General features: G+C 46.6%; 2 non-coding genes across 2 annotated transcripts; both read right to left on the bottom strand.

Annotated features, from left to right (window-relative positions):
- Positions 1-45378: 45378 nt before the first annotated feature.
- On the bottom strand, positions 45379-45452 carry trnai-aau (transfer RNA isoleucine (anticodon AAU)). Its single transcript has one exon. It is a non-coding gene; the product is annotated as a tRNA-Ile (tRNA).
- Positions 45453-48360: 2908 nt separating this feature from the next.
- On the bottom strand, positions 48361-48442 carry trnas-cga (transfer RNA serine (anticodon CGA)). The gene has a single exon. It is a non-coding gene; the product is annotated as a tRNA-Ser (tRNA).
- Positions 48443-72089: the final 23647 nt, after the last annotated feature.

Below are 72089 nucleotides of genomic sequence, written 5' to 3'. Positions count from 1 at the left end.
CAAGGGAAACATTCCTTCTGCATCCAGTCTGTCTAGACCTGTCAGAATTTTATACACTTCTATGAGGTCCCCTCTCAATCTTCTAAACTCCAGAGTGTACATCCCTAAACTACATAGTCTCTCCTCATAGGTCATTCCCGCCATTCCTGGTATCAGCCTGGTGAATCGCCGCTGCACCCCCTCCATGGCAAGAACATCCTTCCTCAGATGAGGCGACCAAAACTGTACACAGTACTCGAGGTGTGGTCTCACCAGTGCCCTGTACAGCTGCAGCAAGGTATCCCTGTTCCTGTATTCTAACCCTTTTGCTATGAAGGCCAGCATACCGTTTGCCTTCTTGACCGCCTGTTGCACCTGCATGCTCGCCTTCAGTGACTGGTGTACAAGAACACCCAGGTCTCTCTGTACTTCCCCCTCTCCCAATCTATTGCCATTTAAATAATAATTTGCCCTCCCGTTCCTGCACCCAAGGTGGATAACTTCGCACTTGTCCACATTATAGTGCATCTGCCATTTATCCGCCCAATCGCCCAGTCTGTCCAAATCGCTCTGGAGCTTCCTGGTCTCTTCCTCTGAGCCCACCCCCCCTCCTAGTTTAGTGTCGTCTGCAAATTTGGAAATGCTGCATCCGACTCCCTGATCCAGGTCATTAATGTAAATTGTGAACAGCTGGGGGCCCAGGACAGATCCCTGTGGTACCCTACTTGTTACTGCCTGCCATTCAGAAAATGAGCCGTTTATTCCAACTCTCTGTTTTCTATCTGACAGCCAGTTCCCTATACAAGTTTAACATAACTTCTATTCTTTACAATTCTATCCCTCCAGAAATGAACTTTCTTTGTTTTATGGCCTTATCAACCTGCTTTGCAACTTTTAGTGTTTTATATAACTGTACCATCACATCCCGCTGCCAAAGAACCCCGTTCAGAACTTATTTTCCAAGGAGTATGTGACCTCCGTATGCTTCCTATTAAAATGCACTACCTCACACTTCTCTATATTGAGGTTCATTTGCCAGTCACATGCCAATTTTGCCAGTTTAATCATGTCTTCCTGGATTATGTCGCAGTCCTCCTCTGCATTAAGTATAAACCCCCATTTGGGTGGCATCCACATGTTTGAAATTGCACTTCCGATTCCTGAGTCCTAATTGTTTAAGTAAATGGTGAACAAAAATGTTCCCAGCACCGATCCTTGTGAATCATCACTTCCCAACACTGGCCAACTTCACTTCTTTTGATTTCTATCGGCGTGGAAATAAATACAAGTTAGCATTAGTTAGCATTTTAATTGCTTTGCTGGCCAGTGATACTGCTTTAAATTATTTGCTCACCTGGAAACCAAGAGCCCTTTGCTCTTCTGCCACGTTCAGCTTCGTTTTGTCTAAGTTATTGGTGATTATAAAATCATGGAATGACACAGTACAAAAGGAGGCAATTCGGCCCACCCTACCTGTGCCGGTTCTTTGGTAGAGCTATCCAATTAATCCCACTCCTCTGCTCTTTCCACAGAATTTTATTTTATCTCAAGTATTTTGTCCAAATGCCCTTTGAAAGTTACTATTGTATCTTCTTCCACCGCTCTTTCAGGCAGCGCATTCCAGATCACGACAACTCGCTGCATAAAACAACATTTTCCTCATGTTGTCTCTGTTTCTTTTGCCAATCACATTAAATCTGTGTCCTCTGGTTACTGACCCCATTGCCACTGGAAACAGTTGCTCCTTAATGACTCTATTAAATCTATTTAGGCTTTTGAGCAGCTCCATCAAATCTCCTCTTAACCTTCTCTGCTCTAATCAGAACAACCCCAGCTACTCCAGTCTCTCCACATAACTAAAGTCCCTTATCCCTGGTACCATTCTAGTAAATCTCTTCTGCACACGCTCCAAAGCCTTGACATTTTCCTAAAATGTGGTGCCCAGAATTGGACACAATACTCCTCCTGAAGCCTAATCAGTGCTTTTTAAAGTTTTGGCATAAATTCCTTGCTTTTGTGCTCTACTGCTTAATAATAATGCGAAGGATCCCGTGGGCTTTATGAACATACTTCTCAAATTGTGTGGCCACCTTCAAAGATACATGCCTAGGTCCCTCTGTTTCTGCACTCACTTTAAAATTGTACAATTGAGATCACATTGCCTCTTCTCATTTTTCACTTCACAATTCTCTGTGTTAAATAGAATTTGCCAAGCTCTCATACCCAACCATTTTATAAGGTTAAATTCCCAGCCAAATTTTCTTGGCATTTAAGGTATTGCTTCCGGTTCCAATTATATTTTATTCTGTTAATGCCAAATATGCCAGCAGATTTAATAAGGAGATAAATTTGTAGACGGAAATGTGGGTCAATTAGAAGATGCTGCATCAATGTCTTCTTAACCACAGGCCAGCCATGGTCGTATTGAATGGTGGAGCAGGATCTAACGGCTGAATGGCCGACCCCTGCTCCTATTTCGTATGTTCTCTTGTTGACCAGTCAGTCTACGTCCTCCTGAAATCTGTTACAATCCTCCTCCTGGTGTACTACATTTCCTAGGTTCGATGCCCTGTGTACCCAACTCTAGGTCAATAAAATATATCAGAGAGAGCATTATTCCTAATAGCGATCCCTGGGGAACACCACTGTATAGTTTCCTCCAGTCTGAAAAGCAACCCAGCACCACTATTCTCTGCTTTCTGACCCTTAGCCAATTTGGTATCCATGCTGTCCTGTCCCATAAATCCCATAGGCTACAATTTCATAATCAGTTATGTCCCGTGGCTCTTTGCCAAACGCCTCTTGAAAGCCCATATACACAACAACACCCGCACTACCCTCATGATACTTATATTTTCCTACCAAAGTGCATCATCTCGCATTCATCGATGTTAAACTTCACTTGCCACCTAACTGCGCAGTTTCTATGTTTTATAATGTCTAATGTGAAATTTCATATAGACAAATGCCTTTTCAATATTTGAAGCAAAGCATCAGTTTATTGAAGATAAAACAATAATAATTAATAAAAGCAGCCCTCTACAATTGTGGGTGGTTTTGGAATGTTACCAGAAAATCAGAGGATTTATTGCAGAGTAAACTCCTGACTTGTCAGTTTGTCCCACTGCTTTTCGAAGAAGTTGGAGAAGATTTATTTCAAGTAACAGAACTGCTCTCCTGTTTGCTTCAGCCTCACTTTGTGACTTTAGATATCTATTTATGCATCTAACATCGTAAACTCCTCCCTACACCACAAAATCTCCTCAGCTCCGCCCCACCCCACCTCATCTCCTCAGCTCTGCCTCACCCCACCTAATATCATCAGCTCCTGCCCACTGCACCTCATATCATAAGCTCCTCCCCACCCCACCTAATATCCTCAGCTGCTCCTCACCCCAGCTAATATCATCAGCTCCTCCTAACCTCACCTAATATACTCAGCTCCACCCCACCCTACCTATTATCCTCAGCTCATCCCCAAACCACCTAATATCATCAGCTCCTCCTCATCTCACCTAATATCTCAGCTCCACCCCACCCTACATATTGTCCTCAGCTCCTCCCCAAACCACCCAATATCCTCAGCTCCTCCTCATCTCACCTAATATACTCAGCACCACTCCACACTACCTATTATCCTCAGCTCCTCCCCAAACCACCTAATATCATCCGCTCCTCCTCATCTCACCTAATATACTCAGCTCCACCCCACCCTACCTATTATCCTCAGCTCCTCCCCAAACCACCTAATATCATCAGCTCCTCCTCATCTCACCTAATATACTCAGCACCACCCCACCCTACCTATTATCCTCAGCTCCTCCGCAAACCACCTAATATCATCAGCTCCTCCTCATCTCACCTAATATATTCAGCTCCACCCCACCTTACCTATTATCCTCAGCTCCTCCACAAACCAGCTAATATCTTCAGCTCCTCTGCACCCCAGCCAATACCTTCAGCTCCACTCCGCCCCACCTAATATCCTTAGCTCCCCACACCCCACCTAATATCCACAACACAGTCCCACCCCACATAATATCCTCAGCTCCTCCCCACCTAAACGAATATCATCAGCTCCTCCCCAACACACCTAATATCGTCACCTGCCCTCTACCACATCAAATATCACCAGCACATCCCCACCCCACCTAATATCCTCAGCTACACCCCACCCCATCTAATATCCTCAGGTCTTCCCCACCCCACCTAACATCCTCAGCTCCTCCGCACCCCACATATTATACTCAGCACCTCCCCCCAACTTAATATCCTCAGCTCCTCCCCACTCCAGCTATTATCGCCAGCTCCTCCCCACTCCACCGAATATCACCAGCTCCTCCCCATCCCAGCTAATATTGTCTGCTCCTCCCCACACCACCAATATCCTCAGCTCCTCACCACCCAACCTAATATCCTCAACTCCTCTCCACACCACCTATCCTCAGTTCCTCACCACCCCACCTAATATCATCAGCTCCTGCCCACCCCACCTAATATCATAAGCTCCTCCCCACCCCACCTAATATCCTCAGCTGCTCCTCACCCCAGCTAATATCATCAGCTCCTCCTAACCTCACCTAATAGACTCAGCTCCACCCCACCCTACCTATTATCCTCAGCTCCTCCCCAAACCACCTAATATCATCAGCTCCTCCTCATCTCACCTAATATCTCAGCTCCACCCCACCCTACATATAATCCTCAGCTGCTCCCCAAACCACCGAATATCCTCAGCTCCTCCTCATCTCACCTAATATACTCAGCACCACTCCACTCTACCTATTATCCTCAGCTCCTCCCCAAACCACCTAATATCATCAGCTCCTCCTCATCTCACCTAATATACTCAGCTCCACCCCACCCTATCTATTATCCGCAGCTCCTCCCCAAATCACCTATTATCATCAGCTCCTCCTCATCTCACCTAATATACTCAGCACCACCCCACCCTACATATTATCCTCAGCTCCTCCCCAAACCACCAAATATCATCAGCTCCTCCTCATCTCACCTAATATATTCAGCTCCACCCCACCTTACCTATTATCCTCAGCTCCTACTCAAACCACCTAATATCCTCAGCTCCTCTGCACCCCAGCCAATACCTTCAGCTCCACTCCGCCCCACCTAATAGCCTTAGCTCCCCACACCCCACCTAATATCCACAACACAGTCCCACCCCGCATAATATCCTCAGCACCTCCCCACCTAAACTAATACCCTCAGCTCCTCCCCAACACACCTAATATCGGCATCTGCCCCCTACCACATCAAATATCACCAGCACATCCCCACCCCACCTAATATCCTCAGCTACACCCCACCCAATCTAATATCCTCAGGTCTTCCCCACCCCACCTAACATCCTCAGCTCCTCCGCACCCCACATATTGTACTCAGCACCTCCCCCGACTTAATATCCTCAGCTCCTCCCCACTCCCCCTATTATCGTCAGCTCCTCCCCACTCCACCTAATATCACCAGCTCCTCCCCATCCCAGCTAATATTGTCTGCTCCTCCACACTCCACCTAATATCCTCAGCTCCTCCCCACACCACCAATATCCTTAGCTCCTCCCTACCTCACCTAATATGCTCAGCTCCTCCCCACACCACCAATATCCTCAGCTCCTCACCACCCCACCTAATATCCTCAGCTCCTCCCCACACCACCAATATCCTCAGTTCCTCACCACCCCACCTAATATCCTCAGCTCCTCCCCACCCCACCTATTATCCTCAGCTCCTCCCCACACCACCAATATCCTCAGCTCCTTACCACCCCACCTAATATCCTCAGCTCCTCCACACCCCACCAATATCCTCAGCTCCTCCCTACCTCACCTAATATCTTCAGCTCCTCCCCACCCCACCTAATATCCTCTGCTCCTCCACACCCCATCTAATATCCTCAGCTCCTCCACACGCCACCTAATATCCTCAGCTCCTCACCACACTACCAATATCCTCAGCTCCTCCCTGCCTCACCTAATATTCTCAGCTCCTCCACACCCCAAATAATATCCTCAGCTATGCCACACCCCACCAATATCCTCAGCTGCTCCCCACCCCATCTAATGTGCTCAGCTCCTCCCCACTCCACCTAATATCACCAGCTCCTCTGCACCCCACCCAATATCCTCAGCTCCACTGCTCCCCACCTAATATCCTCAGCTCCTCCCCACCCCATCTAATATCCTCAGCTCCTCCCCACCCCATCTAATATCCTTAGCTCCTCCCCACCCGACCGAACATCCTCAGCTCTATCACAACCAATCTAATGTCCTCAGCTCCTCCCCACCCCACCTAACATCAGCAGCTCCTCTGCACCCCAGACAATACCCTCAGCTCCACTCCGCCCCACCTAATATCCTTAGCTCCCCACACCCCACCTAATATCCTCAACACAGTCCCATCCCACCTAATATCGTCAGCTCCTCCCCACCCCACATAATATCCTCAGCTCCTCCCCACCCCACCTAATATCCTCAGCTCCTCCGAACACCAACTAATATCCTCAGCTCCTCCCCACCCAAACAATCTCTACAGCTCCTCCCCACCCAACCTAATATCCACAGCTCCTCCGAACCCCAACCTAATATCCTCAGCTCCTCCCCACCCCACCTAATATCGTCATCTCTGCCCCACCCTACCTAACATCACCAGCACATCCCCAGCCCAACTAATATCCTCAGCTCCTCAACACTCCACCTAATATCATCTGCTCATCCCCACACCAAATAATATCTTCAGCTCCTCACCACTCCACCTAATATTCTCAGCTCCTCCCCACCCCACCTAATATCACCAGCTTCGCTGCTCCCCACCTAATATCCTCAGCTCCTCACCACCCCATCTAATATCCTCAGCTCCTCCCCACCCCACGTAATATCCTCAGCTCCTCCCCACCCAACCTAATATCCACAGCTCCTCCGAACCCCAACCTAATATCCTCAGCTCCTCCCCACCCCAACTAATATCGTCATCTCCGCCCCACACCACCTAATATCACCAGCACATCCCCAGCCCAACTAATATCCTCAGCTCCTCCCCACCCCACCTAATATCGTCATCTCTGCCCCACCCTACCTAACATCACCAGCACATCCCCAGCCCTACTAATATCCTCAGCTCCTCAACACTCCACCTAATATCATCTGCTCATCCCCACACCAAATAATATCTTCAGCTCCTCACCACTCCACCTAATATTCTCAGCTCCTCCCCACCCCACCTAATATCACCAGCTTCGCTGCACCCCATCTAATATCCTCAGCTCCTCTCCACCCCATCTAATATCCTCAGCTCCTCCCCACCCCACCTAATATCCTCAGATCCTCCCCACCCCACCTAATATCCTCAGATCCTCCCCACCCCACCTAATATCCTCAGATCCTCCCCACCCCACCTAATATCCTCAGCCCCTCCCCACCCCACGTAATATCCTCAGCTCCTCCCCACCCCACGTAATATCCTCAGCTCCTCCCCACCCCACATAATATCCTCAGCTCCTCCTCACCCCACCTAATATCCTCATCTCCTCCACACCCCATATAATATCCACAGCTCCTCCCCACCCCACCTAATATCACCAGCTCCTCTGCACCCCACCTAATATTCTCAGCTCCAATGCTCCCCATCCAATATCGTCAGCTCCTCCACACCCCATCTAATATCCTCAGCTCCTCCCCACCCCACCGAATATCCTCAGCTCCACTGCACCCCATCTAATGTCCTCAGCTCCTCCCCATCCCACCTACTATCAGCAGCTCCTCTGCACCCCAGCCAATATCTTCAGCTCCACTCCACCCCACCTAATATGCTCAACACTGTCCCACCCCACCTGATATCCTCAGATCCTCCCCGCCCCACGTAATATCCTCAGCTCCTCCCATTCAATCCAATATCCCCAGCTCCTCCCCACCCCACCTAATACCCTCAGCTCCTTCCAACCCACCTAATATACTCAGCTCCTCCCACCCCACATAATATCCTTAGATCCGCCAGAAATAATATCCTCAGGCCCTCCCCACTCCAACTAATATCCTCAGCTCTTCACCACCAATGTTTCCTTTAAGTATTTGTCTTTAGCGGGCCACAAACCAAATCATCCGTGGTCAAATTTTACAATAACCTTTAGAACAACAACTTTAACAACAACAAAACCAACAACAACAACCACTTAAGGTCATAAATACAGTAAAGAGATATTGCCACCTTACCATCTCAATTCATGAGAAATTAGAAATGATTCTGCAAGTTTAACATAACTTCTCTGCTTTTGAAATCTATTCTTCTAGAAATGAACCCGAGTTTTTTATTTGCACTTTTATGGCTTTTTTTAACCTGCGTTGCTGCTTCTGATGATTTTTGAATCTCTACCGCTAGATCCCTTTGCACCTTTACCCCATTTAGACTTTAAATTTTCAAAGTGTAGCTAGGGTCCTTATGCCTGCTATCAAAATGCACCACCTCACACTTACCCATATTGAAATTCATTTGTCGTTCATATGCCCATTCTGCAAGTTTGCTGCGATAGAATTAATTAAAAGCTTTTAGTTCGTCATGTAAAAAAAATACTTGCCAGCAATGACTGGGATATAAAAAAACTGCATTTGCACTTTAGAAACGCCCCTCAGTTACAGGGTTATGCATCGACGAACAGTCCAAAAGCCCAAGGTGAGCTAAATGAGGCAGATCTATTCATACAATTTGTATTAATTTTAAAATTGTCATTGTATTAGCCCATCCCTCAAGTCACTAGAGCAATGGCTGCACAAGCAGCAGGAGCAGCGGATTTGCTATGCTGCTGACGTGCTTTACATCCAGCCATGCAACCAGAATCTTAATCACAATGCAACCAGACAACCAACAAATATAATGTGCTGTAGTTCTTTAGTTTCAATATTAAAAATCATTGAATAAAAGCTGGTATCCTTAGTTCCAACTTCAATCACTTCCATTATTAAACGTGTTATTCTTGAACCAGCAGACCCCCATGTAACATGTCAGAAAGACAGCAATAATCACAAGTGCAGAACAACACATACACAACTAGCATCACCGAATTAAAAGCAAAAAGCAGGAAAAGCTATGCTTTAACAGAAATAAACATTCATCATTCTTCCTGGACTGCAGCACCAGTCAGCTTGACTTTGAAATGCAAGTCACATTGAGTTTTAGCAGAGTTTTGTAAGTGGCAGAAAAGGTCTTTTAAGTGCATTTACTGAATTTTAGTGAGTAAAAAAGTTAATTATTTGATGTAAGTTTAATTTTTCAGAGTAAATTAAGCTGTTGCGGAGTTTAAACCGGAAGTAGAATCCGGGTATAAAAAGGGGCGGGCTAAGTGCGGTAGCGCTGAGTGCAAGTCGCATTCAGTGTAAGCAGAGTTTGGTAAGTGGCAGAGTTCGGGCAAGTGGGAGGTGAGGGCGTGCTTTTTGCTCTGTTTGCTTCCCTCTCTCAGGCTAATCCAACACTGCAGAAGTGGAGCAGTGAGACAATTCAACCGGACATGTCCCCCAGACAGCATTCACGAGGGAGGTTGGCGATCAGCTGGTTGGTAGGTCCTCTTCCTTCTGTTCTATACCTTTAAATTGGTAAGTCGTATTAAATAGTGGTGTAATATTATCATCTATATCGGGACAGAGGGCCTTAATAACTAAAAATAAATTAAATTATTTACATAGATATGGGTGAACAGGTGATGTGTCTCTGTTGTGAAATGTGGGATCTGGTGGACCCCATTGAGGCTCACGGTGATTACATTTGCGATAACTGTTTGCTGCTTGAGCAATTCAAGCTCCATGTTAAAGAGCTTGAGACCGAGCTTCAGACACTGCGAAACATCAGGGAGGGGGAGAAGTTCCTGGACTCTATGTTTCAGGAGGTGGTCACACCTATGAAATTAATTAATGCAGATGTAGTCCGTGGTCAGGGATAGGACGGTGTGACTACGAGTGACGCAGGTACAGGGATCCAGGATGTAGTGCTGAAGGAGCCGCAGCCCTTGCTCTTGTCAAGCAGGATCGAGGTTCTTACTCCCTGTGGGGGCGGGAGCGGGGAGGATGAGCAACCTGGCCACAGCACCGTGGTACTTGGGACATTCAACTGGAGGGAGTAAAAAGAAAAGTTGTAGTGGTAGGGGATAGTTTCATTAGGGGGATACATAGGGTTCTCTGCAGTCAAAAGCGGGAGTCGCGAAGGCTGTGTTGCCTGCCCGCTGCCAGGGTTAAGGACATCTCTTCTGGGCTGGAAAGGAACTTGGAGTGGGAGGGGGAGGATTCAGCTGTCGTGGTCCATGTTGATACAAACGACTTAGATAGGACAAGGAAGACGGTACTGTTAAAAGAGTGTGAGCAGCTAGGGGTCAAATTAAAAAACAGAACCTCAAGGGTAATAATCTCTGGGTTATTACCTGAGCCACGAGCGAATTTAGCTAGGATAAATAAAATTAAATAATTAAATGCGTGGCTCAAAGACTGGTGTGGGAGAAATGGATTTTGCTTCTTGGGACACTGGCACCAGTACTGGGACAGGAGGGAGCTGTTCCGTTGGGACGGACTCAACTTGGCCAGTGCTGGGACTAGAGTCCTGGCGAATCATATAACTAAGGCTGTAGAGAGGGCTTTAAACTAATTAGAGGGGGAGAGGTTTCTACAGAGCAAATAATAGAAATGACAACGGAGAAGGTCATAGACTAAGATAGCAGTGGGGGAATTAAAGAACAGAACGTGTCAGGAAGGGACAGAAGGTATGGAGTAAACGGTAAAGTAGTAAAAGGGGGAAAAACAGGAACTAAGTGTCACAAAACACATTTGAAAGTTCTTTATATGAATGCACGTAGCATTCGTAACAAAATGAATGAGTTAAAGGCACAAATAACTACATATGGGTATGATCGTGTGGCCATTACAGAAACATGGCTGCAGGGTGTCCATGACTGGGAATTAGACATACGAGGGTATTTATCAATCAGGAAGGACGGGCAGGAAGAAAGGGGAGGTGGGGTGGCTATGTTAATAAAGGAAGGAATCACTGTAATACAGAAAAATGATATTGGGTCAAAGTAGCAGGATAGTGAAACAGTTTGGGTGGAGATAAGGAATAATAAGTGGAAAAAAAACACTAGTGGGAATAGTCTAAAGGCCTCCGAACAGTTGCAACTCTGTTGGACGAAGTATTAATCAGGAAATAGTTGAGGTTTGTAATAAGGGAACGGCTATAATTATGGGGGATTTTAACTAACATATTAACTGGACAAATCAAATTGGGCAGAGCAGCCTTGAGGATGAGTTCATTGAGTGTATTAGGGATGGGTTCCTTGAGCAGTATGTAACTGAACTGACCAGGGGGCAAGCAAACTTAGATTTTGTCCTGTGTAATGAGACAGGATTAATTATAAATGTCCCAGTAAAGGATCCCCTTGGAATGAGTGACCATAACATGGTAGAATTCCATATTCAATTAGACGGTGCGAAGGTTGGGTCTCAAACAAGCGTGCTAAGCTTGAATAAATGAGACTATGAAGGTATGAGAGCGGATTTGATTAGAGTGGACTGCGAAAATAGGTTAAAGGATAAGACGGTACATGATAAGTGGTGTACATTTAAGGAGTTATTTTACAACTTCCAAAAAAATATATTCCACTGAGGAAAAAAGGGTGTAAAAGAAAACAGAGCCATCCGTGGCTAAGTAAAGTAATTAAGGATAGTATCCGACTAAAAACAAGGGCACGTAAGGTAGCCAAACCTAATGGGAGGTTAGAAGATTGGGAAGACTTTAAAAGACAGCAAAAAATAACTAAAAGATTGATTAAGAAAGGGAAGATAGATTATGAAAGTTAATTAGCAAAAAATATAAAAACAAATAGCAAAAGTTTCTACAGTTATATAAAAAGAAACAGGGTGGCTAAAGTAAATGTTGGTCCCTTCGAGGATGAGACCGGGAAATTAATGGTGGGAAACATGGAGATGGCAAAAACGCTGAACAAATATTTTGTATCAGTCTTTACGGTAGAGGACACTAAGAATATCCCAACACTGGACAAACAGGGGGCTCTAGAGGGGGAGGAGCTAATTACGATTAAAATCACTAAGAAAGTGGTACCTGGTAAAATAATGGGACTCAAGGCGAATAAATTCCCTGGACCTGATAGCTTACATCCTAGGGTCTTGAGGAAAGTGGCGGTAGGGATTGTGGATGCATTGGTAATAATTTTCCAAAACTCCCTGGACTCAGCAAAGGTCCCGGCAGATTGGAAAACTGCTAATGTAACACCCTTATTTAAAAAGGGTAGTAGGCAGCAGGCTGGAAACTATAGACCTGTTAGCCTAACATCTGTGGTTGGTAAAATGTTAGAGTCCATTATTAAGTAGACAGTAACGGGACATTTGGATAAACATAATTTAATAGGACAAACTCAGCATGGTTTCATGAAGGGGAAGTCATGTTTGGCAAATTTGCTTGAGTTCTTTGAGGAAGTAGCATACAGGGTGGATAAAGGGGAACCAGTGGACGTAGTGTATTAGACTTCCAAAAGGCATTTGGCAAGTTGCCACACAAAAGATTATTGCTCAATATAAGAAATCACGGGATTGGGGGTAATATTCTGGTGTGGGTGGAGGATTGGCTCTCTAACAGAAAGCAGAAAGTTGGGATAAATGGTTCATTCTCAGACTGGCAATTAGTAACTAGTGGTGTTCCGCAGGGGTCAGTGCTGGCTCCCCAACTCTTTACAATCTATACTAACAATTTGGAGGAGGGGACCGAGTGTAACATATCAAAGTTTGCAGATGATACAAAGATGGGAGGGAAAGTAAACATAGAAACATAGAAAAAAAGAAGATAGGAGCAGGAGTAGGCCATTCGGCCCCTCGAGCCAGCTCCACCATTCAATGAGATCATGGCTGATCATCAAAACTCAGTACCCCGTAACTGCCTTCTCCCCATATCCCTTGATACCTTTAGCTCTAAGAAATATATCTAACTCCTTCTTGAACATATTTAAAGATTTGGCCTCAACCGCCTTCTGTGGTAGAGAATTCCACAGGTTCACCACTCTCTGGGTGAAGAAATTCTTCCTCATCTCTGTCCTAAATGGCTTACCCCTTTTCCTTAGACTATGACCCCTGATTCTGGACTCTCCGACCATCGGGAACATTCTACCTGCATCTCGTTGTCCAGACCTGTCCGATTTTTATAAGTTTCGATGAGTAGTGAGTGAGGAGGACATAAAAACTTGCAAAGGGACATAAACAGGCTAAGTAAGTGGGCAGAGATTTGGCAGATGAAATACAATATTGGAAAGTGTGAGGTTATGCACTTTGGCAGGAAAAATCACAGAGCAAGTTATTATCTTAATGGCAAGAAACTGGAAAGTACTGTAGTACAAAGGGATCTGGGGGTCCTGGTGCACGAAACTCAAAAAGTTAGTATGCAGGTGCAGCAGGTGATCAAGAAGGCCAATGGAATGTTGGCTTTTATTGCTAGGGGGATAGAATATAAAAACAGGGAGGTATTGCTGAGACCGCACCTGGAATACTGCTTACAGTTTTGATGTCCATACATAAGAAAAGACATACTCGCTCTCGAGTCAGTACAAAGAAGGTTCACTCGGTTAATCCCGGGGATGACGGGCTGGTCATATGGGACAGATTGAATAGATTGGGACTCTACTCATTGCAGTTCCGAAGAATGAGAGGGGATCTTATTGAATCATATAGGAATGTGAAGGGGCTTGATCGCGGGGATGCGGTGAGGATGTTCCCAATGATGGGTGAAACTAGAACTAGGGGGCATAATCTTAGAATCAGAGGGTGGTAGGTTTGTGGAATTTGCTGCCCCAGAAAGCTGTGGAAGCTACATCATTAAATAAATTTAAAACAGAAACAGATAGTTTCCTAGAAGAAAGGGGAATTAACGGTTACGGGGAGCTGGCAGGAAATTAGACATGAGTCTAGTTTCGGAATGGTCATGGCCCTGTGTGTAGTGGAGCGGGCCCAGGGGCCGTGTAGCCTGGTTCTGCTCCTACTTCTTGTGTTCTAATTCTGTGTTAGATGTCAGGAGATGGTTTTATTCCTGTTCCTGGCTGGGGTGGAGATCGCCTTTACAGAAGGCAAGTACTGTAGAAAATATAGGGACAGAGTGATCTCCTGGACGAGTTTCGATCGCCTAGATGGGTCGGAGAGGAATTTCCCAGATTTTTTCTCCCAAATTCGCCATTGGACTTTTCACCTGGTTTTTCGCCTCTCCCGGGAGATCACATGGGTTCAGGTGGGATGGAGAGTGATAGAAGATTTAGGTTGGGATCAGATCAGCCATGATCTTATTGAATAGTGGAGCAGGCTCGAGGGGCCGATTGGCCTACTTCTGCTCCTATTTCTTATGATCTTATGTTCTTATGTTACTCTTATGTTGATGTAAAAATGTTAATTTATAAATTTCGCTTCCAATATTTTTTCTCTCAAACATTCTCCACAATAATAATCCCTGCTCTTTATCACGAAAAGGGTACAATTATTTTACTTACTTCCTAATTAAATAGCGGGAAACAAACTTCATTTTACCCTCAATTGTTAATCTTCTAATTCAAACATGTATTCCAAATAGAAAGTGTACATTATCACAATCAATGTATTTTGTGTGTATTTATCAATAAACAAGTACAGGTTTCTTCTAAAGTAGCTTTCTACAATTGGTATACCTCATCGCATAGCTCTTGTTTCTATTTTTTAATTCGTGAATGGGATGTGCCCATCGCTGGCAAAGCCAGCATTTATTGCCCATCCCTAATTGCCCTTGAGAAGGTGGTGGTGAGCCGCCTTCTTGTACCGCTGCAGCGCTTGTGGTGAAGGCACTGCCACAGTGCTGTTTGGGAGGGAGTTCCAGGATTTTCAACCAGCCACAATGAAGGATCGGCGATATACTTCTATGTCAAAATAGTTTTTTGAGTTGGAGGGTAACTTGGAGGTGGTGGTGTTCCGATGCACCTGCTGCCCTTGTCCTTCTGGGTGGAAGAGACCGCGTGTTTGGGACCTGCTTCCGAAGAAGGTTTGGCAAGTTACTGCAGTGTATCTTGTAGATGGGACACACTGCAGCCATGGTACGCTGCTGGTGGAGGGATTGAATGTTCAATGTGGTGGATGGAATGCCAATCAAGTCGAGCTTCTTGAGTGTTGTTGGAGCTGTACTCATCCCGGCAAGTGGAGAGTATTCCATCAAACTCCTTACTTGCGCCTTGCAGATGGTGGAAAGGATTTGAGGAGGCAGGTGGTGAGACACTCGCCACAGAATGCCAAGCCTCTGACATACTCTTGTTGCCACATTATTTATGTGGCAGGTTCAGTTAAGTTTCTGGTCAATGGTGATCCCCAAGATGCTGATGGAGTGGGATTCGGCGATGGTAATGCCATTGAATTTCCTTCGGAGGTGGTTAGACTCTCGATTGTTGGAGATAGTCATTTCCTGGCACTTCTGCAGTGCAAATGTTGCCTGGCACTTATCAGCCCAAGCCTGAACGTCGTCCAGGTCTTGTTGCATCTGGGAAGGGACAACTTCATTATCCAAGGGGTTGTGCAGTCATCAGCTAACATCCCCTTTTCTGACTTAATGTTGGAGGGAAGATCATTGATGAAGCAACTGAAGATGTTTGGGCTTAGGACACTGCCCTGAGGAACTCCTGCAACGATGTTCTGGGGCTTTGATGATTGACCTTGAACCAGCACAACCTTTGTGCTAGGTATGGGTCCAGCCAGTGGAGCTTTTTCCCGCGATTCCCAATGACTTCAATTTCACTAGGGCTCATTGATGCCTCACTCGGACAAATGCTGCCTTGATGTGAAGGGCAGTCAATCTCACCTCCTCTCTGGAATTCAGCTCCTTTGTCCATGTTTGGATCAAGTTTGTAATAAGGTCAGGAGCCGAGTGATCTTGGTGGAACACAAACTGGACATCAATGAGCAGGTTATTGGTGAGTAAGTGCCGCTTGATAGCAATGTCGAAGACATCTTCCATCACTGATGATTGAAAGTAGACTGATGGGGCAGTGATTTACCGGGTTGGATTTTTCCTGCTTTTGTGGACAGGACTTGCCTGGGCGGTTTTCCACATTGTCGCATAGATGCCAGTGTTGTAGCTGTCCTGGAACAGCTTGGCTAGTGGTGCGGCTAGTTCTGGAGCACATGACTTCAGCACGATTCCCGTGGAGTTGTTGGGGCACATAGCCTTTGCTTTATCCAGTGCGCTCAGCCGTTTCTTTATATCACGTGGAGTGAATCGAATTGGCTGCAGACTGGCTTCTGTGATAGTGCTGACCTCACGTGTAGGCCGATATGGATCACCCATTGAGCACTTCTGGCTGAAGAAGTTTGCAAACGCTTCAGCCTTGCCTTTTGCACTCACGTGCTGTGCTCCACCATCATTGACGGGGATATTCCTGGAGCCTACTGCTCCCGTTAGTTGTTTAATGGTCCACCACCATTCACGACCGAATGTAACAGGACTACAGAACTTTGATCTGATCCATTGATTGTGGGATCGCTTAGCACTGTCTATATTATGCTGTTTCCTCTCTTTAGTCCTGTGTTGCAGCTTCCCCATGTTGGTTCCTCACCTTTAGGTATTCCTGGTTCTGGTCCTGGCATGCTAGTCTACACTATTGAACCACGGTCCTCTGGATTGATAGAGTGAGGGATATAACGCGCCAGAATTTTACAGATTGTGGTGAAACATAATTCTGCTACTGCTGATGGCCCACCGTGACTTATGGATGCCCAGTTTTGAGCTGCTAAATCTGTTGTGAATATATCTCATTTAGCACGGTGGTAGTGCCACACAACAAGATGAAGGGTGCCGTTAACGTGAAGTGGGGACTTCATCTCCAAAATGAGTGTGCGGTGTTCACTGCTACCAATAATGTCCTGGACAGATGCATCTGAGACAGGTCGATTGGCGAGGACGAGTTCAAGTAAGTGTTTCCCGCATGTTGGCTCTCTCACCTCCTGTTGCAGGTAGTTCGGTCAGTAGTGGTGTTACCGAGCCACTCTTAGTGTTGGACTTTGATGACCCCCACCCAGAGAGTACATTTTGTGCCCTTGCTTCTCTCAGCGCTTCTTCCAAGTGGTGTTCCCGATGGAGGAGTACTGATTAATCAGCTGAGGGAGGGCGCTAGGTAGTAATCAGCAGCAGGCTTCCTTGCCCATGCTTGACCTGAAGCCATGAGACTTCATGTGGTCTTGACTCAAGGCCCACCCCTTCCTGACTGTATACCACTGTGCCGGGTCTGTCCTGCTGGTGGGACAGGACATAATATGGGATGGTGATGGAGGAGTTTGGGACATTGGCTGAAAGATATGTGACGTAATAAAGACTCACTACACACTTGGCTGAACATAAAGCAAGGCTTTAATCGACTTGTAACAAAACATGGAGGTCTAGTTAGAAGACACTAGCTTCCTGTTTCCAGACTATCTCTGCCAAGTTGGGCCCACGCCTGAGTATTTACACTCCTCGGGCAGCGCCCTCAGCTGGCTGTTCAGTAGTACTTCCTGAATTACTTCTTGTAGAAGTTGTGATTTATGACCTTCTTCCTCCCTTAAAGGTTTGGAAGTCCAGACTTCCTTTAACGGACTAGGCGGTCCAAAAATAGCCGTAGTCGTTTTGCTTTCTGCTTGTGACCGGAAGGCACGTCTCCCCGGACCGGGTCTGTGGAGGCCTGGGACTATCATAACTCTGGGTGCAGATCCCCACAGGCTCAGAGTTGGCCTCATCCTTGGTCATAGCCGGAGATTGTCCGGAGTCCTGATTTCGGGTGGGCATCCTACGGGGAGCGTTCAACTCCCTGAGTTGGTCCAGTTGCACTGCTGGCAGATCCCTCGATGCCCAAGGTAGGGCGTCATCTTCATAGGGGTGCAGAGTGCTGACATCATCGTCATGGGATCCTACATCATTCGGGCCCATGTGACCGGTTGGGCAGGGAGCCAGATCTCTGAGCGAGACGGTTGACTCCCGGCCATCGGGATACCGCACGTGTGCATACGTGGGGTTTACCTCCATTAACTCCACCTCGTCAATGAGAGGGTCCTTCTTGGCCGACCGGACAAACCTCCGGAGTAGCACAGGGCCTGGAGCCACAAACCATGAAGGTAGAGATGTCCCATGTGTAGAGCGACGCCAGAATTTGAAGAATCGCTCATGAGGTGTGATATTAGTGGATGTGGAGAGAAGAGACCTGAGAGAGTGTAACACGTCGGGGAGCACAGTTTCCCACTGCTGGTCTGGTAGGTTGCATGACTATAGTGCCAGACGGACAGCGTTGCAGATGATGGCATTGTATCGTTCAACCTGTCCATTGCCGATTGGGTGATATGGTGTCATCTTATTCGAGGTGATTCCCCGTTGGGAGAGATAACTTTTAAGTTCACTCGACATAAAGGAGGGACCCTGATCCGTGTGGATAAAATTGGCCGTCCCACAAAGGGAAAAGACCTGATCGAGGCATTTAATTACCGTAGAGATAAGCATATTAGGACAGGGGAAGGCAAAGGGAAAGCGTGAATTCTCGGCTACCATCGTAAGTAGGTAGGTGTTCCACGTCGACGAAGGCAATGGCCCTTAAAATCTATGCTGAGCCTCTGCATGGGCTGCATTGCATGTATGAGTAAGTCATCTGATGGGCGGAAGAATTGTGGTTTCAATTCTGCACAAATCCTACAGGAGAAGCATATTTTCCTTACGTCCTCCATTGAGAATGGTAGATTTTTGGAGCGCACAAAGTGCAACATACAGGTAATGCCAGGATGGCATAAGTCCATTTGCAGATCCGCCAGAGTCGACGTTGACATTGAAGAGCAAAATGCCCGTGTGAAGGTATCTGAGGCCACATTTTGTTTGCCGGGTCGGTAAAGGATAGTATATCCAAAGGCGGCCAGCTGCATCCTCCAGAGTTGAATTTTATTATTTTTGATTTTGTGCGCTTCCAGTTATCCAACATGAAGGCCACGGAGCGCTGGTCAGTTATGAGCATGAAATGACACTGAGCAAGAAAATAACTCCATTGGCGTACAGCCTCAATGATGGCTGTAGCCTCCTTCTCAACGTGGGGGGGGGGTAATGGAGCTCGCTACCTGTAAGGTTCTGGATAGGAATGTCACGAGCCAGCCACCTTGATTCAAGGTAGCTGAAATCACAACCTCCGAAGCATCGCATTCGACCACAAAAGGAAGGTTTTCATCAATGAAGCGAAGCGTGGCTTTCTCTAGCTATCGTTTGAGGAGGTTGAAGGCAGAAATAGCCGTTGTTTCTAATGGAAAAGACTTTGCATGAAGCAGGGGCTGTATTTCATCAGAGAAGTGAAGTATCCACTTTGCGTGATAAACAAACATGCCAAGTGCCCGACGAAGAGAGACGAGATTTGTAGGGGGAGGGAGCTCCTGAAATGGACAAAGTCGCTCTGGGTCTGGTTTAATAACACCGTTGCCCACCCAGTAGCCGAGAATGTTCACTGATGGCACCGATTTCACCGATTTGCATTCGTTTAACGTTAAGTGACGACGGCGGAGAACGTCAAAAAATCTCTGAAGATTGGCGTCATGCTCCTTTTGATCATGGCTGGCAATCGTGATATTGTATAAATATGGAAAGCTATCTGGCAAGTTCTCTTGCCGGATTAGGCCATCCATTGCCCGTTGGAAGACGGCCACCTCATTGGTGACCCCAAATGGAAGGCGACAAAACTGATAAAGCCGACCATTGGCCTCAAAGGCAGTATAATTTTTGTTCGAGTCTTTCAGCAGTACCTGATGGAACGTACTATTTAAATCAAAGGTTGAAAATACCTTGTATTTGGCAAGGTTGTTGACCATATCATCTATGCGTGGTAGCGGGTAGGCATCCAGATCGGTATATTAATTAATAGTCTGCGCATAATCAATACACAGACGTTTCTTATGTTGTTTTAAAGGGTTTTTCACAATGACGACTTGAGCCCGCCAGGGGCATGAACACGGCTCAATAATACCGTCAGCTAAAAGGTGAGAGATTTTTGACTCGATAAATGCCCAGTCGTCTTGGCTAAAGCGCCATGATTTGGTGGCTATGGGTTTACAGCGGGGGGAGAGATTGGTAAACAGGGAGGGCTCACCGAGTAAGGCCGCCGATAGCGCACAAAACGGCACCTTAGAAATGGTAAGCTCCAGCTTCGACCCTCCAAACTCAAAAGTGAGTCTTTTGTGCTGCTTCTGGAAGTCCTGTCCCAGAAGCACATCGCTACATAAGTTTTCGAGTGCTCCGAGCCGGGTGGAGGGATACGTGCGACCATTAAGGATGAGGTTGCCAAGACAGAAGCCAGAAGAAATGGTGGTCAGAGTCGTCAGAGCCATTGCAATCTCCCTGTCCAAGGGATAAATGCGCAGTTTTAACCTGCTGACAGCCCGCTTAATAATGAAGCTGTCAGAGCTGCAGGAGTCAATTAGCACGCTTAGAGTGTGCCCATTTAATTAAAACATCGTGGCTGCATGGGACAAACTTTGGGGAAAAACAGCTGTGATGGGAGGAGGGGTGATTTTCCCTTCGGCAGCTGTAGCCTTAGCAGTGGTTCTTGGGGGAGGAGCAGCTCCATGGATAGCAGCTGTGAAGCTAACAGGAGCTCTCGACTGGTATACTTTAGAGGAGTGGCCTTTCTTGTTAGCATAGGCCCGTGACTGGCATACCTTGGAAAAGTGTCCTTTCTTGCTGTATTGATTACAGGTCGCATTACGAGCCGGGCAAAATTTTCTGTAATGGAACGTACCTCCACAAAAGAAACACTTTCTTCCTGATTGCCAGGATGCTGCTAGGGCGGGGTCGTCATCAGCAAAGGCCTCTTGGGTAGGGTCATCGTTCGTTAGAGTAGAGTCATCATTGTTGTATCCGTGTGTTAATGAAGACACGGAATGCAGGAGTTGGTTTAACAGGTGTTTACTGAACAAAGTCTGGAGGTGAACTAAAAGATACAAGACACTGTACAGGCTTATATAGCCCGAGTGGCCACAACCGGCATTACAGTACACAGGGGCTCTTAAAGGCACATACACCACAATCATCAGCGGGGGCATCCACCCGAGACATATCGAAAGACTTATTACAGGTGATAGCCGCCGCCCGTGCACGTGGTGGGTGATAAGTGTCTGCATTCTTCTTGGCCAAGTCCAGGGAACACAGCTGGTCATAAGCAGCCCATAAATTGAGGGTTTTATTTTTCAGAAGATGCTGAGATATAAACGGGGACGCAAACCCATTGATAAAGGAATCGCGGATTAGTTCCTCTTGATACTGTTCAGCTGTAACCGCTTTAAGGTTACAATCTTTGCTGAGCCTGTGGAGTTTCTGGAGCAATTCATCGAGTGATTCCCAGGCTGCTGCCGAGTTGTGGTCAGTAGGTGTCGGGTAAAGATTTCATTTGGGGACTTGACATATAGCTGCTGTAAAATTTAGATAGCAGCGCCGTAGTCTATACAGTCCTCAATATAATCATACACATGAGGGGATACATAGTTAATAAGCTTTCGTAACTTATTCGGGGCATCCGCCCCACATTCTTCAAGAAAGTTGCTAAAGGTACGAAACCAATGCTTCCATACCTTCACTGCCGCAGGTGCATTCGGGTACAGGTCAAGACGAGCGGGTCTAAGGAGTTTTTCCATGATGGATCAGTTTCTTGGCCAAGTTCTTTTCTGTGGTTTGAGTTGCAGCTGGTTGTTCCAAATCACCCAAAGCGTGGAGATGATAACAAGTCGATTAAATTGACGTAATAAAGACTGACTACGCACTTGGCTGAACATAAAGCAAGGCTTTAATCGACTTGTAACAAAACATGGAGGTCTAGTTAGCAGTCACTTGCTTTCTGTCTCCAGATTGTCTCTGGCCAAGTTGGGCCCACGCCCGAGCATTTATCCTTCTCGGACGGCGCCCTCAGCTGGCCGTCCAGTAGTACTTCCTGAGTTACTTCTTGTAGAAGTCGTGATTTACGACAGCCCGTATGGGGCAGAAAGCAGCAATCTATAGACCAGTTACCCTAACAGCTGTCGTTGGGAAAAGGCTGGAGTCCTTCGTTAAGAAAGCAGTAGCAGGCTATTTTGGAAAATCATAATGCAGTCAAGCAGAGTCAGTATGGTTTTATGAAAGGAAAATCACGTTTAACAACTTTGCTGGAGTTCTTTGAGGATGTGACGAGAAGGATGGACAAACGTGAGCCAATGGATGAGGTGTATTTGGATTTCCAGAAGGCAATCGATAAGGTGCCACATAAAAGGTTTCTGCATATGATAAGACCTCACGGATTTGGGCGTAATATATTAGCATGGATAGAGAATTGGCTAACTAACAGAAAGCAGAGAGTCGGGATAAATAGGTCAAATCCGGTTAGTGAAAGTTAACTAGTGGGGTGCCACAGGGATCGGTGCTGGGGCTCAACTATTTACAATCTACATTAACGACTTGGATGAAGGGACCAAGTGTAATGTAGCCATGTTTCTGGATGGGTGGGAAAGCAAGTTGTGCAAAGGACTCAAAGAATATGCAAAGGGATATAGGCAGGCTAAATGAGTGGACAAACATTTGGCAGATGGAGAATAATGGGGAAAGTGTGAGGTTATCCTCTTTGGCAGGAAAAATAAAAAAACGAATTATTATTTAAATGGAGAGATTACAAAATGCTACAGTTCAGAGGGACCTGGGTGCCCTTGTGCATGAAGCACAAAAAAGTTAGCATGCAGGTACAGCAAGGAGTCAAAAAGGCAAATGGAATGTTTGCCTTTATTGCAAAGGTGTTGGAGATAAAAAGCAGGCAGTCCTGCTCCAACTGTATAGGGAATTGGTGAGGCCACAACTTGAGTACTGTGCGAAGTTTGGGTCGCATTATCTGAGGAAGGATGATCTTGCCATGGAGGGAGTGCAGCGAAGATTCACCAGGCTGAATAATGGGATGGCAGGAATGACGTTTGAGGAGGGATTGGGTCAATTGGGCTTATACTCGCTGGAGTTTAGAAGAATGCGAGGAGATCTCATTGAAACTTATAAAATTCTACCAGGACTGGACAGACTAGATGCAGGACGGATGTTCCCGATGGCGGGGGAGTCCAGTACCAGGGGTCACAGTCTAAAGTTAAGGGGTTAGCCATTTAGGACAGAGATGTGGAGTAATTTCTTCACCCAGAGAGTGGTGAATCTGTGGAATTCACTACCACAGAAGGCAGTTGAGGCCAATTCACGAAATATATTCAAGAAGGAGTTAGATATATTTCTTAAGGCTAAAGGGATCAAGGGATAAGGGGAGAAGGCAGGGGCAGGGTACAGAGTTTGGATGATCAGCCATGATCTCATTGAATGGCGGAGCAGGCTCGTGGGGCCGAATGGCCTACTCCTGCTGCTATCTTCTATGTTTCTATGTTTCTATGTTTAATACAAGTAACGGCATGTGTGCGCGCCCCCTGCAGGTCTAAATTGCGCGGTGCATGTTAACAGGCTTGCATTGTGTAACAGCAAGTGTGCGCCCCCTGCTGGTCTTTTGCGCATGGTTTACATTATAAGTAACGGCAGCGTGCCCCACCTGCTGATCGAACGTGCATGGTGCATGTTAGCAGGTCTGTAGTAAAAGTAACGGCAAGAGAGCGCCTCCTGCTGGTCTAAGGTGCGTGGTGCATGTTACCAGGACTTCATTATAAGCTAACGGCGATTGTGCGCCCCCTGCTGGTCTAAGGTGCGCAGTGCATATTAACAGGACTGCATTATAAGTAGTGGCGAGTTTGCGCCCACTGCTGGTCTAATGCGCACAGTGCACATTAGCCGGTCTGCAGTAAAAGTAATGGCGAGTGTGCGCCCGCTGCTGGTCTAAGGTGCCCGGTGCATGTTAGCAGGTCTGTAGTATAGGTAACGGCAAGAGTGCGCCTCCTGCTGATCTAAGGTACCCGGTGCATGTTAGCAGGTCTGCAGTAAGGTAATGGAGAGTGCGCGCCCCCTGCTGGTCTAATGCGCACAGTGTACGTTAGCCGGTCCGCAGTAAAAGTAACCGCAAATGTGCGCCCCCTGCTGATCTAATGCGCACATTGCACGTTAGCCGGTCCGCAGTAAAAGTAACCACGGGTATGCGCCCCCTGCTGGTCTAAGGTGCACAGTGCACGTTAGCCGGTCTGCAGGATAAGTGCGAATGCAAGAGCGCCCTCTGGTGGTTTAATGCAGAAAGTGCGATGCCTTCAACCGTTAACGTGCTTGTGTTTGATAATTATTTATTTATTTTTTAATATAGTGTTTATGATGACATTAAGTTCCTGAAACTGAAATAATTCAACTCAGAGGGACAAAATGAGCAATTCTTACAGCAGATAATTTATTCTATGGGTGGAATGAATGTCTAACGGGGTTACCGAGTGATGGTGAAAACGTTATTAACTTTTCTGCCATTCAGCCGAATCGTGATGACATTTGAGGTTTTTGTCAATTTAAAGACTATTTTAAGGGGTTCAGTAAAAATGCTCAGTGTTTATGACAGCAGGGTTCTTTGTGAGGAGCTGGTGAGTTTAATAGGGTCAGCACTGAATGCTGGAATTCTCTGACAGTCTCTGTCTCTCTGAATTCTGCGGGTGGTGTGGGCGGGGCAGGGTTGATTGACGGCTGAAGGCTGTTTCTGGTTCACTAAATGTAGAATGTTCCTTCCAAATGTATTTTGATTGTCAGCTGCAAACGACTTCTTTGTCTCAGGTCACATTAAGTGATTCATTCTTTGATCATTCCATGTCTGATTTAAAGGTGTTTCCTGTCAGTCACGGAACATTCAGAAGCTGCTTGACACGGGTTTACTGTCATTCTCGATCATTCTCTGCCTTCTTAAAATGGGTTAGCTCTCAGTCCTGGATCATCCCGTGCCTGTTGAAAATTGGTGTGCTCTGAGTCACGGAACACAAACATGCTGTGAGGAGGATGTCGTGAAACTCCAGTACGATTTGGACATATTGGGTGACTGGGCAGAAACATGGCAAATGCAATATAATGTGCATAAATGTGAGGTTATCCACTTTGGTGGCAAAAACAGGAAGGCAGATTATTATTTAAATGGCAATAGATTGGGCGAAGGGGAAGTGCAAAGAGACCTGGGTGTTCTTGTGCACCAGTCGCTGAAGGTACGCATGCAGGTGCAGCAGGCGGTTAAGAAGGCAAATGGTATGTTGGCCTTCCTAGCAAGAGGGTTCGAGTACAAGAACAAGGATGTCTTGCTGCAGTTTTACAGGGCCTTGGTGAGACCGCACCTTGAGTATTGTCTGCAGTTTAGGTCGCCTTACCTGAGGAGGGTTCTTGCCATGGAAGAAGTGCAGCGAAGATTCACCAGGCTGATACCTGGGATGGCAGGAATGACGTATGAGGAGAGATTGTGTCGATTGGGCTTATACTCACTGGAGTTTAGAAGATTGAGAGGGGATCTCATCGAAACCTATAAAATTCTGTCAGGCCTGGACAGACCAGATGCAGGAAGGATGTTTCTGATGGCCGGGGAGTCCAGATCCAGGGGTCATAGTCTAACGATAAGGGGTAAGCCATTTAGGACTGAAATGAGGAGGAATTTCTTCACCCAGAGAGTGGTGAACCTGTGGAATTATCTGCCAGAGAATGCATTGTAGGCCAGTTCATTAAGTATTTTCAAGAAAGAGTTGGATATATTTCTTAAGGCTAAAGGTATCAAGGGATATGGGGAGAAGGCAGGGACAGGGTACTGAATTTGGATGATCAGCCATGGTCTCATTGAATGGCAGAGCAGGCTCGAAGGGCCGAATGGCCTACTCCTGCTCCTATCTTCTATGTTTCTATATTTCTTTAATAAATAGAATCAGGAGTAGACGATATGCTCCGTGCAGCCTGCACCGACATTCAATAAGATTATGGCTGAACTTATACATCAATGCCACTTTCCCGCCCTATCCCACTATCCCATGCTTCCCTTAGTTCCCTAAAATCTATCGATGTCAGTCTTGAATATACTCATTGACTGCACATCCTCAGCCCACTGGGTTAGAGAATTCTAACGATTCAAAACCATCTGGGTGAAAAGATTTCTCGCCATCTCAGTCCTAAATGGCCGAACCCTTATCCTAAGACTCTGCCCCCTAGTTCTTAACTCTCCAATCAGGGCAAGCAGCCGCTCAGCATCTACGCTGTCAAGCCCTTTAAGAATTATACACATTTCAATGAGATCATCTCTCATTCTTCTAAACTCCAGCCCTCTCTTCACAGAAATCAATCTAGTGAACATTCATTCCACCCCCTCCAAGGCAACTATATCCTTCCTTCGGTAAGGTTAACATAAAGTGTACATAGTACTGCAGATGTGTTCTCAGCAAAGCCCTAAATAATTGCAGCAAGGCATCCTTACTCTCATACTGCAACCCCCTTGTTCTAAAGGCTAAAATCCCATTTACGTTCCTAATTGCTTGCTGTACCTAAATGTTAACGTACTGTGATTCGTTAAGAAAGACATCCAAGTACCTCTGAATCCGAAAACTCACTACATTCTCACCATTAAAAAAAGTCTTCTGTATTTCCAATCTTCATAGCAAAGTGGAGAACTTCACACTTCCCCACATTATACTTCATCTGACAACTTCTTTCCCACTCACTTAACCAGTCTATATTCCCTTGCAGCCTATTTGCGTTCTCCTCGCAGCATCCTTGCCCACTTAACTAATGTAAACCCTTATTTAAGAAGGGAAGTAGACAAAAAGCTGGAAACTATAGACCAGTTAGCCTAACATCTGTGGTTGGAAAAATGTTGGAGTCCATTATTAAGGAAACAGTAACAGAGCATTTCGATAAACATAATTAAATAGGACAGAGTCAGCATGGTTTTCTGAAGGGGAAGTCATGTTTGACAAATTTGCTCGAATTCTTTCAGGATGTAACATACAGCGTGGATAAAGGGGAACCAGTGGAAGTCGTGTATTTGGACTTCCAAAAGGCATTTGACAAGGTTCCACACAAAAGATTACCGATCAAGATAAGAAATCACGGGATTGGGGGTAATATACTGGCATGGGTGGAAGATTGGCTATCTAACAGAAAACAAAGTGTTGGGTTAAATGATTCATTCTCGGGCTGGCAATCAGTAACAAGTGGTGTTCCGCAGGGGTCAGTGCTGGGACCCCAACTCTTTACAATCTATATTAACGATTTGGAGGACGGGACCGAGTGCAACATATCCAAGTTTGCCGACGATACAAAGATGGGAGGGAAAGAAGTGAGTGAGGAGGACATAAAAAAGCTGCAAAAGGAAATAGACAGGCTAATTTAGTGGGCAGAGATTTGGCAGATGCAATATAATGTTGGAAAGTGTGAGGTTATGCACTTTGGCAGAAAAAATCAAAGAGCAAGTTGTTATCTTAATGGAGAGAAACTGCAAAGTGCTACAGTGGAAAGGGAACTGGGGGTCCTGGTGCATGAAACACAAAAAGTTATTATGCAGGTGCAGCAGGTGATCAGGAAGGCCAATGGAATCTTGGCTTTTATTGCAAGGGGGATGGAGTATAAAAACAGGGAAGTCTTGCTGCAGTTATACAAGGTATTGGCGAGGCCACACCTGGAATACTGCATACAGTTTTGGTTTCCATATTTAAGAAAATATATACTTGCTCTCGAGGCGGTTCAGAGCAGGTTCACTCGGTTGATTCCAGAGATGAGGGGGTTGACATATGAGGAAAGGTTGAGTCGGTTGGGACTTTACTCATTGGAGTTCTGAAGAATGAGAAGCAATCTTATCAAAACTTATCACCCCTGCCCCTCCCTCCCGGAACCACGATAGGGTTCCCCTTGTCCTCACCTTTCACCCCACCAGCCTCCACATTCAACGGATCATCCTCCGGCATTTCCGCTACCTCCAAAGTGATCCCACCACCAAACGTATCTTCCCCTCCCCTCCCCTTTCAGCATTCCGCAGGGACCGCTCTCTCCGAGACACCCTAGTCCACTCCTCTATCACCCCAAACAGCCCTTCCCCTTCGCCTGGCACCTTCCCGTGCAAGCGGAGGAGGTGTAACACCTGCCCCTATACCTCCCCCCTCCCCACTGTCCAGGGCCCCAAACACCCCTTCCAGGTGAAACAGCGATTTACTTGTACTTCTCGCAATCTAGTATACTGTATTCGCTGCTCACGATGCGGTCTCCTCTACATTGGGGAGACCAAACGCAGATTGGGTGACCGCTTTGCGGAACACCTCCGTTCAGCCCGTAAGGGTGACCCCGAGCTTCCGGTCGCCTGTCATTTCAATTCACCGCTCCATTCCCACTCGGACCTCACCGTCCTTGGCCTCTTGTACTGTTCCACGGAAGCTCAACGTAAACTCGAGGAACAGCACCTCATCTTCCGATTAGGCACTCTGCAGCCTTCCGGTCTCAATATCGAGTTCAACAATTTCAGATCATAACCTCGGCCCCTATTTCATTTTTACTTATATTTTTCCACTCCTTTCCTCCCCCCCCCCTTTCCTTTTGTTTCTCTCTCACACCTGGCAGCTATCTTTTGCCCTGCCAGTACACTTTACACCTAATCCCAGCCTATTACCATCTCGTCTAGCTTCTAATCTCTTTTACTTCTTTTGGTTCTTTTATTCTTTTGTCCGATCGCAGCCCTGCCTTCGATCTAGTTCCTTTTCTCTCCAGTTTTGAAGAAGGGTCAAACCCGAAACGTCAACTCAAATTTCTCTCCACGGATGTTGCCTGACCTGCTGAGTTTTTCCAGCATTTTCTGTTGTTATTTCGGATTTCCAACATCTGCAGTATTTTGCTATCGCAAGATTGTGAGGGGGCTTGATCGGGTGGATGCGGTGAGGATGATTCCACTGATAGGTGAGATTAGAACTAGGGGGCATAATCTAAGTATAAGGGGCTGCCCTTTCAACACTGAGATGAGGAGAAACTTCCTCACTCAGATGGTAGTAAATCTATGGAATTTGCTACCCCAGAGAGCTGCGGAAGCTGCAAAATTAAATAAATTTAAAATGGAGATAGACAGTTTCCTAGCAGATAAGGGAATTAGGGTTTACGGGGGGAGGGCAGGGAAGTGGACGTGAGTCTAGATTCGGATCAGCCATGATCCTATTGAATGGCGGAGCAGGCCGCAGGGGCCGTATGGCCTACTCCTGCTCCTATACTTATGTTCTTATGTACCATCAGCAATCTTGAAAATATTACATTCGGCCCCTCATCTAAGTCATTGATATAGATTGTAAATGGCGTAGGGTCAAGCACTGAACTTTCAGCACTCCACCAGTCAAAAACCTGCCATTGCAAAAATCACCCGTTTATTCCTGCTCTCTGCTTTCCGTCCGTTAACCAATCATAATAATAATAATAATAATCAACTTTATTGTCATTCTTTGTGCACAAGTGCAGTACAACGAAATGTAGGCTTGTGGCTCCTGAGAATGTACATTTAGATTAAGACATTTAAACATTCAACATTCAACTGGCTTGTAATACATTAACATAAACATAATAAAGTGCATTGGCAGATGTGCAGGCTTTAGAGTTTATTTGTGGAGTTCAGTAGGATGACAGCCCTGGGAAGAAGCTGTTCCTATATCTGGTCGTTCGGGTGCGAATGCATCTGTAGCGTCTCCCAGATGGCAGGAGGGCGAACAGACTGTGGCTGGGGTGGGTCGGGTCTTTGATGATGGTCCGTGACCTCCGTAAACAGCGTTTCTGGTATATGTGCTCTATGGTCGGTAGCAGGGTGCTGGTAATGCGTTGGGCAGTTTTGACTACCCGCTGCAGGGCTTTCCGGTCATAGTAGCTACAGCTGCCATACCATACTGTGACACAGTTCGTCAGGATGCTCTCTATTGTGCAGCGGTAAATGTTAGAGAGGTTCAGGGGTGACAGGTTACATCCCTTCAGCCTCCTTAGGAAATATAGGCGCTGCTGGGCCTTCTTCACCAGAGAGGAGGTATTGAGGGACCAGGAGAGGTCTTCCGTGATGTGGACTCCGAGGTACTTAAAGCTGTCCACCTTTTCCACCATAGCCCCATGGATGTGGATGGGGGTGTTAATTCCGCCTTTACACTTCCTGAAGTCCACAATGATTTATTTGGTTTTCTTGATGTTGAGGGCCAGGTTGTTATCGGCGCACCACTTCATGAGATGCTGGACCTCCTCCCTGTAGGCTGACTCATCGTTGTTGGTGATCTGGCCTACCACTGTGGTATCATCCGCAAACTTGATGATGGTGTTGGAACCATGAACAGCCACACAGTCGTGGTTGAAGAGGGATTAGAGGAGGGCGCTCAGCACACATCCCTGTGGGGCCCCCGTGTTCAGAGTCAGAGGGGGGAAGTGTGGTTACCTAATTTGACAGACTGGGGTCTGCTTGTTAGGAAGTCCAGAGTCCAGTTGCAGAGGGAAGTGTTCAGGCCAAGAGTGTGGAGTTTGGTGGCCAGATTATTGGGGACGATAGTGTTGAATGCTGAGCTGTAGTCTATGAACAGCATTCTGATGTAGGTCTCTTTACCGTCTAAGTGCTTCAGTGCAGAATGTAGAGCAGTTGTGATTGCATCCTCCATTGATCTGTTTGCACGATAGGCAAACTGGTGTTGGTCAAGAGAGGCGGGAACACTGGCTTTGATGTGAGCCAGGACCAGTCTCTCGAAACACTTCATTATGATGGGTGTGAGTGCGGCAGGTCGATAGTCGCTCAGACACGTCACAGCCAATTCCTTTGGCACAGAAATAATGGTAGCGGTTTGAAGCATGTAGGGACTACTGCCTCGGCCAATGACAGATTGAAGATGGCGGTGAAGACATCAGCCAGCTGATCAGCACATTCCTTGAGTACCCGTCCAGGGATGCTATCAGGTCCAGCAGCCTTACGTGTGTTCACTCCGCGTAGAACACCCCTTACGTCGGAGGTCGACAGAGTGAGCACCTGGTCTTCCAGAGGTGGCAAAGCTTTGGTATCCAGCTCCCTGTTGTCCCTGTCAAAGCGAGCGTAGAAGTTGTTAAGCTCCTCCGGAAGGGAGGCATCGCTGACCGGGGTGCTGGTGTTATTACTCTTGTAGTCAGTGATTGACTGGATGCCTAGCCACATGCGCCGGGGGTCCGAGTTGTTGTGGAAATGATCCTCTATCCGCAGTGTCTGTTTCCTTTTGGCAGTCCTGATACCCTTTTTTAGGTTGGTCCTAGCTGCACTGTAAGCCGTGGCGTCGCCAGATTTAAATGCTGCGTTGTGTGCTTTCAACAGCAAGCGGACCTCCCTGTTCATTCAGGGTTTCTGGTTGGGGTATGTCCCGATATTTTTATGGGTCGTGACAACCTCGACGCAACTGTTAATGTAGAGTAGCACTGTGGATGCGTATTCCTCGATTTCATTATGGGCAAACATGCTCCAATCAGTGCGTTCGAAGCAATCCTGAAGCTCCGAGACTGCCCCCTCTGGCCATACTTTCACTGATCTCACTGATGATTTCACTCTTTTGATGAGCGGTTTGTATGCCGGGGCTGGAAACAGGGAGAGGTGGTCGGACTTCCCAAGGTGGGGGCAGGGAATGGCCTTATAAGCATCTACAATGCTCGTGTAGACTTGATCCAGGGTGTTCTCCCCTCTTGTGGGGCAGGAAATCCACGCTACCATATTACCCCCAATCCAATGAGCACTAATCTTGTGTAACAACTTGTTGAGTGGCACCTTATTGAACGCCTTCTGAAAATCCAAAAACACTACATCCACTGGTTCCCCCTTGTCTACCCTGATAGGTAAACCCTCAACCAATTCTGATTGCTTTGTGAAACACAATTTCTCTTTCATAAAACAGTGTTGGTTCCGCCTAATTTTTTCTGATTTTCCAAGTGCCCTCCTACCACGTCCTTAATAATGGATTCCAGCATTTTCCCTACTACTGATGTCAGGCTAACTGGCCTAATGTTCTCTTTTTTCTCTCTCCCTCCTTTCTTGAACAGTGGGATAACATTTGACACCTTCCAGTCCACGGGGACTGTTCTAGAATCTAGGGGATTCTGGAAGATCAAAACCAAAACAAATCTCTGCAGCCACCTGTTTTAAAACAAAAGGATTTTGGCCAGCAATTCCCGGGCATTTTTCGGCTTTTTGTCCCTTTAATTTCTCCAGGACTTTTACTTCACTAATATTAATTACATTAAGTTCCTCGATCTAATTAAACTCTTGGTTCCACATAACTTGAGCTATGTTCTTTGTGTCTTCCACTGCAATGACAGATACAATAGTTTTGATCCACGTCATGCCATTTCCTTATTCCACATTATAATTTATCCTGTCTCTTTCTCTAATGGACACACCTTTAATTTCACTTATCTCTTCCTTTTTACACACTTAAAGCTCTTACAATGTGTTTTAAATTTCTTGCTAATTTACTCTAATTCTATTTTCTCCCTCTTTATCAATCACTTGGTCATCTTTTGCTGATTTTCAAAACATGCCCAATCCTCAGGCTCACTACTATTTTTTGTAACATTGTAAACCTCTTTTTTTAATCTAAAACTATCACGAACTTCTCCGGTTAGCCATGCTTGTACCACTTTTCCAGTGCCGTTTTTATTCCTCAAGAGAATGTATATTCGTTGAGAATTCTGAATTATTTCTTTAAATGTTTGCCATTGCTTATATACCGTTATATATTGTAATCTAATTCCACAATCTACCTTAGCCAACTCGCCCTATATAACACCATAATTCACTTTGTTTAAATTTAAGCCCCTAGTTTCTGACTTAACGGCATCATTCACAAACGTAATATGAAATTCTATCATATTATGACTAATCTTCTCCAGAGGATCCTTTATGATAAGGTTACTAATTAACTCTGTCTTATTGCACAATAGAAGATCTAAATTAACCTGTTCCCTAGTTCTTTCCGCGAAATATTGTTGTACAAAACTGTCTCGAATGAAATGAACTCGTCCGCTATGCTACTTCTGTCAATTTTCTTTGTCCAGTCTACATGAAGAGTAATGTCTCCTATGATTATTGCCTTACCCTTGTTCCATGCTCCTCTAATTTCCTGATGTAAAATCTGTCCAACATCATGATTACTGTTAGGGGGGCTTTAAACTACTCCCACCACTGCTTTCTACCATTTGTTATTCCTGAGCTCCGCCCATACTGATTTTACATACTGATTTTCTGGGACTTTCACACTACTGGCTTTATCTCACCCTTTATTATCTGGCTGCCCGCCTCCTTTTCCATTTTGCCTAACGTTTCTAAAAGTCAAGAAACCTAGAATATTTTGCTCCCAACCTTGGTTATCCTAAAACCACGTCTCAGTAATGGCTACTGGATCAAAGCCAATTATTTCTATTTGTGCCATTAATTCATCTGTTGTGGAATGACTGTTTCATGCGACATTAGTTATAACTTCTAATTATTTTACCCTAATGTTGTCTTCGGCAGTACTGCCCTAGTACAGCATTTAAACTCTCGGTCCCTTCCTTACAGAATCTGTTTGATTTTACCCCAATCGCTGCTCTGTTCTGCAGCCTTGACTTTTCTCTTTGGATTATAAACTCGCCCTTACCTGAGCCCACCCTCCCCCTTATTAGTGACTGTTCTTCTTAGAGCAGAGATGATTAAGAGGTGTTCAAAATCATGAAGGATTTGATAGAGTAAATGTGGAGAAATTGTTTCCAGTGGTAGAAGTGTTGGTAACCAGAGGACACAGATTTAAGGTGATTGGCAAAAGAACCAGAGGCGACATGTGGAAATATATTTTTAAGCAGCGAGTTGTTATGATCTGGAATGGGTGGTGGAAGCAGATTCAATAGTAACTTTCCAAAGGGAATTGGATAAATACTTGACGGGAAAATGTACATGGCTATGGGGAAAGAGCAGGGGAGTATTACAAACTGGATAACTCCACCAAAGAGCCGTCACAGGAACAATGGGCCAAATGGCCTCCCTCTGCGCTGTCTCACACTGTGATAGTACGATTGAACTTGACATGTAAATTAATCCCATCAATCCCAAATCACGTGGTTTTGCTGCACCATTTCTCCAGCGAACCCTGAGCAAAATGATGACCCTCTCTCTGTCTCTCACTCTCTGTCTCTCTGTCTCTCTGTTCAAGTCAATTCAATTCAATTCAAATCGCTTTATTGGCATGACAAGGTACATCTTATGTTGCCAAAGCATCGAAAAACATTCATGGTTGTACACAAAAATACAGATCTATCCATACAGTGTATAAACAGATATATCCCTTAGTGTATAAATATACATTCATATAATTTGTATATACTCTTTTCTTATATTTAGTGGTTGTCCCTCTGTTTATGGCAAGCTGTAACATAAAGTGCCGCTAAGGTTACACAATTTCTCTCTTCCCCTAGTAGGTATGGGAGTTTTTGGTCGTCATTCAAATTTCTGAATTCCGGGCATATTTTTGTGAATTTTGGGTCGAAATTCTCCCTTATGCCCTGATATTTTCTACAAGCTGTGAGGAAGTGCATCTCTGTCTCCACCACTCCCTGACTGCAGTGAGAGCATATCCTGTCCTCTCTTGGTAGCCGGGTCTGCCTGTGTCTACCTTTTTCGATCACCAGGCTATGTTCACGAAGTCTGTAAATTGTCAAGTTTTTTCTCCCTCTGTCTCTCTGGCTCTGTCTCTCTCTCTCTCTGTCTGTCTCTCTCTCTGTCTCTGACTCTCTCTCTGTCGCTCTCTCCTTGTCTCTCTGTCGCTCTCTCTCTCTCTCTCTGTCTCGCTCCCTCCCTCTCTCTCTCTGTCTGTCTCTCTCTCTCTGTCTCTCTCTCTCTGTCTCTCTCTCTCTCTCTGTATGTCTCTCTCTCTTTCTCTCTCTCTGTCTCTGTCTCTCTATCTCTGTCTCTCTCTCTGTCTCTCTCTCTCAGTCTCTCTGTCTCTCTCTCTCTCTTGCTCTCTCCCTCTTTCGCTCTCTCTCTAACTCGCTCTCTCTCTCTCTCGCTCTCTCTCGCTCTCTCCGTCTTTCTCTCTCTCTCTCTCTCTCTCTCTCTCTCTCTCTCTCTGTCTCTCTGTCCTAAAGTCCGGCAGCAAACAGCACACAGCACGGGTAAACTTGTCCATTCATAAGCAGCGAGTTTATGTTAATTTTATATAGAACCATGGTTAGACGGCACTTAGAATACTGTGCACAGTTCTGGTCTCCATTTTACAAAAAACTATAGAGAACTGGCGAAGTGCAAAGAAGATTGAGAAGGATGATACCAGAACTGAGAGGGTATAAATATCAGGAAAGTCTGAACATGCTGGCGTTCTTTTCTATGGAAACAGGAGGCTGAGAGGTGACCTTTAAAATTCTTTTAAATTATGAAGGGGTTTGATATTTCAAATTAATGAACAGATCCACTTCGAACAGGATTCAAACCATCGCGCCTCATTCAAATTGAACTTCAACCAATCAGATATCGCAGCTGAAAATACATCTCTTTGAAACAGGGACAGATACAGTATGATCATAGAATCATCGAATGGTTACAGCACAGAAGGAGGCCATTCGGTCCATCAACCCCGTGATGGCTCTCTGTACGAGCACTTCAGCTAGTCCCACCCGCACACCTGCCCGTGCCACGTAGCTCTGCAATTTTTGCTCATTCAGGTACTGATACAATTCCCTTTTGAAGGCTATGATTGAATCTGCCTCCACCACCCTTTCCAGTTACTAACCACTCACTGCGTAAAAAAGTTTTTCCACGTGTCTCCTATGGATCTTCTGCAAATCACATTAAATCTGTGTCATTCGGCTCTCGACCCTTCTGACATAAGAACGTAAGAAATAGTAGCAGAACTAGGCCATTTGGACCTTCGAGCCATTATCTGCTCTGACTAGACCGCTCATGATTTTGAAATGGCCCGGGACTGACATCATCTGTACAAAGAGCACATCCCTTTTAAACAGACACAGAATGATCCGGGACTGACAGCACATCCCTTTTAAACAGACACAGAATGATCCGGGACTGACAGCACATCCCTTTTAAACAGACACAGAATGAAACCGGACTGACAGTTGATCCCTTTTAAACACACACAGAATGAATCACTTTATTACTGGGACAAGCAAGTCGTTTGCAACATTCAGTCCAAAAAATCTGATGGTTAGGAACTTCCTGAATTGATGAACCACAGGCAGACTTCCGTTGTCTTTAAAGAAACAGACTATCTAACATGCACCTTGCACATTCAACCACCAGGGCGCACACTCGCCTTTACTTACACTGCAGACTTGCTTACATGCACCGTGCCTATTAACCCACCAGGTGGGCCACATTCGCCATCATTTTTAAAGTATACTTATATTAATAGCAATTTTTGTTAACAGGTCTATTATTTTCCCCTAATACCCTGGTCTAGCAAAAGTCTATCGATCTCAGATATACAATCATTAAATGATCTAGCAACAACTGTCTTTTGTGGGAGGGAGTTCCATAGTTCGACCTTTCTTTGTATGAAGAAATGTTTCCTAATTTCTCTCTTGAACGGCCTGGTTCCTATTTTAAGGTAAGGTCCTCTTGACCTAGACTCTACCTACCCCACCGCCCCCTTACCTGCCCCCACCCACCCCCCATCCCCCATCCCTCGCTTCAGCGGAAAACGTTTCCCTCTGTCTACCCTATCAATTACCTTCAATATCCTAAAAATCAGAATCTGCCCACATGGCAGACTGGTAAGACAGGTAAACGCCCAAAGGATCCAAGGAAAGTGACAAGTTGGAAGCAAAGGGTAGTGGTCGATGGGTGTTTTTGTGACTGGAAGGCTGTTCAGTGGGATTTGGAAGGGTTCAGTACTAGGTCCCGTGCTTTTTGTGTTATGTATCACTGATTTAGACTTCAATGTAGGATTAAGAAGTTTGCAGATGTTATATAAAAATTGTCGGTGTAGTTGTTAGTGAGGAAGAAAGCTCGAGACTGCAGGAAGTTATCAATGAATTGGTCAGGTGGGCAGAAAAGCGGCAAATGCAATTTTATTCGTAGAAGTGAGAGGTAATGCATTAGGAGAGGGCTAACAGGACAAAGGAATACACAATAAATGATACGATATTGAGAAGCATAAAAAACAGAGGGACATTGGTGTGCATGTCCACAGGTCCATGAAGGTAGCAGTGCAGGTAGATAAGGTGGTCATTATTTCAGATTTAAAAAAAAAAAAATTATTCATTGATGGGATGTGGGCGTCGCTGGCTAGGCCTGCATTTAGTGTCCATCCCTAATTGCCCTTGAGAAGATGGTGGTGAGCCGCCTTCTTGAACCGCTGCAGTCCATATGGTGTAGGTACACCCACAATGTTTTTAGGAAGGGAGTTCCAGGATTTTGGCCCAGTGACAGTGAAGGAACGGCGATAAAGGTCCAAGTCAGGATGGTGTGTGGCTTGGAGGGGAACTTGTAGGTGGTGATGTTCCCATGCGTCTGCTACCCTTGTCCTTCTAAGTGTTAGAGGTCGCGGGTTTGGAAGGTGCTGTTGGAGTAGCTTTGGCGAGTTGCTGCAGTGCATCTTGTAGATGGTAAACACTGCAGCCACGGTGCGCCGGTGGTGGAGGGAGTGAATGTTGAAGGTGGTGGCTGGGGTGCCAATCAAGCGGGCTGCTTTATCCTGAATGGTGTCGAGCTTCTTGAGTGTTGTTGGAGCTGCACTCATCCAGGCAAGTGGAGAGTATTCCATCACGCTCCTGACTTGTGCCTTGTAGATTGTGGAAAGGCTTTGGGGAGTCAGGAGGTGAGACACTCGCCGCAGAATTCCCAGCCTCTGGCCTGCTCTTGTAGCCACAGTATTTATATGGCTTGTCCAGTTCAGTTTCTGATCAATGGTAACCCCCAGGATGTTGATAGTGGGGGATTCAGCGATGTTAATGCCATTGAATGTCAAGGGGAGATGGTTAGAGTCTCGCTTGCTGGAGATGGCCATTGCCTGGCACTGGTGTGGTGCGAATGTTACTTGCCACTTGTCAGCCCAAGTCTGAATATTGTCCAGGTCTTGCTGCATACGGACACGGACTGCGTCAGTATCTGATGAGTCTCGAATGGTGCTGAACAGTGTGCGATCATCAGCGAACATTCCCAATTCTGACCTTATGATTGCCTGCTGAATATTTCCAGCATTTTCTGTTTTTATTATTGGTTAAAGAGTCCTAGGAAATATTTTCCATTATTAGGCGGCAGGCAGTTAAGAAGGCAAATGGTATGTTGACCTTCATAGCGAGAGGGTTTGAGTACAGGAAAAAGGAAGTCTTGCTGCTGTTGTACAGGGCCTTGGTGAGACCACATCTTGAGTATTGTGTGCAGTTTTGGTCGCCTTATCTGAGGAAGGATGTTCTTGCCATGGAAGGAGTTCTGCAAAGATTCACCAGGTATATAGCTGGGATGGCAGGAATGATGTATGAGGAGAGATTGGATCGATTGGGTTTATACTCACTGGCGTTTAGAAGAATGAGAGGGGATCTCATTGAAACTGATAAAATTCTGACAGGACTGGACAGACTGGATGAAGGAAGGATGTTCCCGATAGATGGGGAGTCCAGAACCAGGGGTCACAGTCTAAGGATAAGGGGTAAGCCATTTAGGACTGAAATGAGGAGGAATTTCTTCATCCAGCGAGTGGTGAACCTGTGGAATTCTCTACCACAGAAGGCAGTAGAGGCCAATTCATTAAATATATTCAAGAAGGAGTTGGATATATTTCTTAAGGCTAAAGGGATCAACGGTTATGGGGAGAGTATCAGGAACCGGGTACTGAATTTGAATGATCAGCCATGATCTCATTGAATGGTGGAGCAGGCTCGGGGGGCCGCATGGCCTACCCCTGCTCCTATCTTCTATGTTTCTATGTTTCTATTAGCCAAGGCATAGAATTCAAGAACAGTGTGGTTATGCTTAAACTGTATAAAACACTAGTTAGGCCACAGCTGGAGTACTGCAGACAGCTTTGGTCACCACAGTACAGGAAAGATGTGATTGCACTAGAGAGGGTACAGAGGAGATTTACTAGGATGTTGCCAGGACTGGAAAATTTTAGCTATAAGTAATGATTGGATAGGGTTGGGTTGTTTTCTTTGGAGCAGAGGAGTTGGGGGGAAGACATAATTGAGGTGCATAAAATTCTGAGGGGCCAAGAAACAGTGGATAGGAAGGACCTATTTCCCTTAGCAGAAATGTCAATGATCAGGGGCGTAGATTTAAAGTAACTGGTAAAAAGGATGAAAGAGGAGTTGACAAGAGCCATTTTCACACAGCGAGTGGAGCGGATCTGGAAGTCACTACCGATCACATTAATAGAAAGTACCATGGATATGTTCTTGAAGTGCTGCAACCTATAGGGCTACGGACCCAGAGCTGGAAAGTGGGATCAGGCAAAATATCTCTTTTTCGTCCGGCAAAGACACGATGGGCCGAATGGCCTCCTTCTCTGGCGTAAATTTCTATATTTCTACCCTTAATCTTCAATATTCCAGGGAATACAAGCCTAGATTATTTTATCTCTGCTCATAGCCTAACCATTGGAGCCCTGGTAACACACTCGTGAATCTGCACCGCACATCCTCGAAGGTCAATATATCCTTTCTAAGGTGCAGTGCGCAGAACTGGACACAGTGGCCTAACCAGGCCTCTGTACAGCTGTCACACAACTTCCTTCCATTTATATTGTGCAGGGCAGTTGTCTAATAGTTTGCACAGGTCATTTCACTGTTGAAAGGTTATATTTGCGCAGCTACGATGGCCAAGTAGTTAAGGTGTTAGACTTGTAAATCTCAACGAGGTTTTCCCGTGCAGATTCGAACCCTGCTCGCAGTGATTCTACTGCAAATTCTTTATTTTATTTCATCGGTTCACTGTGGAGATCACTGGCCCCGAAACTGATCAGAATTCCCTCCACTGCACGTTATGACACTGATTAACCCAAAGTTGTTGTTCCAATTGGAAACACTAATTTGTCATCAATTAGAAATTGTGGATTTGTTTGAAATTATTTGCAAAGATCAGTGAGAAATTTACACATAAGACAATACGTAAAAATTCCATTTAGTAAAGAACCCTGTATTGTTTGGAAGGAAAAGAGTGGAAACGCGGTTTGGTTTTCTAAAGTTGTACACGAATTAAAAAGTGTGTCAAACGACCGTGGCAGGACCCGAACCTGCAATCTTCTAATAGCATCATGGATTTAACACCGAAGTTAGACGCCTTATCCATTAGGCCACGCGGCCACACCAATGTAAGCTAAACAAATCATAATAATGAGTGATTAAACTCCGTCGCTGTGTTCATTTCAATGACAACAGAGAATGCTGGAAACACTCAGCAGGTCAGGCAGCATCGAGTGAGGGAGAAACAGAGTAAACCTTTCAGGTCGAACCCTTCGTCAGAACTGGAAAAGGTTAGTGAAGAGGGATTATTAAGCAGGGGTGGGTGGAGGCGAGGTAAGAACAAAGGGAATGTCTGTGATAGAATGGAAGGCAGGAGAGATTGACTGACAAAAGGGATGATGGTGCAAGGCAATAGGAGAGGTAATAGGACAAGTTAACGAATAACAGATGGCTCAAGATGAGGTGTGAATGATTATGGCAGAAACATTAACAACTGTCATGTGAGGAAACATGAGAACCAATTAAGAAAATAAAAGAAATACAGGGGCCAATTTATAGTCGGAAATTGTTGAACTCGGTGTTAAGTCCAGAAGGCTGTAAAGTGCCTAATAGAAAGATGAGGTGCTGTTCCTCGAGCTTACGTAGAGCTTCATTGGAACAGTGCAACAGGCCAAGGAAGGAAAGATCAGAGAGGGAGTGGAGCAGATAATTATAGTGACAGGTGACCGGAAGCTCAGGATCACAATTGCCGACTGTTCTGCAAAGCGGTCACCCAAACTCCATTTGGTGTCACAATGTAGATTCAGCGAATACAGTAACTAAATTGTAAGAAGTACATGTAATCGCCGAATCACCTGGAAGGAGTGCTTGGTGCCCAGGGCGATGGGAAGGAAGGAGGTAGAAGGGCAGGTGTTGCATCTCCAGCACTTGCATGGGATGGTGCCGGGCGAAGGAGAAGGGGTGTTGGGCTGATAGAGGAGTGGACCAGGCTGTCATGGAGAGAGCGGTCCCTTCGAAATGCTGAAATGGAGGAGGGGAAGATGTGTTTGGTGGTGGGATCATGCTGGAGGTGGTGGAAATGGCGCAGGATGATCCGTTGAATGTGGAGGCGGGTGGGGTGAAAGGTGAGGTCAAGGGGGGAACCCTATTATGTTTCTGGGAGTGAGCGGAAGGGGTGAGAGCAGTCGTGTGGAAATGGAACAGACTCGGTCGAGTGTCATGTCAACCATGGTAGAGGGGGATCCTCAGTTGAGGAAAATGGAAGACATACCGGAAGCACTGGTATGGAAGGTGGCCTCATCAGAACAGATGCAACAGAGACAGAGAAACTGGGAGAATGGAATAGAATGGAATGGATAAATCCCCAGGGACTGATAATCTACATCCTAGTGTACTTAAGGAAGTGGCCCTAGAAATAGTAGATGCATTGCTGGTCATCTTCCAAAATTCGATAGACCCTGGAACAGTTCCCATGGATTGGAGGGTAGCTAATGTTACCCCACGATTCAAAAAAGGTGGTAGAGAGAAAACGGGGAATTATAGACCGGTAAGCCTGTCATCGGTAGTGGGGGAAATTCTACGTGGATGTGGTGTATTTGGACATTCAGAAGGCTTTTGAGAAGGTCCCGCACAAGAGATTAGCGTGTTAAGTTAAGGCACATGGGATTGGGGGCAAGGTACTGACTTGGATAGATAACTGGTTGGCAGACAGGAAGCAAAGAGTTGGAATAAACGTGTCTTTTTCCGAGTGGGGTATCGCAGGGATTGGTGCTAGGACCCCAGTTATTCACAATATATATTAATGATCTAGATGAGGGAACTAGATGTAATATCTCCAAGTTTACAGATGACACAAAGCTGGGTGGACATGTGTGCTGTGAGGAGGATGCCGAGAAACTCCAGTATGATTTGGACAGGTTGGGTGATTGGGAAGAAGCTTGTCCGATGCAGTATAATGTGGATAAATGCGAGGTTGTCCACTTTGGTGGCAAAAACAGGAAGGCAGATTACTCTCTGAACGTCAATAGATTGGGAGAAGGGGAAGTGCAACTAGACCTGGGTGTCCTCGTGCACTAGTCGCTGAAGGTAAGCATGCAGGTGCAGCAGGCGGTTAAGAAGGCAAATGGTATGTTGGCCTTCGTAGCGAGAGGGATCGAGTGCAGGAGCAAGGATGTCTTGCTGCAGTTGTACAGGGCCTTGGTGAGACCACATCTTGAGCATTGTGTGCAGTTTTGGTCACCTTATCTGAGGAAGGATGTTCTTGCCATGGAGTGAGAGCAGTGAAGATTCACCAGACTGATACCTTAGATGGCAGGAATGACATATGAGGAGAGATTCGGTCTTATACTCACTGGAGTTTAGAAGAATGAGAGGTGATCTCATTGATACTTATAAAATACTAACAGGACTAGACAGACTAGATGCAGTAAGGATGTTCCCGATGGCCGGGGATTCCAGAACCAGTGGTCACAGCCTAAGGATAAGGGGTAAGCCATTTAGGACAGAGATGAGGAGGAATTACTTCATCCAGAGAGTGGTGAACCTGTGGAATTCTCTACCACAGAAGTCAGTGGAGGCAAATTCATTAAATATATTCAAGAAGGAGTTAGATATATTTCTTAAGGCTAAAGGGATCAAGGGATATGGGGAGAAGGCAGGGACAGGGTACTGAATTTGGATGATCAGCCATGATCTCATTGAATGGTGGAGCAGGCTCGAGGGGCTGAATGACCTACTCCTGCCCCTACCTTCTATGTCTCTATGTTTCTATGTTTCTATGAGCCCTTACAGCAAGCGTGGTGTGAGGAAGTGTGGTCCAGGTAGCTGTGGGAGTCAGTGGGCTTATAGTGGATGTTGGTCGATAGCCTATCCCCAGAAATGGAGACAGAGAAGTCGAGGAAGGGAAGGGAAGATTCGGAGATGGACCATGTGAAGGTGAGGGAAGGGTGGAAATTGGAGGCAAAGTGAAAGAAATTATCTCGTTCAGGGCGAGAGCAGGAAACAGCACCAATACAATCATCGATGTACCGGAAAAAGAGGTGAGGAAGGGGACCTGAGTAGGACTTGAACAAAGAATGTTCCACATATCCCACAAAAAGGCAGGCATAGCTAGGGCCCATGCAGTTACCTATAGCAACACCTTTAATTGGAGGAAGTGAGTGGAATCAAAGGAGAAGTTGTACAATGTGAGAACAAGTGCAGCCAGGCGGACGAAGGCGGTGGTGGATGGGGACTGGTGGGGCCTCTGTTCAAGGAAGAAGTGGAGCCGCTTAAGGCTGTTCTGGTGGTGGATGGAGGTGTAGAGGGAATGGACATCCAGAGTGGAAAGGAGACGTTTGGGGCCAGGAAACTGGAAACTGTTAAAGTACGGAGGGTGTTGGACGAATCGTGCATGTAGGTGGGAAGGGACTGGACAAGTCGAGAAAAAATAGAGTGAAGATAGGAAGAAATCAGTTCTGTGGAGCAAGAACAGGCTGCAACAATTGGTCAACCAGGGCAGTCCTGTTTGTGGATCTTGGGAAGGATGTAGAAGTGGGCAGTGCAGTGTTGAGGAACTGAGAGATTGGCGGCCATGGGGGGAAGATCTCCAGAGGAGATGAGGTCAGTGACAGTCTTGGAAACAATTGCTTGATGTTCAGTAGTGGGGTCATGGTCCAGGGGGAGGTAGGAGGAGCTGGCAGAGAGTTGCCGTTCAGGCTCCGGATGGTAGAGGATGGTTATCCAAACAACAACAGCACCACCTTTGTCAGTAGGTTTAATAACAATGTTAGGGTTGGATCGGAGAGAACGGAGTGCTGCAAGTTCAGAGGGAGATAGGTTGGAGTGGGTGAGGGGAGCAGGGAGCTGGAGATCGCCGATGTCATTTCAGTCTCATTCTTTGCACTCCAAACCAACAGAGAGAGTAGACAATGGTAATGCAGTAGATGTAATTTATCTGGATTTTCAGAAGGCCTTCGATAATGTACCCCATAATAGACTGATGAACAAGGCCAGAGAATTCAGAGTCAGGCGAGAAGTAGCGGACTGGATTGCTGGCTGGTTTAAGGAGAGAAGGCAGATAGTCCGACTACCGGGTAGCTTATTCACAGTGGCAGAAGGTGTGTAGTGCTTTTCCACAAGTATCAGAGCTGGAGCCACTGCTGTTCGCAATTTGTATTAACGATTTAGACTTAATAATCAGAAACACAATTTATAAATTTGCAGATGACACCAAATTGTGGGGATAGTCAATACTGAGGAGGACTGCAACAAGTTACAGGAGGACATTAATAAACTTGCAGAATGGGCATAGCATTGGCAAATGAATTTGAACACAAATAAGTGTGACGTATTTCATTATGTTAGGAAGAATAGGGAGGTCACTTATTTCTTCGAGGGTGCGAGTCTAGGTGGGGTAGAGGAACAAAGGGATCTCGGAGTACAAATACACAAATCACTGAAAGTTGTTACACAGGTTAACAAGGCCATATATAAAGCAACCAAGCACTACGGTTTATTTCGAGAGGGATACAATTGAAAAGTAGGGAAATTATGCTAAACCAGTAACAAACCTTGGTTAGACCAAGGCTACAGAGAAGATTTACAAGGATGATACCAGAAATGCGAAGGTTTACTTATCAGGAAAGGATTAACAGGCTGGGTCCCTTTTCTCTTGAAAAAAGGCTGAGAAGTGAGCTAATGAGACCTTTAAAATTATGAAAGGTTTTTACAGAGTGAATACAGAGAGAATGTTTCCACTTGTGGAGAAGATCAGAACTGGAGGCCATCAATATAAGATAGTCAGCAAGAAATCCAATCGGGAATTCAGCAGAAACTTCTTTACCCAGAGAGTGGTGAGAATGTGGAACTCGCTACCACAGGGAGTGGTTGAAGCGAATAGTTTAGGTGCATTTAAAGGGAGGCTAGGTAAGCAAATGAGGGAGAAGTGAACAGAGGGTTATGCTGATAGATTTAGATGAGGAAAGACTGGAGGAGGCTCGAGTGAAGCATAAACGGCGGCATGGACTGGTTGGACCGAATGGTCTGTTTCTGGTGGTATGTTAATAATGAGTGATAAACCCCGGGATTGTGTTTATTTCAGTTCAATTCTTTGCACTCCAAACCAATCAGCGGCTGTGAACCGTTCACTGATTTAAATACGAGAAATCCCGATGGATCTGGAATTGTTCATTTAATGTTGGAAACGCTCCGCAGGTCATAACTCAGGATTTCCAGCTTTCCTTCAAAGTATTGCAGGTCCCGTGTGAGTTTCCATCCAAACTTTTCAACAAATAACAAAATCAAGAAACTAACCTCTCTACCAAAAATCAAACGGCCGGTACGGGGATCGAACCCACGACCTTGGCGTTATTAGCACCACGCTCTAACCAACTGAGCTAACCGGCTGTCAGGTTTTATGCATGTGTATAAGCTTATATTTTCTAGGCTCTAGCTGACAATTTCCTGTACTAATCTTTCAGCATACACCTGCAGTTGTCAATCATACACTATCCTATCGGCAAATACTGTACATATGTCACTGTGTGCCACACATGACAACAGCCAACACAAGTGCCAGGCAATGGCCAGCTCCAACAAGCGAAAGTCTAACCACCGCCCCTTCACATTCAACAGCAAGACCATCACCGAATCAGCTACCACCATTATCATAAAAACTTGCATTTATATAGCACCATTAACGTAGTAAAACGTCCCAAGGCGCTGCACAGGAGTATTTTCAGACAAAACATTTGACACCAATCCACATAAGGAGAAATTCGGGCAGGTGACCAAAAGCTTGGTCAAAGAGATAGGTTATAAGGAGCGTCTGAAAGGAGGAAAGAGAGGTGGACAAGTTTAGGCAGGGAATTCCAAAGCTTAGGGCAACAGAAAGGTTGAGCGATTATAATCAGGGATGCTCAAGAGGGCTGGATTAGAGGAGCGCAGATATCTCAGGGGGTTGTGGGGCTGCAGGAGATTACAGAGATAGGGAGGGGCGAGGCCATGGAGGGCATAGAAAAGCAAAATATTATTGAAATGGAGAGGGACTACAGAATGCTGCGGTTAAGAGGGATCTGGGTGTCCTCGTACATGAAACACAAAAAGTTAGCATGCAGTAATTAAGTAGGCAAATGGAATGTTGGCCTTAATTGCAAGGGGCATGGAGTATAATAGCAGGGAAGTCTTGCTACAACTGTACAGGTGAGACCACGCCTAGAGTACTGCATGCATTTTTGTTCTCCTTATTTAAGGAGGGATAAACTTGCATTGGAGACAGTTCAGAGAATGTTCTCTAGGTTGATTCCTGGGATGAAGGGATTGTCTTATGAGGAAAGGTTGAGCAGGTTGGGCCTATACTCATTGGAGGTTAGAAGAATGAGAGGTGATCTCATTGAAACATTTAAGATTCTGAGGGGGCTTGACAGGGTAGATGCTGAGAGGTTGTTTTCCCTCATGGGGGAATCTAGAATCAGGTGGCATAGTTTCAGAATAAGGGTTTGTCCATTTAAGACGCAGATGAGGAGGAATTTCTTCTCTCAGAGGGTTGTGAATCTTTGGAATTATCTACCCCAGAGAGCTGTGGAGCCTGAATCATTGATTATATTCAAGCCTGAGATAGACAGATTGTTGAACTATCGGAGAGTCAAGGGTTATGGGGGAACAGGCAGAAAAGTGGAGTTGAGGCCTAGATCAGATCAGCCATGAACTTATTGAATGGTGGAGCAGGCTCGAGGGGCTCCTGCTCCTATTTCTTATGTTCTTATGTTCTTATAAGGGCAGCAGGTGCATGGGAACACCATCACCTCCAAGTTCCCCTCCAAGTTACACACCATCCCGATGTGAAAATATATCACCATAACTTCATCGTCACTAGGTCAAAATCCTGGAAATCCCTCCCTAACAGTACTATTGGAGGACCATCACCACATTGACTGCAGCGGGTCAAGAGGGCTTCTCACTACAACCTTCTCAAGGGCAATTAGGGATGGGCAATTAATACTGGCCTTGCCAGCGATGCCCAAATCCTAGGAACAAATTAAATTAAATTAAAATAGTCACGACTGGATGTGGCAGGATTGCAGAGCATTGATCTGATCCGTTGGTTGTTGGATCGCTTAGCTCTGTCTACACATGCTGTTTCCTTAGCTTAGAATGTGTGTAGTCCTGTGTTGTAGCTTCATGAGGTTGGCACCTCATTTTAGGTACGCCTGGTGCTGCTCCTGAAATGCTCTTCTACACTCCTCATTGAACCAGGGCTGGTCCCCTGTCTTGATGCTAATGGTAGTGTGAGAGATATGCCGGTCTATAAGGTTACAGATTGTGGTGGAATACAACTCCAAAACTGAGGCCCCCTCTGCCCTCTCGGGTGGACATTAAAGATCCCATGGCACGATTGGAAGAAGAGCAGGGGGTGATGAGGTTTACCCCGGTGTCCTGTAACCAATATTTATCCGCAAATCACCATCACTAAAACAGGTTATCTTCGATTATCACTTTGTGGGAGCTTGCTGTGCACAAATTGGCTGCTGCTGTTTTTCCTACATTAAAACAGTGACTACAACTTCATTGGCTGTAAAGCATTTTGAGACGTCCTGATGTGAAAGGCGCGGTTGAAATCAGAGTCTTTCTTATGCAGCCTTCGAAGTCAACTGACAAAAACCAAAACTCAACATAAATTGAATTTAACAGTAAAAGAAGTGAAGTTAGGCTGGTTAGCTCAATAGGTTCACGCGTGCTCCTAATTAACGCCAACGTCGCGGGTTCGATCCCCGTATGGGCCATTTCGTTTTTGATGGTGTGGGTAGCTTCTTAATTTTGCTATTTGCTCAAAAGATTGGAGCTGTAATACTTTGAAGCAAAGTTCTGCCGAGAGTTCAAGGAACTGAAAGGTTGACCCTGTGTTTCTCTGTCCACAGATGTCGCTGATCTACAAACCACGACTTAATCTTCAGGTTACCAGAAGATTGTAGGTTCGAGTTCTGCCGTGGTCTTTTTGCACACTTTTAATTCGGGTTCAGTTTTATAAAACCAAACCGTGTTCCCACATAGTAGCTGAAGGTGATTCCCTACCAAACACTGCAGAGCTCTTTATTAATTAGTATTTTTGATGCTGCTTTGTGTGTGCATTGCTCACTAGTTCCCAACAAATCCACAATATCTAATTGATGCCGGTAAATTATTAGTGTTCCAATTGGAACAACAGCTTTGGGTTAATCAGTGTAATAAAGTGGAGTGGAGGGAATTCTGATCAATTTCCGGGCCAGTGATCGCCACAGGGAGCCGATGAAATAAAATAAATAATTAGCGTCAAAGTCGCTGGGAGCAGGGTTCAAACCTGCGCAGGGAAACCCTATTGGATTTCGAGTCCAACACCTTAACCACTCGGCCATCGCAGCTGCACATTAACAGTACGAAAATGCTTCCTACTGTGAGTGAGTCAGGAACTAGCTCAGAGAAGACAGGTCACAAATACTCACCGATAAATCCATCAGGGAATTCAGGATTAACTTCTTTGCCCAAAGAGCGCTGAGAATGCAGTAGTTGAGGCGAATACTACAGATGCATTTAAGAGGAAAAGAGAAAGGAATAGAAGGATATGCTGATAGGATTTTTTTAAATTCGTTTATGGGATGTGGGTGCGCTGGCAAGGCCAGCATTAAATGCCCATCCCTAATTGATCCTTGAGAAGGTGGTGGTGAGCCGCCTTCTTGAACTGCTGCAGTCCGTGTGGTGATGGTACTCCCACAGTGCTGTTAGGGAGGGAGTTCCAGGATTTTGACCCAGTAACGATGAAGGATCGGCAATATACTTCTAAGGCAGGATGGTGTGTGACTTGCAGGGGAACTTGGAGGTGGGGGTGTTCCCATGCATCTGCTGCGCTTGTCCTTCTAGGTGGAAGAGGTCACGGGTTTGGGAGGTGCTGCCCAAGAAGCCTTGGTGAGTTGCTGCAGTACATCTTGTAGATGGTACGCCCTGCAGCCAAGGTACACCGGTGGTGGAGGGAGTGAATGTTTAAAGTGGTGGATTGGGTGTCAATCAAGCGGGCTGCTTTGTCCTGGAAGGTGTCGAACTTCTTGAGTGTTGTTGGTGCTGCACTCATCCAGGCAAGTGGAGAGTATTCCATCACACTCCTTACTTGTGCCTTGTAGATGGTAGAAAGGCTTTGGGAAGTCAGGAGGTGAGACACCCGACGCAGAATGCCTCGCCTCTGACCTTCTCTTGTTGTCACAGTATTTATGGTCAATGGTAACTCCCAGGATGTTGATGGTCAGCTCCTTTCTTCATGTTGGAACAAGGTTTTAATGAAGTCGGGAGCCGAGTGCTCTTGGCAGAACCCAAGCCGGGCATCAATGAGCAGGTTATTGGTCAGTAAGTGCCACTTTACGGCACTGTGGATGACACCTTCCATCACTTTGCTGATGATTGAGTGTAGAGGGTAGACTGATGAGGCGGTAATTGGCTGGATTGGATTTGTCCTGCTTTATGTGGACAGGACATACCTGGGCAGTCTTCCACATTGTTGGATAAATGCCAGTGTTGTAGCTGTACTAGAACAGCTTGGCTGGCGCACAAGTCTTCAGAATGATAGCCGGTGTGTTGTCAGGGCCCAGAGCCTTGCTGTATCCAGTGTGCTCAGCCTTTTCGTGACATCATGTGGAGTGAATGGAATTGGCTGAAGACTGGCTTCTGTGATGGTGGGGACCTCGGGAGGAGGCTGATATGGATCAGGCCAGGTGGTCCGTACAGTTTCATTTTTATTATTTCGTTTCGTAGCGGTTTGTTACAACTGACTGGCTTGCTAGGCCATTTCAGAAGGCAGTTAAGAGTCAACCACATTGCTATGGGACTGGAGTCACACATAAGGCCAGACCAGGTAAGGACGGCAGATTTCTTTCCCTGAAAGACATTCGTGAACCAGATGGGTTTTTACGACAATCCGATAGTTTCATGGTTACCATTACTGATTCTAGTTTTTTTTTGGGGGGTGAGGAGAAATAGAGAAGGAGGAGCCTCGTTTGGAGACCAGTTCGTGCAAATGGACTGTTTCTGTGGGGCAGACTCTATAATATTATGTAACACCCGTTTTAATCTGATACAGAAAGATCCGGGACTGACAGCACATCCCTTTTAAACAGACACAGAATGACCAGGGACTGACAGTACATCCCTTTTAAACTGAAAAAGAATCATCCGGGACTGAAAGTAGATCCCTTTTAAACAGACATGGAATGCTACCTGACCTGCAGAGTGTTTGCAGCATTTCATCTGTTTATATTTCAGATTTCCAGCATCAACACTATTTTGCTTTTCTAATGCAGTTCTATGTAATTAGCTCTGTGGTGCAATGGACTTCTAGTTGTATGACAGATTAAGACATTCAACGTATTGTGGGATTGAGTCCGGGTTCCCTCCACCGACGGTACAGTTTGCAGTAAATCGGTAATTCAGAGAAGGGAACCTGCCGCCCCGACACTTTCCCTCTGAGCCCTTTCCAACTGTGACTCTGTTATACAGGAGCAGGAGGAAGGCCATTCAGTCCCATGGCCGTTTTACATAGGAACAGGAGGAGGCCATTCAGTCACAGAATCACAGAAACCATTCAGTGCAGAGAGAGGCCATTTTTGGCCCATCGAGCCTGCACCGACACATATCCCACCCGATCCCCGTAACCCCGGCACATATCCCACCCACCCCATGTATTTAATCCCCCTAACACTAAGGGTCAATTTATCATAGCCAATCAACCTAACTCGCACATCTTTGGACTGTGGGAGGAAACCAGCGCACCCGGAGGAAACCCACGCAAACACGGGGAGAATGTGCAAACTCCACACAGAGAGTCGCCCAAGGCCGGATTCGAACCCGGGTTCCTGGCGCTGTGAGGCAACAGTGCTAACCACTATGCCACCGTGCTGCCTTTTACATAGGGACGCCATTCAGTCTCATGACCCTTTTACATAGGAACAGGAGGAGGCCGTTCATTCCCATGGCCCATTTACATAGGAACAGGAGCATGCCATTCAGTTCCATGACCCTTTAACAAAGGAACATGAGGAGGCCATTCAGTCCCAAGGCCCTTTGACACGGGTACAGGAGAATGCCATTCAGTCCAATGACCCTTTTACTCAGGAACATGAGGAGGCCATTCAGCCCCTTTAGCCTGTTATACAGGAACAGGAGGAGGCCATTCAGCCCCTCGAGCCTGTTACACAGGGACAAGAGGAGGCCTTTAACGCCTGGAGCCTGTTGCATTGGACAGGAGGAAGCCATTCAGCGATACAAGATCTGTACATGAACAGTAGAACTCCAATCAGCCCCTCGAACCTGTAACATAGGATGAAGAGGAGGCAAATCAGACCCACGATCCAGTTATAAAGGAACAGGAGAAGGCAATTCAGACCAACGAGTCTGTTATAAAGGAACAGCAGGATGCAATTCAGACCCACGAGTATGTTTCACAGGAACAGCAGGAGGCCATTCAGCCCCTCAAACCTGCCATACATGAACAGGAGGAGGACATTCAGTCCCTCAAGCCCGCTACACTGGAACAGGAGGAGGCAATTCAGACACACGAGTCTGTTATATGGGAAGAGGAGGAGACCTTTCAGCCCCTCAAGCCTGTTATACATGAACAGGAGGAGGCCATTCAGCCCCTCGAGCCAGTTATACATGCACAGGAGGATGCCATTCAACACCTCGAGCCTGTTACACAGTAACAGCAGGAGGCCATTCAGCCCCTCAAGCCTGTTACACAGGAACAGGAGGAGGCCATTCAGTCCCTCAAGCCTGCTACACAGGAACAAGAGGAGACAATTCAGACACACGAGCCTGTTATACAGGAACAGGAGGAGGCTATTCAACCTGTCGAACCTGTTATACAGGAAAAGGAGGAAGCCATTCAGCCCTTCAAGCCTGTTACACAGGAACAGGAGGAGGCCATTCAGCCCCTCGAGCCGGTTACACAGGAATAGGAGGAGGCCATTCAGCCCCTCAAGTCTGTTATACTGGAACAGGAGGAGGCCATTCAGCCCTTCGAGTCTGTTATAAAGGAACAGGAGCAGGCCAATCAGCTCCTCGAGTCTGTTACACATAAGCAGGAAGAGGCTATTCAGCCCATTGAGCCTATTATACAGGAACAGGAGGAGGCCATTCAGCCCCTCGAGCATGTTATGCGGGAACAGGCGAAGGCTATTCAGCCTGTTAAGTCTGTTATGTAGGAAAAGGAGGAAGCCGTTCAGCCCCTCAAGCCTGTTACACAGGAAAAGGAAGAGGCCATTCAGCCCCTCAAGCCTATTATAAAGGAACTGGAGGAGGCCAATCAGCCCCTCGAGTCTGTATCACTGGAACAGGAGGAGGCCATTCAGCCCCTCGAGCCTGTTATATGGGAACAAGAGGAGGCCATTCAGCCCCTTGAGCCTGTTATACGGGAACAGGAGGAGGCTATTCAGCCTGTCGAGCCAGTTATACAGGAAAAGGAGGAAGCCATTCAGCCCCTCAAGCATGATACACAGGAATAGGAGGAGGCCTTTCAGCCCTTCAAGCCTGTTATACATGAAGAGAAGGAGGCCATTCAGCCGTTCGAGTCTGTTATACAGGAACAGAAGGAGTCCATTCAGCCCCTCGAGTCTGCTAGACAGGAACAGGAGGAGGCCATTCAGCCCCTGAAGACTGTTATTCATGAGAAGGATGAGGCCATTCAGCTCCTCGAGCCTCTTACACAGGTACAGGAATCCATTCAGCCCCTTGAGCCTATTATACAGGAACAGGAGGAGTCCATTCAGCCCCTCGAGCCTGTTATACAGGATCAGGAGGAGACTATTCACACTGTTAAGCTTCTTATACATGAACAGCATGAGGTCATTCAGCCCCCCGAGCCTGTTACACAGGAACAGGAGGAGGCCAATAAGCCCCTCGATGCTGTTATGCAGGAACAGGAGGAGGCCATTCAGCGACTCCAGCCTGTTATTCATGAACAGGAGGAGGCCATTTGGCCCCTCGATCCTGTTACACAGGAACAGGAGGAGTCCATTCAGCCCCTCGAGCCTAAAGTACAGGAACAGGAGGAGGCCATTTGGCCCCTTGAGTCTGTTACACAGGAATAGGAGGTGGCCATTCAGCCCCTTGAGTCTGTTACACAGGAATAGGAGGAGGCCATTCAGCCCCTCAAATATGTTCAATAGAAATAGGAGGATTCCATTCAGACCTTCAAGCCTGTTACAGAGGAACAGGAGGTGGGTATACAATCCCAACAGCAGGACAGATCCACCAGGCGGCACAGTGTTTACAGTCGGGAGGGAGAGGCCCTGCGAGTCCTCAACATTGACTCTGGACCCCATGAAGTCTCAGGACATCAGGTCAATCATGGGCAAGGTAACATCCTGCTGATTACCAGCTACCACCCTCCCTCAGCTGATGAATCATTAATCCTCCATGTTGAACACCACTTGGAAGAAGCACTGAAGGCAGCAAGGGCAGAGAATGTACTCTGGGTGGGGACCTCAATGCCCATCACCAAGAGTGGCTCGGTAGCAGCACTACTGACCAAGCTGGTCGAGTCCTGAAGGACATGGCTGCCAGTCTGGGCCTGCAGCAGGTGGTGAGGGAACCAACACGAGGGGAACACCTACTTGACCACCTCCTGACCAATCTACCTGTCACAGATGCAAAACAGTTAAAAAAGTATTCATTGGCTGTAAAGCACTTTGGGATGTCCTGATGTCGTGAAAGGCCTGCAGAAATGCAAGTCTTTCTTTTACAGCCTTCAAAGACAGTGACTTAGCTGGCAAAGACCGGAAACAGGGATGGTACTATAGGTAAACTTTATGGATGGGCCGGTTAGCTCAGTTGATTAAAGTGTGGTGTTAATAATGCCAAGGTCGTGTGCTCGATTCCTGTACGGGCCATTTCTTTTTCGGGGGCAGGTTAATTTCTTAATTTTGTAACTTTTGAGCAGTTTAAAAGTTTAAAAAGTTAAGAAGGAATCTCACACGGGACCTACAAAGCTGCAAAATCTTAGTTCTACCGAGAGCTCATGGACCTGAAAGGTTAACCCTGTGTTTTTCTGTCCACAGATGTTCCCTGTCCTGTGGAGTGTTTCCAACAGTTATTGAACAATTTCAGGTCCAGCATCTGCTGCATTTCGCTTTTTATTTTACCGCAGTGTCCTCGCTTCTATTAACAAAAGTCAAAAATAAATTGTAGCTACCGGAAAATAGAATTTATTGTTAATGGGAGCATTGGTGCTTCAGGGGTAGAATTCTCACCTGCCACGCTGGAGACTTGGGCTCGATTCCCAGCCAATGCATGTTAAACTTTTAACAATTTATTTCAGAGCAAACACATCACATGAAACATGAATAATAAATTAGCTCTTCCTGTGTAACTGGGTCAAGGAAATGAATGGCCTCCACCTGTTCCTGTGTAACAGGCTCGAGGGGCTGAATGGCCTCCTCCTGTTCCTGTGTAACAGGCTCGAGGGGCTGAATGGCCTCCTCCTGTGTAACAGGCTCGAGGGGCTGAATGGCCTCCTATTCCAGTGTAACGGGCTTGAGGGACTGAATGGCCTCCTCCTGTTCCAGTTTGACAGGCTCAAGAGGCTGAATGGCCTCCTCCTGTTCTGATTTGACAGACTCGAGGGCTGAATGGCCTCCTCCAGTTCCGGTTTGACAGGCTCGAGGGGCTGAATGGCCTCCTCCTGTTCCTATTGAACCATGTTTCAGGCACTGATGTGGCTGATGTTCCGATTGTGCCCTCTGCTGCCCTGGCACAGAAAGAAAAACAGTGCCAGTGTATAAATCCCCAAGACCTTGTACTTTCTTTCTTTCTTTCATTTCTTCCTTTTCTGTGCCATATGCTCCCTATTCTATTGTTGCTTAGTGATATATGTGTTCATATTTGCCGGTTTCAACGTGTTCATTGCTTCTGCTGCTTTGAATTGTGTCGAAAAAGTGAACTGAATTTCTCCACCTGTGTGAAGTATCCTCGGGTTCGAAGCCGTTTTGATTTCAATCAAACAAACGCATGGATTTCTCGAACTCGCTGAGACTTTCCTGGCCAGTATTTGTTTCTTACTTCCTTGCATTTGGAAAGCTCCAGGCTCCATTCCCGGCCTGTGCTGAGGGAGCTGACCTGAGCCTGGGCAGCAGTTACAATTGGTGTCAGTGGCCCTGTGTTAGGGAGAGGGTGAATGAGCCTGTCTTCTTGGCCACTCGCCCTGCTGGCTGTGGGCAATGGCTGAGCAGAGGGCCAGTTGTGATGGGTTTCAGCAGGAGGGCAGATGTGGAGAAGGGAAGTTGTAAAGATAAAGAAAGGTGCTCCCAGCTGTTACAGATGCTGCTGCCCACAGTAGGCAGTTTGGACAGTGGGTTACCACAGCCCATGACACACACGAGCCAATCCAGCCTCCTCGTGGACGGCCTTCACTTACACTTCTCCTTTTTAAGATGAAACTGCCATTTCATTCATGTGACGTCTAAACCAGATCCCCTGTGATAGTCATTTCAAAACCATTGCACTTACAGTCTCAGCTCAACATCGGCAAACCCCAGCAGCAAGCAGGTGAGATTTACGATCTCTTAATGATCAATGACCTTTCACAGGAACGTGTCAAACCAGTGCTATGTTATTAAAGTCAACACAGGATGTCAAGGTCTTAGGGAGGGTGCAGAGGAGATTTACCAGAATGGTACCAGGGATGAGGGAATTCAATTATGTGGAGAGACTGGAGAAGCTGGGTTTGTTCTCCTTAGAGCAGAGAGGGTTAAGAGGAGATTTGATAGAGATGTTCAAAATCATGAATAGTTTTGATAGCGTAAATAGCAAGAAAGTGTTTCCATTGGCAGAAGGTTCGGTAACCAGAGAACACAGATTTATGGTGATTGGCAAAAGAACCAGAGGTGACATGAGGACACATTTTTTTTAAGCAGCAAGTTGTTGTGATCTGGAATGCGCTGCCTGAAAGGGCGGTGGAAGCAGATTCAATAGTGACTTTCAAAAGGCAGTTGAATAAATACTTGAAGGAAAAATATTAGAGGGCTATGGGGAAAGGGCAGGTGAATGTAATTAATTGCATAGCTCTTTCAAAGTGCTGGCGCAGGGCTATGGGGAGAGAGTGGGGCACTGGGATTTATTTGGGATTGATACGGCTCTATGGGGTGTGAGTGGGGCAGTGTGATTAGTTTGGGATTCATTCAGGGCTATGGGGTGAGAGCGGGGCAGTGGGATTAGTTTGTGATTGATACAGGTCTATGGGGTGAGAGCGGGGCAGTGGGATTAGTTTGTCATTGATACAGGTCTATCGGGAGTGAGCGGGGCAGTGGGATTAGTTTGGGGATTGGTGCAGGTCTATGGGAAGATAGCAGGTCAGTGGGATACGTTTGGGCTTGTTACAGGGCTTCGGGGAGAGAGTGGGGCAATGGGATTAGTTTGGGATTGATACAGGGCTATGGGGTGAGAGCGGGACAGTGGGATTAGTTTGGGATTGTTACAGGGCTCTGGAGAGAGATCAGGAGAGTGGGATTAGTCTGCGATTGATACAGGTCTATATGGAGATAGTGGGTCAGTGGGTTTAGTTTAGTATTTCTGTGGCAAAGACCCAGAATTAACACAGTGGGCCGAATGGTCTCCTCTGCTCAGTAAATATCTATTGTTGGGGACTCCTCGACAGCTTTTAACACACCATTTGCTGTATACTTCCTCTCCATATTCTTCTCTAAATGTTCACTGACGGTTCCTTCACAGCTGCCCAGGCTCCCTCTTTTTCGGGTTAGCAGCAAATGTCGATACGTCTGCCTCCTGTACCCAAGTCCAGATTGTTGAAATAGCAAGAAGGGCAACGGTCGCAGCAGTGATGCAGGGGGGGCCACTCTTTACATCGGCCAGTCAAAAAAACACCCAATAACTACTGCACTCTGGTACTGTCTTTTAACCAGCTTCCTGGTTTCTAGAACGGTTTCTAGTTGAGTATTAATTTTATCCCATATAAGGTCATAGAAACATAGAAACATAGAAGATAGGAGCAGGAGTAGGCCATTCCGTCCCTCGAGCCTGCTCCGCCATTCAATGCGATCATGGCTGATCATCCAAATTCAGTACCCGGTCCCTGCTTTCTCCCCATACCCCTTGATCCCTTTAGCCTTAAGAAATATATCCAACTCCTTCTTGAATAGATTTAATGAATTGGCCTCGACTGCCTTCTGTGGTACAGAATTCCACAGATTCACCACTCTCTGGGTGAAGAAATTCCTCCTCATTTCTGTCCAAAATGGCTTACCCCTTATCCTTAGACTGTGACCCCTGGTTCTGGATTTCCCAACCATCGAGAACATCCTTCCTGCATCTGGTCTGTTCAGTCCTGTCAGAATTTTATAAGTTTCAATGAGATCCCCTCTCATTCTTCTAAACTCCAGCGAATATAAGCCCAATCGACCCAATCTCTCCTCATACGTCATTCCTGCCATCCCAGGTATCAGCCTGGTGAATCTTCGCTGAACTCCTTCCATGGCAAGAACATCCTTCCTCAGAAAAGGCGACCAAAACTGCACACAATACTCAAGATGTGGTCTCACCAAGGCCCTGTACAACTGCAGCAAGACATCCTTGTTCCTGTACTCAAACACTCTCGCTACGAAGGCCAACATACCATTTGCCTTCTTAACTGCCTGCTGCACCTGCATGCTTACCTTCAGCGACTGCTGTACAAGGACACCCAGGTCTCGATGCACTTCCCCTTCTCCCAATCTATTGCTATTCAGGTAATAATCTGCCTTCCTGTTTTTTACACCAAAGTTGATAACCTCGCATTTATCCACGTTATATTGCATCTGCCATGCTTCTGCCCAATCATCCAACCTGTCGAAATCATACTGGAGTTTCTCGGCATCCTCGGCACACACGCCCACCCAGCTTTGTGTCATCTGCAAACTTGGAGATATTACATCTATTTCCCTTGTCTAGATCTTTAATATATATTGCGAATAGCTGGGGTCCAAGGACCGATCCCTGCAGTGAACATAAGAACATAAGAACATAAGAAATAGGAGCAGGAGTAGGCCAATCGGCCCCTCGAGCCTGCTCCACCATTCAATAAGATCATGGCTGATCTGATCCTAACCTCAAATCTTCTATCACTCTGCATCCACCCGAACCCATGTGATCTCCCGGGAGAGGCAAAAAAACAGATAAAGACCCAATGGCCAATTTGGGAGAAAAAAATCTGGGAAATTCCTCTCTGACCCATCTAGGCGATCGAAATTCTTCCAGGAGATCACTCTGTCCCTATATTTTCTACAGTACTTACCTTCTGTAAAGGCGATCTCCACCCCAGCCAGGAACAGGAATAAAACCCTCTCCTGAAATCTAACACAGAACTAGAACACAGTAGGAGCAGAACAAGGCTACACGGCCCCTGGGCCCACTCCACTACCCACAGGGCCATGACCATTCCGAACCTAGACTCATGTCCAATTTCCTGCCCGCTCCCCGTAACCCTTAGTTCCCTTTACTTCTAGGAAACTATCTATTTCTGCTTTAAATTTATTTAATGATGTAGTTTCCACAGCTTTCTGGGGCAGCAAATTCCACAAACCTACCACCCTCTGAGTGAAGAAGTTTCTCCTCATCTCAGTTTTGAATGAGCAGCCCCTTATTTTAAGATTATGTCCCCTAGTTCTAGTTTCACCCATCATTGGGAACATCCTCACCGCATCCACCCGATCAAGCCCCTTCACAATCTTATATATTTCAATAAGATCGCCTCTCATTCTTCTGAACTCCAATGAGTGGAGTCCCAATCTTCTCAACCTCTCCTCATATGACCACCCCCTCATCCCCGGGATTAACCGAGTGAACCTTCTTTGCACTGACTCGAGAGCAAGTATGTCTTTTCTTAAGTATGGACACCAAAACTGTATGCAGTATTCCAGGTGCGGTCTCACCAGTACCTTGTACAACTGCAGCAATACCTCCCTGTTTTTATATTCCAGTCCCTAGCAATAAAAGCCAACATTCCATTGGCCTTCTTAATCACTTGCTGCACCTGCATACTAACTTTTTGAGTTTCGTGCACCAGGACCCCCAGATCCCTTTGTACTACAGTACTTTCCAGTTTCTTGCCATTAAGATAATAACTTGCTCTATGATTTTTCCTGCCAAAATGCATAACCTCACACTTTCCAGTATTGTATTCCATCTGCCAAATCTCTGCCCACTTACTTAGCCTGTCTATGTCCCTTTGCAGGTTTTTTATGTCCTCCTCACTCAGTATTTTCCGTCCCATCTTTGTATCGTCTGCAAACTTTGATATGTTACACTCGGTCCCCTCCTCCAAATCGTTAATATAGATTGTAAAGAGTTGGTGACCCAGCACTGACCCCTGCGGAACACCACTAGTTACTGGTTGCCAATCTGAGAATGAACCATTTATCCCAACTCTCTGCTTTCTGTTAGAGAGCCAATCCTCCACCCATGCCAGAATATTACCCCCAATCCCGTGATTTTTTATCTTGAGCAATAATCTTTTGTGTGGCACCTTGTCAAATGCCTTTTGGAAGTCTAAATACACTACGTCCACTGGTTCCCCTTTATCCACCCTGTATGTTACTTCCTCAAAAAACTCAAGCAAATTTGTCAAACATGACTTCCCCTTCATGAAACCATGCTGAGTTTGTCCTATTAAATTATGTTTATCCAAATGTCCTGTTACTGTCTCCTTAATAATGGACTCTAACATTTTACCAACCACAGATGTTAGGCTAACAGGTCTATAGTTTACAGCCTTCTGCCTATTACCCTTTTTAAATAAGGTTGTTACATTAGCAGTTTTCCAATCTGCCGGGACCTTTGCTGAGTCCAGTGAGTTTTGGATAATTATTACCAATGCATCCACAATCCCTACCGCTACTTCCCTCAAGACCCTAGGATGCAAGCCATCAGGTCCAGGGGATTTATCTGGCTTAAGTCCCATTATTTTACCAATTACCACTTCCTTAGTGATTTTAATCGTATTTAGTTCCTCCCCCCCCTAGTGCCCCCAGTGCCCCACTAGTCACTTCCTGCCGCTCGTAAGCAGACCCATTTATTCCAACTCTTTGCCTTCTGTCTGCCAACCAGTTCTCTATCCAAGTCAATACCTTTGCCCCCAATCCTATGTGCCTTAACTTTACATACTAATCTCTTATGCGGGACCTTATCGAAAGCCTTTTTAAAGTCGAAATACACCACATCCACTGGTTCTCCCTTATCTATTTTACCAGTTACATCCTCAAAAAATTCCAGTAGATTAGTCAAGCACGATTTACCTTTTGTAAATCCATGTTGACTTTGTCCGATCCTGTCACTCTTTTCCAAGTGCTCTGCTATTACATATTTATAATGGACTCTCGCATTTTCCCCACTACCGATGTCAGGATTACCAGTCTGCAATTCCCCGTTTTCTCTCTACCACCTTTTTTGAATAGTAGGGTAACATTAGCTACCCTCCAATCCATGGGTACTGTTCCAGATTCCATCGAATGTTGGAAGATGTTCAGCAATGCATCTATTATTTCTAGGGCCACTTCCTTAAGTACCCTCGGATGTAGATTATCAGCCCCTGGGGATCTATCGGCCTTCAATCTCGTCAATTTCCCGAACACCATTTCCCTACAAATACTGATTTCTTTCAGTTCCTCCCTTTCATCAGACCCTATGTGTCAGCCGTGGTTCTGTGGGAAGCACCCCTGCCCTGAGTCACTCTCGCTCTCCACACTCCAGTGACTTGAGCATAAAAATCCAGGCTCACACTCCAATGCAGTACACAGAGTGTGCTGCACTGTCGGAGGCACAGTCTTTCAGATGAGATGTTAAACCGAGGCCGTGTCTGTCCTCTCAGGTGGGCGTAAAAATCCGAAGGCACTATTTCGAAGAAGAGCAGGAGAGTTCTTCCCTGGGCCCTGGCAGAATACTTATCCCTTAATCAACACAACTAACACAATTTATCTGGTCATTATCACACTGCTGTTTGTGGGAGCTTGCTGTGCACAAATTGGCTACCACATTTTCTACATTACAACAGTGACTACACTTCATTGGTGCTAAAGCATTGGGACGTCCTGAGGTCATGAAAGGCGCTGTAGAAATGCAAGTCTTTCTTTTTTCTTTCTCTGGGAGCTCACCCACCACCAATGATGGGCTGAGTGGTCTGTAGTTATTTGATTTATCCCTTTCACTCTGATTGAAGAGAGTTGTTATATTGGCAACAGCAGGCATGTGGCACAACTTCCATATCCAAGGCTTAGATAGAATATTATATCACAGACACCGGCCATTTGGCTCGACCGGTCCATGCCAGCGTTTATGCTCCACACGAGCCTCCTCCCACCCTACTTCATCTCACACTATCACCACATCCTTCTATTCCTTTCTCCCTCAGGTCCTTATCTAGCTTCCCCTCAAATGACATTCGCCTCAAACTCTCCTTGTGGTAGCATCTTCCCCATTCTCACCACTCTCTGGGTAAAGAACTTTCTCCTGAAATCCCTATTGGATTAATTAGTGACTATCTCATATGTATGGCCCCCAGTTTTGGTTTCCTCCCACAACTAGAAATATTTTCTCTCTGCCTACCATATCGAACCCCTTCATAATTTTAAAGACCTCTATCAGGTCACCTCTCAGTCTCTTTTCTAAAGAGCCCCAGCCTGTTTAATCTTTCCTGATAGTTGAGACCTCTCAGTTCTGGTACAAACCTTTTGTGCAGCTTCTTCAGTGCCTCTAATCTTTTTTGTAATATGGGGATCAGAACTGTACACAGGGTGATTGGAGCATTGTCCTCAAAGCCTCTGTTATCTCCTCTCTGTCTTCCCTCAGTATTCGAGAACACAGTCATCAGGTACTGGGGCCTTTGGCACTTCAATACAAAGAGGAAGCAAATCTTAAGGAGAAAGTAGCCGTGGCCTGGGAGAGCCACAGGTGATGATGGAATGGGCGATGTATGCGAGAGCGTGAGGTGTTCAGAGGAGTAACGGGTCTTCAGGGAGCTGGTAATATCTGGACAGAAAGGAGCCTTCCGCATATCACAGATATTAAACATGGGAATGGCTTTTCAGAGCAGTGGAGAACAGAGTATCCGTGGCAGCAGGCTAACTGATTTGCTTAATTTCTACTAAACTGACAATGTAAACCATCTCTGACTTTACAGGCTGTTCTGGCAGCGACAGAGAAAAAACATCTCACACTCACGGAATTTTCTTGAGTGAGGTTCTGCAAAACATCTGAACCCTCGGACGGAAGAAGGAGGCTGTGATGTTGAGACTGAGCGTTGACTGGCTGCTACTTCTCTGTGCCCTCTCCTGCAATGTGTTGGTGCCCACAGTCCCCGGGTACAGTTTCAATTACTGCATGCATGATGCGAACCACAATGGTACCGTTCAGTGCGTCCACCGCTTCCTGACAAAGGTCTCTAGTGCCGTGTCCGACCTCCCAGCCAGCACCGTGCACTTGAACATCTCTCACAACTGGCTCACCCAACTGAAAGCGAGCAGCTTCCGCAGCTTGCCCAAGCTGCTCACCCTGCGGCTGGATTACAATCGGATTAAGAATGTTTGCTGCAGTGTGTTCAGTAACCTCACCAGCCTACTGACACTCAACCTGTCCTACAGCAGTATCTCTCGTCTGAAATCTTCGGGCTTCCAAGAACTTGGAAAGTTAGATCACCTCCTGCTCCATCACAACTTCTTGATCACAGTTGAACCCAAAACCTTCGCTGCGTTGGAAAATCTTCAAACACTTGTCTTAAGCTCCAATAAACTCCAGAATTTCTCCCATCTGGTGAGCGCTGTCTCTGGGCTCAATAATCTGATGATCCTGGATCTGGGCAATAATCAACTCGCCTCCCTGCAACATCGCACCACCCTTCTGCCCTCCCTCCGAAACCTCTCCCTCTCTAACAACTCTCTCACAACCTTTGACAGCCAACGAGACTTCCTCAGCAACCTTCTCAAGTTGCATATGTCCAATAACAAACTCTCCGATGCTTTGGAATTTTCTAAAGTTTACCTGAGGAACATGTCGTGTTTGATCATCAAGAACAACCCCTTAAATATCACCGATTTTCTCAAATCTGCAAACCTGGATCTACAGAATGTTCAATACTCTCGGTTAAGGCTGCACAACCAGAGTCAGTTGTCCAACCTGTGCCACTATCTGGGTCACAGGATTATGAACCGCCTGGTCCTGCAGAACAATCAGATCTCAATGCGCACTGCCCATTCCCTATCCCCTTGCCCACCCATCACCAGCTGGGATTTATCACACAATCTCCTCACCTCTGTGGAGTGCTTTGAATTTGCATCGAAAAGCAAGCAAACTGTTTCTTTCATTATCGAGCACAACAGAATCAACAAGTTACCTTCCTGTTACAAGGACGGGAAGGCAGTCGTGGTTTTTCCCAAGCTGTCGCTCCTAACCTTTCGCTACAACAGGATTTTCACCATTTATAGTCACGCCTTCTCTTATGCTCCCTATCTCCGGACCCTAAAGCTGAACATTAACAACATTGCTGTCATCAATAAGGCTGCCTTTTCTAACCTCACCAACTTGCAGGAGCTCCGACTCGACAACAACCTCATGACTGACATCTATGAACGCACCATCAGCAACCTTGGGAGTCTCAGGAATCTCAATCTCAGAAACAACAGGATCTCAATTCTTTTCAGCAAGGTGTTTGCAAATCTCAATAATCAGGACACATTGGACGTGGGAGGGAAAAAAATTCGAAGCCTCACCAGCCAGTCTTTCTGTGGATTACACAACCTGACCAAGCTTTATCTCGATAGGAACTGTGTAACCCGTATCAGCAGGGAGATCTTCGACATCCTCCCATCATTATGAGTGTTGGACTTGGACAGTAATCGGATCAGATACAACACTGTCCTGATTGCAGCATCTCCCTTTGTTAACCTCACAAAGCTTTACATTCTCAAACTACAATCCCAGCAACCCTACGGCATCAACATTATTCCTCCAAAGTTTTTCAATGGTTTCATCTCTTTAAGAGACCTGTATATAGGAGAGAATAAAATGTCGCTGTCCAAAGACGGATTTGAAGACCTGATCAATTTGAGAATTCTCCCCATGCCCGACGCATGCAACGGGATCCACAGTCTGAATCCAGGGATCTTCAAGAAACTCCAGAGTCTAAAGAGACTCAACCTTGAAAATGTCGGCCTCCAATCCATGTCTCTTGGCATATTTGGAAACCTTTCCAACCTCAGGATATTGTTCTTGGGGAAGAACGCCATTCAGATCATCAATAGCACGGTTGTAGAACACCTGCCCTCCCTGACCTACCTGAATCTACGGAAGAACCCGTTCCCCTGCACCTGTGACATCAGTTGGTTCCGAAACTGGTACCTGTCCAACCCCAGGGTGCAGGTTATCTATTTTTACAACCAAGCCTGTGCAGATCGGCCAACCGAATACTTGTACAAGTTTGATGCTCGAGTTTGTTACTTGGACATTGACCAGATCATGTTCCATATAACTGTGCCGGTCTTGATCTTGTTCATGTTCATCCCTATAATCTACAGCAAAGGGTACTGGCTCATCAAGTATGGGTTTTCTATTTTTCGATCGTGGTTGAATGACCACAGAGGGAGAGGAAAGAGTTAGCAGTCCTACAGGTATGATGCATTTATCTCCAATATTTCTCAGGACGAAGACTGGGTTCTGCAAGTGTTGGTGCTAAAACTGGAAACGAGAGGACCTCAAACTTCAAACTCTGCCTCCACCACAGAGATTTTGAGCTGGGCAAATATATCATCGACAACATCGTGGACAGCATCTACCAGAGCAGGAAGACCATCTGTGTGATGAGCCGCAACTACCTGTACAGCGAGTGGTGCTCCATCGAACTGCAGCTAGCGAGCTACAGGCTCTTCCTCGAGCTGAAAGATATCATCATCCTGATCTTCTTGGAGAAGATTCCAGATGCTGAACTCTCAACCTACCACAAGATGAGAAAGGTCAAGAAAAAGAAGACTGACATCCAGTGGCCATCAGGTATAGAAACTCAAAACTTGTTTTGGTTCAAGTGAGAAAAGCGATTAAAGGCTCCAACTGAGCCAAGGAGGGGAATCCCGCTGCTGAATGTTAAGCTTCGAGGCCTAGAAATCCGCAGTCTTACCGCAGGCACTTAAGGCACGATTCGGGGAAATATGGTGGCCACTGCACTTCCGACGTGTTTTGGAGTGCGCCGCTCAACCTACCGCCCTGTGTTAATTGTGAACAATTTCCCCAGTGCCTGCAGAATGGCCGGTGGAAGGCTGCTGACTTTCAGTGGGGTGACTGCAAATGGCTTTGCAGGACGACCTCGAGCAGCTCTGGCCCTAGGCCTGGCTGAGACTGCACCACCTCTGCATGGGTGGCAGCAGCCTAGGCTGGCTGACAGGCAGCAGCAAGGGCAATGGTAGAGTGGCAGAGGTGTAAGTAGGAATGCTGTCATCCTGAGAGAGGGCAGCAGGTTCCTGCTCCCCAGACCCACTGCTACTCCCCCCGGGAAGGTGCCTCAACATTCCTAGCAATCTGTTGGAGACCAGATGGCTGGGCGGCTGTGACACCCTGCAATCCCCGTTCGATACTGGTGGCAGCAGTCTGAGCGTGGGTGTCAGCAAGCTGAGGTTGCAGGAGAGCACTCTGATATAGCGAGACCTTCCAAGTGGCGCTACAAATGGAATGATAATTAGGTGTTGCTGCATTAAAGAACCTCCCATTTAAGTAGTGGAGAAAGCAGAGGCCAAACATGACTTGCAGTTAGACTGCGCCCGATATTGGCCCATCTGTTGAGCGGTAAACCAATGAGCAGCGGATTCTGCACTATAATCATGTAAAAGAGCACCCAGCATGAAGTTTGCGTGCTACTTAGACTACTTTGTCCAGACACAGATAAGTAGTGCTGAGCCATGACTTCGCCAGTTTTCGGGCCATGTCCGATTTCTTGGCCCTAGTTCCTCAAAGCCCCTTTGTTTCTAATGGCAGGGCTCCCACTCATCTCGGAACCCGCTGCCACGAGCTTCCTTCCACCTCTGACACAGTCCCTCCTCATCGTTAATCCTGTCATTGCTGCTATTGACCCAGGATAAGGCAAAGGTACAGACACACAATGTAAGCACAGAGTAAAGCCTTAATCATCTGGCCCCGCAAGTCGGCTCACTGTCGTCTTTCCATCCAACATCTGCTTGAATCTGGGCCAGGCTGATGGCGTGAACGACTCCTCGGTCCATGGTAATTTGACACTGGTGGACATTAATCCACAGCACAAGACTGTCCAAACTGGAGCCCAACAGTAGATCTCAGTGACATTCCCAGTGGCCCCAGGATTGGCCAGTGTGATAAATCTAGCTAACAAACCTTTCATATTATCTGCTAATTTTGATAAATACTTGCTCCCCTGACAGGATAGCCCTGGTGCTATCCATTGCAGGTAATTCCAGGATATACCTGGCCGGAACGTGATTACAGGCAATGCCCACCCACCCCTGGTGGGACAATGATTACTGGCAATGCAAGGATACCCCTGGTGGGACGGTGATTACAGGTAATGCCCGGATACTCATTGTGGGACGGTGATTACATGTAATGCCCAGATACCCCTGGTGTGACAGTGCTTAGAGGTAATGCCCAGATACCCCTGGTGGGGCAGTGATTACAGGTAATGCCCACATACCCCTGGTGGGACAGTGCTAACAGGTAATGCCCAGATACCCCTAGTGGGACAGTGCTTACAGGTAATGCCGAGATAACCCTGGTGGGACAGTGATTACAGGTAATGCCGGATTCCCCTGGTGGGACTGTCATTACAGGTAAGGCCCAGATACCCCTGTTGGGACGGTGCTTACAGGTAATGCCTGGATACCACTCGTGTGAAGGTGATTATAGGTAATGCCCAGAAACCCCTGGTGGGACAGCGAATACAGGCAAATCCCGGATACCACTGGTTGGACGTTGATTACAGTTAATGCCCGTATAGCCCTGGTGGGACGGTGAATACTGGAAATGTCCATACACCCCTGTTGGGACAGTGATTGCAGGTAATGCCAGACACCCCTGGTGTGATGATGAATACAGGTAATTCCCAGATAACCCTGGTGGTACAGTGATTACAGTTAATGCCCAGATACCGCTGGTGTATCAGTGATTGCTGTTAAGGCCCGGAGACCCCTGGTGTGAAGGTGATTACAGGTAATGCCCAGATAACCCTGGTGGGACAGTGATTACTGGTAATGCCAGGATACACCTGGTGTGACGGTGATTACAGGTAATGCCCAGATACTCCTGGTGTGACAGTGATTACTGGTATATCCCAGATACCCCTGGTTGGACGGTGATTATAGGAAACGCCCAGATACCCCTGATGTGTTGCTGATTACAGGTAATGCCTGGATACCACTGGCGTGAAGGTGATTACAGGTAATGCCCGATACCACTGCTGGGACAGTGATTACAGAAAATGACCAGATACCCCTGGTGTGAAGGGGATTCCAGGTGATGCCGAGATACCCCTGTTGGGACAGTGATTACAGGTGATACCTGGATACCCCTGGTGTGAAAGTGATTGAAGGTAATTCCCAGATACCGCTGGTGGGACATTGATTACAGGTAATGCCCGGATACCCCTGGTGGGACGGTATATAAAGGTAATGCCAAGATACCACTGGTGGGACAGTGATTACAGGTAATGGCCAGATACCCCTGGTGGGACAGTGAATATAGTTAATGCCCAGGTACCACTGCTGGGACAGTGATTGCAGGTAATGCCCAGTTACCCCTGGTGGGACGGTGATTACAGGTAATGCCCAGATACTCCTGGTGGAATGGTGATTACAGATAATGCCCAGTTACCCCTGGTGGGACAGTGATTACAGGTAATGCACAGATACCCCTGGTGGGACAGTGATTACAGATAATGCCCGGATACCCCTTGTTGGACCGTGATTACTGGTAATGCCCAGATACCAGTGGTGTGAAGGTGATTACTGGTAATGCCCGGATAATCCTGGTGGGAGAGTCATTACAGCTAATGACCAGATACCCCTGGTGGGACAATGAAGACAGTTAATGCCCAGATACTCCTGGTGGGACAGTGATTGCATGTAATGCCCAGATACCACTGGTGGGATGGTGATTACAGGAAATGCCCAGATACCCCTGGTGTGATGGTGATTACAGGTAATGCCCAGTTACCCCTGGTGGAACAGTGATTACAGGTGATACCCGGATACCCCTGGTTGGACGGTGATTACAGGTAATGCCCGATAACCGCGGTTCTCTGTGGAATGAAGCATGCTGTCAGCCCCAGCGCTTTCCTCAGACGGTTGTGAGCTGTCACCCGCCCACCCCTGGAAAATGGCCCTCCAGACTGATGCACAGCGAGTCAGCTACAGATTAAGAACATACAGCCCATCGAGGACCGAGCAATTGGACGGCAGCTCACCAGCCCGGCATCCACATCTGTGGGGTCCAAAGAATGGAGGAAAGGCTGCCGAGACTGCAGAAGATAAATGAGCCCAAGGCAATGATTAAGCTGGCACTGTCACTGCTGACAGAGGCAGGAGAGAGCCAGTGCCCTCAGCTCCTGTACATTTATAGCACTGCTCTGTCTATCGGACACCAGTGGGTAGCAGCATTGACTGACAATGAGGAATATGATACTGAAATCCACACACCCATCACTATGTTACAAAAACATTATAAAAGACTTGAATTTCTATACCACCTTTCACCACCTCAGGACTTCCAAAACTCTTCACAGCCAATGAAGTACCTTTTGAAATGCAGTCACTGTTGTAATGTAGGACACGCGGAAGACAGTTTGTGCACAGCTAGCTCCCACTAACAGCAATGTGATATGGCCAGTTAATCTGTTTTTTAGTCATGTTGATTGAGGGATGAATATTGGCCCAGGACACCAGGGAGAAAGATCCTACTCTCTTTCGAATAGTGGCCGTGGGATTGTTTACATCCACCTGAGAGAGCAGACTAATGCCTCAGTTTAATGTCTCATCCGAAAGACGGCACCTCCTACAGTGCGGCACTCCCTCACTTCCGATGGTGCAGTGGTTCCTCAGTACTTCGCCTCCGATAGTGCAGCGCTCCATCAGTACTGACCCTCCAACTGTGCGGCACTCCCACAGTCCTGCCCCTCCGAGAGTGCTGCGCTCCCTCAGTCCTGCACCTCCAACAGTGCAGCGCTCCCTCAGTACTGACACTCCGACACTGCAGCGCTCCCTCAGTACTGACCCTCCAATAGTGCAGTGCTCCCTCAGTACTGCCCCTCTGACAGTACAGCGCTCCCTCAGTACTGCCCCTCCGACAGTGTGGCACTCCCTCAGTGCTGACCCTCCGACATTGAAGCGCTCCCTCAGTACTGACCCAATAGTGCAGTGCTCCCTCAATACTGGCCCTCCAGCTGTGCGTCGCATGCTCAGTACTGCAACTCCGATAGTGCAGCGCTCACTCAGTACATTCCGTTCGACAGTGCAGCGCTCTCTCAGTACTACTTCCCATCCGACAGTGCAGTGCTCCCTCTGTACTGCCCCTCCAAGAGTGCAGTGCTCCCTCAGTACGGCCCCTCCAACAATGCAGCGCTCCCTCTGTACTGCCCGTCTGAAAGTGCATCGCTCCCTCTGTACTGCCCCTATGACATTGCAGCACTCCCTCAGTAGTGTCCCTCTAACAGTGCAGCGCTCCCATGTTATTGCCCATCCGACAGTGCAGCAGCCCCTCAGTACAGCCCCTCCGACATTGCAGCACTCCCTCACTGCTGCCCCTCCGACAGTGTGGCAATCGCTTAGCACAGCCCCCCTGACAGTGCAGTGCTCCCTCAGTACTGCCCCTCCGACAGTGCAGCGCTCCTTCAGATCCACCCCTACAACATTGCAGCGCTCCCTCAGATCCGCCCCTCCGACAGTGCAGTGCTCCCTCAGTACCGCCCCTCCGACAGTGCAGCCCTCCCTCTGTACTGCCCTTCCGACAGTGCCACGTTCCCTCGGTACTGCACTGGCAGTGTCAGCCTGGATTTTTATGTTTAAGTCTCTGAAGTGGGACTATGAACCCACAACCGTCTGACTCAGAAACGAGATTCCGACCCACTGAGCCACAACTGACTCAATCCAGATATCATATGCCACAAGCGTAATAAACCTTGGGGCATTCTTAAAAACGTTCCCATCGTTCCAGTTTGGAAGTCCCACCCGCTGGTCTCTCCATCCAATCCCCGTCAGTGTCGCTGGGCTTTCTGCCGGAGTGACTGCAGGAGACCAGCGATGATCCAAAGGGATCTCGGGACGGGAGTGTTACAGCGTGGCTCACGCACGGCTCGCAGTCGCAAGAGGCCCTGCCTCGATATTTATAAAATTGTTCAGTGTTTGAATTGTGCCATATCCCTTTCGAGATGCTGCACAGGAGGGTGGGCAGTACAAGGCTTCAGGCTGCAGGAATTTATCAATGGACTGGTCAGGTGGGCAGAACAGAGACAAATGCAATTCAATTCGGAGAAGTGTGAGGTAATGCATTTGGGGAGTGCTAACAATGCAATGGGATACACATTAAATGGTAGGACACTGAGAAGTACAGAAGATCAGAGGGACCTTGGAGAGCAGGTCCAAATATCCCTGAAAGTAGCAGGACAGGTAAATAAGGTGGTTAAGATGGAATAGGGCATACTTTCCGTTATTAGCCGAGGCATAGAATGTAAGATCAGGGAGGTTATGCTTGAACTGTATAAAACACTAGTTAGGCCATAGCGAGAATACTGTGTGCCGTTCAGGTCACCACATTAAAGGAAGGATGTGATTGCACTATGAAAGGTGCAGAGGAGATTTACGAGGATGTTGCTTGGGCTGGGGAATTTTAGCTATGAGGAACGATTGGATAGGCTGGGGTTGTTTTCTTTGGAACAGAGGAGGCCGAACGGAGACCTAATTGAGCTGTATAAAATTATGAGGGGCCTAGATAGATTGGATAGGAAGGATTTATTTCCCTTAGCAGCAGGGTCAATAACCAGGGGGCATAGGTTTAAAGTAATTGGTCGGGGGTTGAGAGGGGAGCTGAGGTGAAATATTTTCACCCAGAATCTGGAACTCACTGCCTCAAAAGGTGGTCGAGGCAGAAACCCTCATCACCATTAAAAAGTACTTGGATATGCACCTGAATTGCCATAACCTACAGGGCTACGGTCCAAGAGCTGGAATGTGGGATTAGATTGGATAGCTCTTGTCGCCTGGCACAGACAGGATGAGCCGAATGGCCTCCTTCTGCGCTGTAAATTTCGATGATTCTATGATAAGGACACACGGGTGTGTTATATCCAGACTAGTCATTTACCGCTTCATCCGTTGTTGAATAAATTACCTCAAGTGTCAACCGTGGCGAGTGGGTAGCACACTTGCCTCTGAATCAGAAGGGCAGGGGTTCATCTACCCCACAACGTGGCTGATTACCCGGGTATGTCCAATCCACATAAAAGGAATAAATCATTGCCCGATCATTCCACTCCCAATCCACAGTAAAGTGATGGAAGAAATCATCAATAATGTCATCAATCTTAAACCGCTCACCAATAATTCACACACTGTTAATTTGGCTAATAACCTGCTTATCGATATCCTGCTCACCCACTGTGCTGCCTTCCTTTAGGTGAATGTAAGAGAATGCCTTTCAGTTTGCTAAATGTATATTCACAGTAAGCTGTGTTTCCACGTGTTTTGTTAAGTTACATGCCAAATGTACTGTGTTGCTCAGGCGCACCTAAATTTGTGTATGCATATCAGTTATGTGCTTGTGTTCTAATGTGTGCTTCCATTTCTGTATTGTATTTCACTTGCACGATAAGAATCTTTCAGTAAAGTTTACAAGAAAAGTCAAGCCTTGTGATTTTTATGGGAAGATATCAAGTTGTTAGCTATCTGTCTAGCTCTGCATAGGAATGTGCTGCAAGGGCAAAATACCCACCCTCACTTCGAGATCCGCCCAGAATCACCACGGCTCGACAATAAGAACTTCGATTTA

Source organism: Somniosus microcephalus, unplaced genomic scaffold (genome assembly GCF_052327205.1).
Source record: "Somniosus microcephalus isolate GS21.2 unplaced genomic scaffold, FLI_Smic_1.0 unresolved_chr8, whole genome shotgun sequence".
Lineage (NCBI taxonomy): Eukaryota > Metazoa > Chordata > Chondrichthyes > Squaliformes > Somniosidae > Somniosus > Somniosus microcephalus.
Note: the sequence above shows the minus strand (reverse complement) of the source record. Positions and strands in the feature narration are given on the sequence as shown.